The sequence below is a fragment of the Cucumis melo genome, chromosome 9 (genome assembly GCF_025177605.1).
Source record: "Cucumis melo cultivar AY chromosome 9, USDA_Cmelo_AY_1.0, whole genome shotgun sequence".
In the NCBI taxonomy this organism is placed as follows: Eukaryota; Viridiplantae; Streptophyta; class Magnoliopsida; order Cucurbitales; family Cucurbitaceae; genus Cucumis; species Cucumis melo.
Window position 1 is genome coordinate 23,161,429 of NC_066865.1, and position 56,983 is coordinate 23,218,411.

At 31.1% G+C, this 56,983-nt stretch overlaps 6 protein-coding genes across 10 annotated transcripts; 3 read left to right on the forward strand and 3 right to left on the reverse strand.

The window, feature by feature from the left end:
• Nucleotides 1–1,772: 1,772 nt before the first annotated feature.
• LOC103482708 (ethylene-responsive transcription factor ERF027) lies at nucleotides 1,773–2,967 on the reverse strand. Its single transcript, XM_008438988.3, has one exon. The coding sequence runs from the start codon at nucleotides 2,729–2,731 to the stop codon at nucleotides 1,976–1,978; it is 756 nt and encodes a 251-aa protein (XP_008437210.2). The 5' UTR covers nucleotides 2,732–2,967; the 3' UTR covers nucleotides 1,773–1,975.
• Nucleotides 2,968–9,725: 6,758 nt separating this feature from the next.
• On the forward strand, nucleotides 9,726–21,993 carry LOC103482709 (sugar carrier protein C-like). 2 transcript variants are annotated; one of them, XM_051089854.1, is made up of 5 exons: nucleotides 9,726–9,858; nucleotides 9,982–10,307; nucleotides 10,726–11,355; nucleotides 11,831–12,242; nucleotides 21,732–21,993. In XM_051089854.1, the coding sequence occupies exons 1-5, from the start codon at nucleotides 9,726–9,728 to the stop codon at nucleotides 21,797–21,799; spliced, it is 1,569 nt and encodes a 522-aa protein (XP_050945811.1). In that variant the 3' UTR covers nucleotides 21,800–21,993. The 2 variants fall into 2 exon arrangements, with proteins under 2 accessions (XP_050945811.1, XP_008437212.2); XM_008438990.2 differs by lacking the exon at nucleotides 21,732–21,993 and having other exon boundaries at nucleotides 11,831–12,322.
• Nucleotides 21,994–32,451: 10,458 nt separating this feature from the next.
• LOC103482711 (uncharacterized) lies at nucleotides 32,452–37,588 on the forward strand. Of its 2 annotated transcripts, XM_008438992.3 has the most exons (14): nucleotides 32,454–32,737; nucleotides 32,833–32,880; nucleotides 32,991–33,051; nucleotides 33,280–33,312; nucleotides 33,561–33,682; nucleotides 34,168–34,302; nucleotides 34,588–34,664; nucleotides 34,761–35,026; nucleotides 35,543–35,599; nucleotides 35,703–35,871; nucleotides 35,986–36,043; nucleotides 36,134–36,219; nucleotides 36,301–36,357; nucleotides 37,272–37,588. In XM_008438992.3, the coding sequence occupies exons 1-14, from the start codon at nucleotides 32,602–32,604 to the stop codon at nucleotides 37,356–37,358; spliced, it is 1,392 nt and encodes a 463-aa protein (XP_008437214.1). In that variant the 5' UTR covers nucleotides 32,454–32,601; the 3' UTR covers nucleotides 37,359–37,588. The 2 variants fall into 2 exon arrangements, 1 of the variants encoding a protein (XP_008437214.1); XR_007823559.1 differs by lacking the exon at nucleotides 37,272–37,588 and having other exon boundaries at nucleotides 32,452–32,737; nucleotides 35,703–35,881.
• Nucleotides 37,589–38,175: 587 nt separating this feature from the next.
• LOC103482714 (protein HAPLESS 2) lies at nucleotides 38,176–43,026 on the reverse strand. 2 transcript variants are annotated; one of them, XM_008438996.3, is made up of 18 exons: nucleotides 42,443–43,026; nucleotides 42,192–42,335; nucleotides 41,956–42,044; nucleotides 41,829–41,868; nucleotides 41,683–41,740; nucleotides 41,545–41,605; nucleotides 40,907–40,985; nucleotides 40,685–40,819; nucleotides 40,377–40,571; nucleotides 40,211–40,291; nucleotides 40,028–40,128; nucleotides 39,729–39,846; nucleotides 39,444–39,476; nucleotides 39,272–39,365; nucleotides 39,085–39,173; nucleotides 38,885–39,000; nucleotides 38,700–38,800; nucleotides 38,176–38,599 (listed from the first exon to the last, which is right to left on the reverse strand). In XM_008438996.3, the coding sequence occupies exons 1-18, from the start codon at nucleotides 42,617–42,619 to the stop codon at nucleotides 38,307–38,309; spliced, it is 2,004 nt and encodes a 667-aa protein (XP_008437218.2). In that variant the 5' UTR covers nucleotides 42,620–43,026; the 3' UTR covers nucleotides 38,176–38,306. The 2 variants fall into 2 exon arrangements, with proteins under 2 accessions (XP_008437218.2, XP_008437220.1); XM_008438998.3 differs by having other exon boundaries at nucleotides 38,454–38,599; nucleotides 39,085–39,178.
• Nucleotides 43,027–46,080: 3,054 nt separating this feature from the next.
• On the forward strand, nucleotides 46,081–49,603 carry LOC103482713 (protein IQ-DOMAIN 22). 2 transcript variants are annotated; one of them, XM_008438994.3, is made up of 3 exons: nucleotides 46,081–46,519; nucleotides 48,453–48,656; nucleotides 48,730–49,603. In XM_008438994.3, exons 1-3 carry the CDS (start codon nucleotides 46,268–46,270, stop codon nucleotides 49,366–49,368), a joined length of 1,095 nt encoding a protein of 364 aa, XP_008437216.1. In that variant the 5' UTR covers nucleotides 46,081–46,267; the 3' UTR covers nucleotides 49,369–49,603. The 2 variants fall into 2 exon arrangements, with proteins under 2 accessions (XP_008437216.1, XP_016898818.1); XM_017043329.2 differs by having other exon boundaries at nucleotides 46,173–48,356; nucleotides 48,458–48,656.
• Nucleotides 49,604–49,666: 63 nt separating this feature from the next.
• Nucleotides 49,667–52,622, reverse strand: LOC103482712 (RHOMBOID-like protein 2). The gene is made up of 5 exons (XM_008438993.3): nucleotides 52,014–52,622; nucleotides 51,146–51,309; nucleotides 50,453–50,616; nucleotides 50,089–50,339; nucleotides 49,667–49,969 (listed from the first exon to the last, which is right to left on the reverse strand). The coding sequence occupies exons 1-5, from the start codon at nucleotides 52,304–52,306 to the stop codon at nucleotides 49,858–49,860; spliced, it is 984 nt and encodes a 327-aa protein (XP_008437215.1). The 5' UTR covers nucleotides 52,307–52,622; the 3' UTR covers nucleotides 49,667–49,857.
• Between the last annotated feature and the right edge of the window lie 4,361 nt (nucleotides 52,623–56,983).

The following is a 56,983-nucleotide window of genomic DNA, read 5'->3' on the forward strand; positions in this document are numbered from 1 at the left end:
ATATTAATAATAAGAATGTGGGCATAATTTAATACTAATATATTTAAAGGGTAAGGGACCAAAGTTAAAATAATCGAAATCTAAAATCAAAATATAATTTAGTTAAATGAATGTAGCATTTCTTCACTCTCACTTCAGTTTTCTTTTTTCTACTCACTCTGATAGAAACTTGAACGAATTTATTAAGAACTAGTTAGTATTGATTTTGAAGAGTCAGATTACAATATATACTAAATAATGCTTTATTTTAAAACAAAACATGGTTGTAGTGTAATAGTTGTGTGTCCTCTCTTACAAACCAATAGATTATGGATCAAAATCCTACATTTTTAAATTTTAATATCTGAATTTATATAAAAATTTTAGATTCGCCATTGTTTAAGAAATACTTTATAAAATACTCGACAAATGTTAGAAACAATATGTGTTATTTATCAATATCTATCATCATCTATTTGTGATAGATGATCGTAGTCTGTATATACCTATTAACATCTATCAATGATATTTTGTTATATTTGTAATTATTTGATTTATTTTACTATATTTGAGAGAAAACATAAAGTTTATCTTTCTTATTAAAGAAAAACTCAATAACTAGCTAGAATTTTAAAATACTTATATTATAAAAAAAAGGTAGTTTTTAGAACGATTGTATAAGCACTCAATTTTCATAATTTATTTCAAATAAGTGATTGAGACATTGATGTGTCCCCTCCAAATATGGAATTAAATCTTGAGTAAACATAAAATAGTTTTTCCATTTATATAATTATCCCAACATAAAATAAAATGGAAACTAAAGAAATGTCATAACCCTAATTATTATAATAATGACAACTATTTCCAGTAACAATATTGTATATGTTTTTGGCTAAAGTTTTGGTGAGGGATGTCATGATTGATTGGAATGAAAATGGGGATCATGGAGTATAGTAATTGTGTTTGTAGCATTATTTTGTGTGTGGGGGTCCAAAGAGCATCTCAAAAAAGTGCTTAACACAAACCCACACATAAGCAAAGACATTTCATTCAAATATATCTATCCATTTTATGATATAATTCCCATCAAAAACCACCAACCCAATACCACATTTTACTCATCAAACATAATGTCTAAAAAACTAGTGGATTCTAATTTCTTCTCAAACATTATTCTATCAAATTTTAGATATTACAAACAACCTTAAACAAGTTTAATTACCTTAACCTCTTGATTTTTAACATTTCTTTTTTAATTATGGTTATTATCCAACATAACTATAATCCAATGATGCAATCTTCTATACCTCATTCTAAAATTAATTCAAATTTCCACTTCCATTACAAATGTAATATTATATTAAAAAACTAAATAATTATGTTTCCGGTTCACTTTTTCTAAAACATAATAATTATTAAATAAAATTTCAAATGAATCAAATCATATCAAATAAATAAATTAATTAAAAGATAGATAGTTAAGATACTATTACTCCATTTAGTAAACTTTTATATTAAACAAAAAGTGAAAAGCATTAGTAGGTGTAAAAGAACATCTCATTTGGTAAAATTTCAACGGGAAACTAATACTTCCACAAATTAACTATGTTCCATCTATTATATTTTTTTAAATTTGGAGACGAGAGGTCACATTTCTATCCTCGTTAAAAGATATATTCAATCTAGGTAGTCATATGGTAATATTTGAATTAATCAAAATGGATTATGTTATAATATTTGACTCAGTGTTATCTTTCACCCATTTTTAAGTTACAATTATAGAAGCAATAGAGAGAAAAATCAATGAAATATAATGGACCAAAAAAGTATACCATAAACTAATTAATTCATCAAGCCTAAGCTATGGCGGCCGGCCAAGAACTTGCCTTTTTTGAAGCTACCCATTTTCTTTTCTTTTCTTTTCTTTTTTCACCTAACTCTCATCTTCTTAATCACAACTTGTTGTTAATCTCAATTCATTAATATATGATCATCAAAAGTAGCTCCATAAACTTTCAGTACCATCAGAATTTTCCATCGAGTCATCAGACAGCGGTGGTGAGTTCATTCTCGGCGGCGACACCATCATCCCTTCCGCCATATCCGCCAGCAAACCCGGCATCCCAAAAATTTCTTCTTCATCCACAAACTTCTCTATTCCCGTCTTCTTGCTACCATCTTCCATAGTGCCTACTTCAACCGATGAAGTTGACGCAACTTTCTTCACCGCCTTAGCAGCAGCAGCAATAGCGGCAGTGGAGGCAGCAGTGCGAATGTCAACTGGAGAATTCGACGCGGGAACGGGGTAGGTTGGAATGGAGGCAGGGAAGTTAAGGACAGCATCGCCACCACGGAGGGCAAGGGCAGCAACATCGTAAGCAGCCGCAGCCATCTCAGCAGTTGGAAACGTACCAAGCCATATGCGCGTCGTCTTACGCGGCTCGCGAATCTCTGACACCCATTTCCCACTTCGGCACCGGATCCCTCTATACAAAGAATGCTTCTTAGTTGTTGAAGAAGAAGAAGGAGGAGGAGGAGAAATTATAGAAGAAGGCAGGGATGATGGAGGAGGAGGTGGTGGTGGGAGTTGTTCTTGTGACTTAGAATTTGGAATTTGGGGATCAGTGGGGACAGAAGAAGAAACAAAAGGGTCAATGAGAATTGGTTTAGATATTGGGGAAGGAGATTTATGATCAAGAGATTGGTCTATTAGGCTCTCATTAATTGGAAGCGCCTTTTGGTCAGCCATATATAGTAATAATAATACTCAGATTAAGAGGGAAATATAAGAGAGATGTTTTTGTTTGGTAGAGAAATTTTAAGAGAAGAGATTTAGATATCAAATATTTAACACAAATTGTTTGCGTGTGCAAGATAGAGGGCAAGAGAAAAAGAAGAGAAAGAAAGCGTGGGAAATTCGTGGGAAATTTCTTGAAAAGAAATAATATGATCAACAAGTTGGCTAAGAGATTTTAGCTAGGGTTTTGAGTTGAAAGGGGTTTTGAATTTTGGTTTGCTTTTTTGGGAAAGAAAGGTTTTTGTATTGAGAAGAATCAACAAATTACACAAACACACACGGTTTAGAGATATCTATTCTAAAGATTATATAGCTTGATATTAGCTGTGTTTTTATATGGTTGCCTTTTTGTAAATGAAGTCAATATAAAAGGGCCACATGTATCTATCTCTCTATCTCTCTAACTTTCTCAATCAAAAAAATAAGAATTCTTATTTCATGTTCATTAAGGTTTTGGGTAAGTGTAGTACTTATTGGGGTCAATCACAATTCATTGTCAAGTACGTCCACTAAAATTTGAAAAAGTTTGGAGTTTTATTTAGACTAGGGTTTAACTTTGTTGGCCTTATTTTTTCTTCTTTACTATGGTTTGATTAATATAAGAGATGTAGTTTATATACTCTATTGTTTGAGAGCGTCTAAATATTTGAATATATACAAATTTAAAAAACAAATTTAATGTTTTTACTCAACAAATTTAATGACCCTAGACAACATTAAATTTTTTTTTTTGCCATGTGTGGAAATGGGAAATACATAGAGATCAATTGTCCTAAATTGAATTCAAAGATAATTTGTTATTTTAAGAAAGGAATAATATAAATAATCAATGATTTTAAAACAACTGCATCACTCCATTGATTTTTCTTCCTTAAATAAGATAATTAGCTTAGTTACCATGAAGGAAAAAGTGATTTGACCTATAATATATGAATTTTACCTGTGATATAGATAGTTATGAAAAAGAAATACTTTATTTTAAAAAAAATACTTTATTGCAAATGCAAGAGACATACAATAAAAGATATATTTATGTACGTTATAATTAAATTCATCGACTTGAATGCTCACCCTCCATTATTCACATTATCTATTTTCAGTCATCTTCATTGTTATCCAAATAACAAAAGCAAAGATCACATACGATATTCCAAATCTTTGTAACAATAATACATATATTAAGAAAGATACCATTTGCTTCAATTAGTATAAATACTTAAAATCCATGGAGATGCCAAATAATTTCATCAAGATTTCAAACATTAAATCATAACAAACACAAAATCAAAGATTTATCTATTTAGTTTTGAATATTTTTGTTTTCAAATGAGGCCGGCCGGCGGCGGCGACGACATACCGGGGATGAGGAGGTGGCATGTGCATGTGGGTTAATTATTAAGGAAAAGCTAATTGTTTTTACTCAAAAAGCATTAGGCAATAGGCTCTTTAAATGCTACACAAAATCACATGCTTCTGTTCCCTCCTCCTTCTTCTTCTTCTTCTTCTTCACACATATATATATATATATTAATTTTTAGAATCTCAACTCCATATTATGTTTTCCTAATTAAGAAACAATTAGTGGAAGCTTTAATTAATTAATGTCTGACCACTTACTTTTTCAAACAACACCACTTTTCATTCAATTCAAAAATATACTTCTCATCTTCATTGTCCCCGTTAATTATTCGTTTGAAAAAATATATATTTTTCTATATTTTTTTATTCATTTAACCATATTTGAGAAAAGGAATTCAAATAAAAGAGCTATTTATTCATTGTTTCAACATTTGGATGGATAATATGTTTATGTTTTATGGGGTCAAATTATACTTTTTTCTTTCTATAATGAAAACACTACAATGTGTTAGCAATAATTAATAAAATATAGTTACGGAAGTGTTTTAGTAGATTACTATATAAATAGTCATAACAACGTGTGTCCAACAAATATTTTATCATTTCCATTGTTAAATGGCAAACAAAAGTTCATTTACTCGTAGCCATGACTTGAAAATAAACAATAAATTTACAAGATGAGTTCATGTGGCTGAATGGCAGCCGCAATAATCACAATCTAATTAATTATTTTAAAAAAAAAGGTTATATATGAAGAATATACTATATGGTCAGACATTCGAATTATATTATATATATGTACAGGTTTTTTATTTTTTTATTTTTATTTTTATTGAATATAGCACGGTAGGTTTACCATCTAAGAAGTTAGAGGTTCGAATTTTTTTGCTATTATATATCTTTTTAACTATAAAATATGTTTATTTTTAAAAATATTATTGTTGACACATTTCTATTTTTCTTACCTAACATCTGTTTTCTTTGTAGGCATTCCTTTATATATGTCAAATTCAAAAGTAAAAAAAGAAAAAAATAATACAAGTAATTATTAATATAACCAAAAGTTCAAGAGATATATTACTGTGTTAGTGATCAAATCTTTACTCTTTTGATTATACTAGAAAAGAATCTATATATTAATATTGATAAATCATAGTAATTATACAACCAAATATAGAAACACCTCTAGAATATAACACACAATAATTAATTGAAACAAGACAAAAATGATAAGAGTAAAATAATAATATTCAAATCTAATAACAACTTTGAAGGGCTTTAATTTGGCCCCCACTCCCATTAGAAAGCCAAAAGCATTCTTTTTTAAATTAAAAGAAGAAAAGAAAGAACAGCTTTACTTGAAAAAGAGAATATATTTGAATTAGTTGGTGAGGGTCAAGGGTTTTGGTTATGGTGACAATGATCTTATCTCTGCCATTGTTTAGCCACCAAGGTTAGTTTCTCTAAAATTCCCTTTTCCATTTTTAATTATATGCATTGGAACCCTTCCTTAAAGTCTCTCAATTTTGGTACCTAATTTCTCTCTTATTTATTTTTATTTTTTTTATAAACTAAAATATTATATATTTCTTATAAAATATTATATATTTGATGTTTAGTTTAGACACATTTGCATTTTGTGGATTGAAATTTTTTTTATAAAAAGATTGTTTGAGGATTTTTTTTTTAAATTTCATTTAAAATATATGAAAGTTTTGATTTATAGTTTATGTTATAGAAAACCAATTTGATTCACAAGTCTAAAAGGCTGGTCAAATTTTTGAACTAAAAAGGTGATCATTTCCAAATTCAAAACCAATTAGAGGCTCAAAATTGAATCTATTTTTAGGTAGACTTAAATTGATATTAGACCAAAAAAAAAAATTTTAAATAGTATAACGAATACTTCAATTATTTTAACCTTTTTTTTACTATAGATTTTAGTAATTTTGAATAATTCATTTAATTTATAGTTTAATGAGTATCAATTCATTTGAACTTTTTTTTTTATTGAAAATATATTACTTATACTTGAATATATAGCTTATTATATGAAAATATAGGTTGGTATTTACAAGTTACAAATCCTATTTGAATACTGAAAATGGATTCTTTCAATTAGTTTATTGTATGGGTTAAATCTTAATTTTTATTTATTTCCTTTTGAGTTTACAACTTACAGATTTTAATATTCAACCTCTACTAAGGGAATAGAATAATAGACTTTAACCAATTAAGGTCAAATTGAAATTCATATACAGTAAATAATTTGAGGGTCTACAAGGGGAAAATATAATAAAATTTGAGTACTAAATAAAGAATAAAAGAAGATAAGTTAAAATGGGTTGGGCCTACTCATACATCATTGATTTATGTTGGGCCAAGATTTGGATTAGGTTGAATTGGTCTCATTTTTTTAGAGGAATTACTAGAAAAATGGAAAATTTGAAGGTTGCAAAAAAAAAAAAAAAAAAAAAAAAAAAAAAAAATTAATTAAAGTACTCTTATTCAAACAAGCATGTTAATATTTTTCCTACTAAAACACTCCACCCCTACCTCCAATCCCTACATTTCCCCATAAACTTTTTAATTTTATAACTTCTTCATCCTCTCTTCAATATCACCATCACTAACTTTTTCCATATCAGCAACCTACATTACCGAACACCCAAAGAAGCCGCCTAATGCTCTTTCGACCGACATTTGTCTATTAAAAAAAATCTGATTATAAATCCTCAAAAGGACGATATACCCAAAATTAGGAGCAAAATTAAAATACTAAAAAAGTCCGACATTTGCACGTCACATTGTCGAAAATCTTATTCTTCCGATTTTTGCTAAATTTTCAATTGTCACTCATTTGTCATTTCTGGAAAAAAAAAAATTAAACTAGATATACATATAGTTAAAATTAAAAAAAGAAATTATAAATATTATTTTTTGAGAAGAGGTCTTGTCCAAATCTTTATATGTTATGTTATTCCAATTATTCAAATTAACAAAGACTTATTCTAAGTATGTTCATGGCCATCGGCCCAGTCTAGATCGGGCCTGCGCAGAAGTTAAAGTAATGGTTAAAGAATGGAAAGCACAACCACTATACTAAATTAATATTTTATTTAAAATAAAAGTATTATTTAGTATATATCGTGTACAAATTTTCCTAATATAATTTACATTAAACTCATTAACTTGTCATTAAAAGCATTAGGTAGGATTTAAACACGTTATTATTATATGAAAAGAACTTATAACAAAGTGTATTAGTGCGTTTGACTTGGGATCAAAGGACGTTTTAGTTTATAATTAATTACCTTTGTACAAGGTGTGCAAAATTGATTTCTTTAGAAAAAAAAATGTTATAATTAACTTTTGGTCGAGTTTTGCAAAATTGATTTCCTTAGCAACCTAATGTATATTTTTATTTTCATTTTACCTTTTTTGCAACAAAATGTTTAATTGAACTTCAAAAAGTTAATCAAGAATACTACAAATAAATTGTTATATTATCTAGATAAGAAGATAATTGTGGTTATATACTATCATAGAAAAGAATTTATAATTAATTACCTCTTGTCCAACCAAACTAATTTTGAACTTGATGATCACTATTATATTTAAGGTTTGCAAAATTGATTTCGTTACCACCCTAATGTATGTTTTTATTTTTTATTTTTTGTTATTTTTTTAACAAATTACTTAATTAAACTTCAAAAGTTAATCTTTATAATTTAAGTGATTAAAGATCTTTATAATTTAAGTGATTAAAGTCCTACATTGTCTATATGAGTTAGAGCCTAAAGCAAAATGAAATAGGTTTGATAGGAGTGGATCATATATGACATATCCATATTGTTTCTTCATAAATGAAATTGTTATTTTATCAAATATATATAAACCATCATAAGTTAAATATCATTTTCAAATATATAAATGTCTAACATATTCAAAGTATCTCAAACAACTACAATCACTTTGTTTAGTCAAGGTTGTAAAGTGGCCGGAATATGGAGAGTCTTCTACCGTTGCTTCATCGCCATTTCCGATCACACTAATAAAATATTGATTTAAATTATTATTATTATTATTATTTAACATTTTTTTTAAAAATAAATTTAAAAAAAATACAAACCAGGTTAAACAGTTAGTTTAAAACAGTTTTAGAAAAATACAAACTTCTTTTCCCCTTGAAAATTAGTTTAAACTAGGTTTTAACTTTTTTTTTTCCTCGAAAACAAAGCATTTCTTTACAAAGTAAATAGCATGCAAAAAAATGGTATTTTTAATTATTTTTAGAAATTTAATTTAGGATCAATTTTTTTAAAAAAAAATTTGTTTGTTATGTTATTCCATTATTTGGTAAGAAATCAAAATTTCCTCATTATATTATGGCCAATGGAGTTTTAGCTTTTCTTCCTTAGACATTATAAAATTAAATGTTGATATTTAAAAAACAAACAGCAGTATTTAAAACACTCTAAAAAAAATAAAATTAAAATTAAAAATCATATTAACGAATGTTGGACCCATAAAACCAACGCTCTATAAAAAACAAACACCTACTCTTAAATATTAATAGCAAAACTATAATACTCTTCAATTTTTTTTTTAAAATCCACTATTTTATTTTTTAAAAGAAGGTATGTTATTATATGTTAGTAAAAAATAACTCAAAATATTGATAAAAAAATCGCCATCCATTTAGCCTAGATCGGGCCTGCCTAGAGTGAAGGTCAAAACTAAACCAATTTCTTTGATCATTTTATTGAAAATATGGAACATTCAAAATCTAATCCTCTGTTGTCGTTTTTATAGGGTGCAAATTTTTCTTATACAATTTACAATAAAATCATTAACTCGTTAAAAGCTTTAGTTACTGTTTAAATTTTTTATTGTTATATCAAAATGACCGCATAGCGCAGTGGATTAGCGCGTGGGTTCGACTCCCACTGTGGTCAAATTGTTATATTAAATTTTTTAGAGAAAGACTGTTATGTCACAAAAATATGTGCATAAGTCCACACCAGCGAGGCAATGTTATGTCACAAAAATATGTGCATAAGTCCACACCAGCGAGGCAACAAGAAGGTTTCTCTTCTCAATGGCTTCCATTGTGCTGAGCTTACATTTTGGGGATGGAAGAGCTCCATAGATTTTTTGTAATTTTGGCTTGGCTTGTCGGAGAGGGTTGTGAAAAACATATACTAAATTATTTATCTATGTGTCTGTGTATATATATATATATATATATATATTAAATTATGTAATTTTGGATGAAAAAAATATTCTAAATTTTTAAATGATGTAAAATCTAAAAGAATTCTAAACTCAATATAGAAGAAAAAAAAATTAAAATATATTTTTTTTAAATCATGTAAAATCTAAAAGAATTCTAAACTCAATATATAAGAATAAAAAAATAAAAAAAGAGAATTAGAACGTAACCTTTGTACTAATTCAAATCAAAATAGAATCCACTCAAACAGAAATCCATATTTTTCTCTATAAAAATTACCTCAAACAAACACAATCACTTTGTAACTCTCTACAAAGTTAAAATTTAGTCTTTTAGGGTTGTTAAGAAAAAATGGCCGGCGGAATTATGGCAGCTCCTGAGAAAGGAAAGGATTATCCAGGAAAATTCACATGGAAAGTCTTCTACACTTGCTTCATTGCCGCCTCTGGTGGTTTGATTTTTGGCTACGATTTGGGTATTTCAGGTAAAAGAAAATCAAATTTCAATATTTAGTTTTGGTACATTACTTTTGTCATCAAATTTTAATGATCAAAATCCATTTGTTTGATGAGATGAAATAATGGGATTGATTCTTTGTTTCTGTTAGGTGGAGTGACGTCTATGGACTCATTTTTGTCGAAGTTTTTTCCGGCTGTGTACCAGAAACAAATTTCGACCGATCCTTCAAACAATCAGTACTGCAAATTTGACAGTCAAACATTGACACTTTTTACGTCGTCACTTTACCTGGCGGCTTTATTTTCATCGTTGGTGGCGGCGAGCGTTAGCCGGACTTTTGGGCGGCGGATTACTATGCTTATGGGGGGATTTCTGTTCCTTGCCGGAGCTCTTCTCAATGGCTTTGCTGAAGCCATTTGGATGCTCATCGTCGGCCGTTTGTTACTTGGCTTCGGCATCGGTTGTGCTAATCAGGTTTTTTTTTTTTTTTTTCTTTTAATAAAATATTTTCATCTAAATTTATTAATTTTTTAACAGATATTTTATTGAGTTATTTTTTTTAATGCGATACAATTTTAAAATTTTTAAATTAGAGATATTTAAGATAATCAGTTAACCTAAAATCGAGGATATTAGGTTAACCGATTTTCTTAGATTTTTTAGTTTCTATTTAATTATTTATTATTGTTGAGATGTGGTTTTTCACATAACCACAGTTCTTAAATGTACACATTAGGGGTTGGGTTTAGTTAGCTTACCTTTTACTCTAAATGTCAAATGTACGATCAAACCCCATTTGGACATATGATTAAGATATTTGACTTTGGATCTGATTTTCAATCTCAAAATAAATAAATGGATAATTTTATGATGTTTTTTCCCTTTTGGGCAGTCGGTGCCAATTTACCTATCAGAAATGGCCCCATACAAGTACAGAGGATCTCTAAACAATCTATTCCAACTCATGATCACCCTTGGCATTCTAATTGCCAACGTTCTTAACTATGGATTCGCCATGATCCCCGGCGGTTGGGGCTGGCGGCTGAGCCTTGGTGGAGCTGTAGTCCCTGCGCTAATCATCATAATTGGTTCATTCACCCTGACCGACACCCCAAGCTCTTTGATCGAGCGGGACCGCCTTGATGAGGCCAAGGAACTGTTGAAGAAGGTTCGAGGGGTTGATAACGTGGACGCGGAGCTAGCCGATTTGGTTGCGGCTCGGGAGGCATCGAAGGGAGTGAGTAACCAATGGCGAGCTTTGTTCCAAAGGAAGTATAGGCCACAATTAACAATGGCCATTGCTATTCCCTTTTTTCAGCAGCTAACTGGGATCAATGTCATAACCTTTTATGCACCTGTTTTGTTCAAAACTCTTGGATTTGGAAACTCAGCTTCTTTAATGTCTGCCATGATTACTGGAGGTGTTAATTGTGTCTCTACAATTGCCGCCATTTTGCTTGTTGATAGGTTTGGAAGAAGGGTTCTTTTCCTTGAGGGTGGTACTCAAATGTTGTTATCTCAGGTAAACAAATTCTCTTAACTTTTTTTTTTCTTCATTTCTTTCATTGTAATTTGGTTAGATTAAAAAAATAGGCATAAACTTTGTCATTTGTTTAAAAAATATCTCTATATTTTTTTTAAGTTATAATATTACACCCTTAACTTTCTTAACATTTCAAAAATACCCTTTGAGCATAAATGTTTGAGAATTTTGTATGGATATTGAGATTAGACAACAGCTTGCATGAATTTCCAAAGGTTTTATATTCGAAGAGTGGTTTTGAAAACTTTATAAGAGTTTAGGGATAACATTTTAACTTTTAAAATATAAGGGTAATTTTTAAGCAAATGACAAATATCAAGTTCTTTATTAGAAGAGTTAGTCTTTCAGCTATTAATATTACTTTTCAACAAAATATATGACTCCTCTTGTCCTTTCAAATTTTACAAATTTAGATTGAAACTGACTCCTTTTTTACTTGTTTTTGTTGCTCTAGATTGTGGTTACAGTTATGATTGCTTACAAATTTGGTATCGATGGGAATAGCGGAGGATTATCGAAGGAATATGCTGGTGCAGTGGTGTTGTTCATTTGCACCTATGTTGCAGGGTTTGCATGGTCATGGGGGCCATTGGGATGGTTGGTTCCAAGTGAAATCTTTTCTCTTGAAGTTCGATCAGCTCTTCAAAGTGTGAACGTTTCGGTGAACATGATCTTCACTTTCCTAGTAGCTCAAATCTTCACTCTTATGCTTTGTCACATGAAATTTGGAATGTTCATCTTCTTCGCCTTTTTCGTCTTTGTGATGAGCATTTTCATCTACAAATTCCTCCCTGAGACAAAGGGTGTCCCAATTGAAGAGATGGCTCTTGTTTGGCAGAAACATCCTTTTTGGGGAAAATATGTTAGCCAAGAGAAGCCCCAAACCACCTCAACTTAGATGCAGGCCGGTGAGTTTAGGTTTAGTTTTGGTAATTCCTTATTTGGTGTTTAGGGTTTAGGGATCGTTTAAATTTTGGACTACGGTTGCCTTTTTCTTTTGAAATTATAGGGTTTAATTTGCTTTCTGGTTTTTTTTTTTTGAAGACATTAGCTTTGTTATTTATTCATTCATTAATTTTAATTTTATTTTTTTAGAACTGTTTAATCACTTATTTTCATGCATCAACTGTCCTATGTTATGACCCAGGGAAACTTTTTATGATTTTTTCTTTTCTTTTACTTTGTTGGCAAATCAAACTAAAAATGTACAAAAGTAATATATCAAAACATGTGAGTAGTTAGAAACTATTCTTGTTTATCTTAGAACCTATCACTATCTCTAAGAACTGAGGGTTTGATTCGACATTTGTCAAATATGCCACGAATTTCGTTTAAGGAAAGAACGTGAGAATGCAAATTAGGACACAGCATCCTCTTCTTAAAGTACTCTTTTTGGCATTATTTGAAATTAAAAGAAAAAAATATTTTCATAAATGTATGTAGATTAATTAAAATCTTAGTCAAATTTCAAAATAAAATTTCAAAAGTTATTATTTTTTTCTTTTTCTATTTTTTAGTTTTTAAATTTCGATTTGGCTTTAAAAACACTACTTCTAAAATGTTGTCAACAAAACATGAAAACCAAAAGGAGTGAAAGTGTTGTTTGTAGGTTAATTTCAAAAATAAAAACCCAAATTAGTTACCGAACGGGGTCTAACAATTTTCCTTTTTCACTTTTGGTTTTGAATATTAAGTCTAATCCCCGACTACTTTTCAAGTAAAAAGTTAAATGGGTAGAAGAGTTAAATTGTTAGCTAAATTTTATTAAAAAAAAAAAGAAGAAATTGTCAAAAATGATAAAATTTATAAAATATTTATAACATATAACAAAATTTTAGATTCTATTCATAATAATAATATAAGTTTACCATCGATGAAATTCAAAAATTGGTAAAAAAGAGACAACAAACCATAAATTATGTATGTATATGTCGAATTTTAAAAAACAAAATTATCCAAAATTCAAAATTCTTTCTCCTAAGGACGAAAGAGTCGTGAAAATATAACCAAACAATTATTTATTAAAGTATAAACACACGTAGATGTAGATACACATACATGAACTACTTGCACCATTTTTCTCCCAATTTGATTCATTTTGATTTTGCATTACATGGCAAATTTTGGCCTAAAAATGCATGCATCTTCTTTTTTAGGAATTTATTCTTCAATTCAAAACTTGTTCCAATCTAAACATATACTGCTAATTATTACTTTTTTTAAACAATATTAACTTCTCTTTCTTCCCAAACTCACTGCTTCTTTGATTTCATTTTAAATATTTCTATTTCATTACTACTTCATCATCATCAAAAATTCATTGTCATCACTTCGTCGTTCTATATTTTAGTTTAATGAAAGATTCAAATTTCTTACCTCTTAAAGTTCAAAAAAATATACTTTAAATAAAAATAAATAATTATTCGATCCATTTACTAATCGTAGGATAATTTGATAAACAAATAACTTCATTGGTTTTTTTTTTGTTAATATTTCTATAATTAATTAGTCTTCGTCACTTGTGAGAAATTGATAGCACAGTTAAAAAAAGAAAATCAAAACCTTTCATTTTTGTCAAAAATCAACAACGAATAATTCTTTCTTAAAAAGTTAAGTTTTATACAAAATATAATATTTCTAGATCACTTTATTAGTTCTTGTTTTATTATCATACTCTAAAATTTAAAAAAAGAATTCAAAATTACCTTTGCAGCATATTTGGAATAATTAAGAGTAGGAATTATAAAATTAAAAGTGGTTACTCAAAGAATAATAAAGATACAAATTAAGGCAAAAACTCATTACATTTGATTTTGTCATAAAACATAAATAGTTTGTCTATTTTGTCATTTTTTACGACTCTCTAAATTAATTAAAATTAAAAGCATATAATTACCTATCATTACTTTAAAATCTATCGACAAATATCAATTCTCTTACCCATTTTAAGGTATACAACTATGTTGACTAAAAAATTAGAGATCTGACTAAATAGTCACGTAACCCGCTTGTAAATACTCATCTATTCATCTGTTACGAAAAAATATCATGGATTTCACAAAATAAAAAAAAAAAATCTCCGTTTCCTCAAAAAAAAAAAAAAAAAAAACACCTAAAATGAGTTTGTGTGATTCATTTTTCACCCTTCTACCCATATTAACTACAATTCATAATTAAGTCATAGAAGGCATGTTTTGTTGTGTTGTGAAATCAACTTCAGTAATAAAAAAAAGATAAGAACAATCAATCAATTGTTACACATTAGATTAAACATAGATGTAGTTGTGTGTAAAACGTAACATTACCTAAATTGAATGGTTTGCTTTGTCTTAAAATAGGAAGTTGGAATGGGGGAATCATATCGAACAAATTCATGAACACACTAGAAAAATAATATATGAATTCCCCATTGCACAAATTACAAAATCCCTTTCTTTTTCATACCCGAAGAAAATAATTAATGTAAGTCAACCATTCTAAATATTTGATCCAAATTAATGGACCCTTTCTTTGTTCTTCCAAGTCCGACACTATTACTTCTTCTTCTTCTTCTTCTTCTTCTTCTTCTTCTTCTTCTTCTTCTTTTCTTCTCCTACTAGATTAATTATTCTCTTCAAAATTAAAAATAAGCCTGTAGCAGCTTCTATTTACTTTTATCATTATTATTTTACTTAGTTTAAATTAGGTATTTAAAAAATTATATCTTTGTTGTCAACTTTTACGAACGATTTAGTTTATACGATTTCAAATTTGTAAAGATTACTTTTTCGTAAGACATTGTATCAAACTTTGATTACAAATTTGACCCTCAAACTTTGGTAAATAGTTTCAAGATTCACCATGTTTTTACCCTTCTTTTCAAGGGGGGAAGTTGCACTATTAGTAAAAGATTATAAAAAATATTAGGCTATCTCCAAATTTTGAAATTTGCAAGAATGACAGTAAAACAAGTCATCCAACCTTATCACTTAATTTGAAAAAGATTGAAAAAGTCCCACGAGTGGTTAAAATATTTGATATTCACCTACCATTTTGTGTAGCATGATCACTAATATGCAATATACTATTGATATATTATATACTCTCGACATATTTGAAAGTTGTATGATATATTAGAGTATAATATTTCATATACTACTTATATATTGAAATATATAATAATGGATCATGTATGAAATGCAATTATATTTATGTATATTATTATAAAACTCAAATATAATGAAAATTTAACAAAGAAACCAAAGCTAACCTAAAAAACTAAACTAAATCAAAATATATTTAAACGACCTTTTGGTCCACTGATTTCTTAAGTTAAGTTAGTATTCGTACAAGCAACCTAATTAATTAAATAAATATTTAATTTGATTTTAAATTCAACGTCCAAAATCCCATCTATGGTAGAAAAAAAAAGATGAAAAAAATGTAACTTTTCCTATTATAAGTTATAGAGATTATGTTCAAATTTAACACACTCATCAACTTATATTAATTAATTGGTAACAATAAAGATGCAATGAACGATACACAAAATTTAGAATGATGGAAATTTTATATAAATTTGTGAAATTTAAAAAAGTTATTGCACCTTATAGAAATTGTATTTACTTTGTAAATTAGTCAAAAACCCAACCGCTATAACTTTTTAAAATGATCATTATCTTATATTCATAATCAGTAGCACATTCGTCGAAATCAATTACTTAAGTTAGAAACTTGTGTTTACTCGTTTTTTTTCATGGATTGATTTTGTAATATAATCGACCAAGTTGACATTTCATCACCAAGAGAGAGAGAGAGAGAGAGAGAGAGAGAGAGAGAGAGAGAGAGAGAGAGAAAAGTTGACAAAATGAACATAATCGTTCTCACACTTAAAATAATAACAATAGGTTACAAGACATATATTTTATGAGCTAAATGACACAATTAACCTTTTTTAAGAAACTAGATTTATTTATTAAACTCAAAGGGGATAATATAAAAGTGCTTTTGGGTTCATTAAAGAATAATAAACTAAAAGATAAATTAAAATGTAGATAAATCATTTAAAACAAATTAAAATAACAACTCTCAACGCAGAGATAAAAAATATATTGGCTAAAAATATATATATAAAAAAAAAAAATTAGTGTTTTTACCCTATAGTTTGTAAAAATTTAGCTCAAACTTTAATAAATATCACTAAATGGATTAAAAATCCATTTTTGTTTATAAAATTACACAAAAATGAGTTAATGCATAATCGAAATTGACAACTCAATTTGATAAAATTTTACATTAGAATTTATATTGGTTAGAAATTAAAGTGATTCAATATAGCATCCCATTATTCATTTGTGTCAAATTAGAAAAGAAGAAGAAGAAGAAGAAGAAGAAGAACAAGAAACCAACTAATTTGATGTCATGTCGATATTTGATGTCTTTTATTTTTTGTTTTTCTCTGTCTTTTTGTTTTTATTTTTCGCAAAATTAAACCCTCCGTTCCTAATTGACTAAAACACCAAAAACCAAACACCAAAAGACAAATCAAAACAAAACCCTAAAGTCTTCTTCATATTGATAACATTTTAAATGAGATCTACGACCAAGTTGTTTGGTTTTATTTAGAGTTATTTTATTTTAATTTTTTTTTTGTGGGCTTTATCTTCATTTGATGAGAAAATATATATATATATTTCCACCGAATTGTTATAGATTATTTTAATTTTTTTTTATTGGATATGGGCCTCAATGGTGGACAAATTGTTTCTTTTCTATATTATATATTACCCTTTTTAAATGTTGGGCGATTTGACTTTTCTCTTTTTAGTGTTATAGTTGTTGTTTTATAACAATTTCACATGCACCCCATCCAAAATTCCAGTTTCCTTTTCAGTAATACTGTTGTGTTTTGCAAATTAATGTGTTTCTTCCCGCGAATATAACAACTTTTAGGGGTATATACACAAGTTGGAATAGGTCAAGTTAGGGAAAGCTTTTCTTTACCAACCTGATGAAAATTAGGGTTTATAAAACTTGTAACCTTGTGGGTTTTGTATAATATGGGATAATTACTTAACCCAAAAACAATTTTTTTTGGGTTATTATTGGTCGGATTGGATCAATTTCTTCTCCAATACTTGAAATTAGCAGAGGGTGAAGTGAAGGGTGAGCGACTTTTGGTTCCGGCGAAGGGGGAGCTAATGAGAGGGAAAGGAGATCATTTTGTTGAGTTGATGTTGGGAAATAGTACTGAATGAGACTTGTGTGGCCTCGAACGAGAGAGAGTATATATTGAATGATAATGTTAAAAAACCCTATAAGACATCATAACAACTAAATACATATTTTATGAAACAAACGAATAATAAAGAACTAAAAGAAGAACTATACAAAGATTTACGTGTTTTTATTAGCTATGTCTACGAGTAGAGTGAAAAAAAGTTTTATTATTTTGAGATGCAACAAAGTAATAAAATTTAACATATTGTGCATATATAGCAAGGTTATTAAGAGTCATTTATATAGGACACTTCTCTTAAACCTTCAACAAAATAGGCCCAACATAAAAGCCCAAATGAAATAAAGAACCTAATCATATTAGTCGATCTAACGGTATCCACAACCCGGTTTCGGGTCGAGTTGAATTTAATTTTTTTTTTCATTAACACCTCTACTAGAAGAGAACAATGTGGTGGTTTTATTTTCATTTTCTTTTCCTTTTTTCCTTTATAATAAAAAAAATTGTTTGTGTAGTTGTGAAAGAGGAATTAATTTGATGTACCATGATTTTCAAACAATGAAATTAAAGCCTAATGCGCAATTTTCAAAAGAAAAAATCGTTGCAATTGTAAATATGATACACAATATTTCATTTCACAAGTCCATCAAATTAAACGGTGAAATGTAATTGTATATTTTAGTACACTAATTTCATTTCTATTATTGTGTCTCTGACAGAGATACTCTTTTCATTATTTATCTACACTAACTTTTAATTCACTATAATCCAAATAGTGAGTTGTAAAAAGAAGAAAGAAACAAAACGGTTCAAACACTTTTCACGAGATAGCATCACGCGAGACGTTAAAACTTATCATTTTCGATTTTTATAATTGTGTCTCTATCAGAGACACTCTTTTCATTATTTATCTACTTTACATTTTAATTCACTACAATCCAAATGGTGAGTTATAAAAAGAAGAAAGAAACAAAACGGTTCAAACACTTTTCACGAGATAGCATCACGCGAGACGTTAAAACTTGTCCTTTTCGATTTTTATAATTGTGTCTCTGACAGAGACACTCTTTTCATTATTTATCTATGCTATCTTTTGATTCACTACAATTCAAATAGTGAGTTGTAAAAAGAAGAAAGAAACAAAACGGTTCAAATCTTTTCACAAAATAGCATCACGCGAAACGTTAAAATTACTTGTCCTTTTCGATTCCGACAACGTATCTTTCGTGTAATATACTATCCTCCACTATATCCTTATTTTGGTAATGCCTTTAGTACATAATTATGATGCATCAATTACAATACAAAAACTTAAAATAAGTTGGAAAGGAAAAGGAAAAACGCCATCAGTTCAAAGCCATAAGTTTCAAATCAACACATCAATGAATTATAATCCTTGAAATTTTAACAAATATGCACGAAAAAACCTTTTCTTACTAACTTTTTATTCTAATTTCTATATCATCTCTACATTTCTAAATGCTACGATTATATTCTTAATTTGAGTTCATTTTTAAAGATTTCGATTTTTTTTTCACTTGTATTTAATAGATATTTTTTCTATTTAATTCCTAAATTTCAAAAGTTTCATTTTTACTTCTAATTTTTATGGAATACTTATTTTCAAACTCCAAACATATACTAATTAATTTAAAACAACTTAAATTATTAGTAATTAAACTAATTTTACTAATTATTCATCAAAACTAAAATTAAAATATTAAGAATTTGCACGATGTGTTTTCTAAATTAATTAAATGAAAGAGCATTAATTAGTAAAAACACAAAAGTACAAAAATAATTTTGGCTAAATAATATCGACATGAAATGTGTTCCTAGTAGGAGTTGCAACGGTCGATCAGAGTCAATTTTTACTGTTACCCTCGACTATGATCGATTTAGTAAATTTTCAAACCAACATAAACCATTGAAGAAAGCGTGTAAACTAGTCGTTGATCGATTCTATTATTTTTTTTCAAAAAAATTGTTGATTTGGATTTTTATTGAATCGACGCCGATCGAATCCCTCCTGTTCTTCAATCAAGTTTCTTTGATTCGATTGGTTTTGATCGATCGACTTATCTCGTAATCCCTAAAGTGGAAGTTAAATGCACTATCTCGTTAGTAGTAGTACTAGAAAACGTAAAATATTAAATGGTAAAAATTAGATTGAAAATTAGAGGAAAACTTAATATGAAGTTAAAATGTAAAAAGTAAAAATATAACCTTTTGAATTGCAATAGATGAAAGGAAACTGAAAACCAAGGAGACACTTAAGCAAATAAAAGAATAATAGTGACCGACTTAACCGTCCAATCGTTTGTACTTGTCTTCTAAGATAATTACCAATGGCAGAATTTCCTTGTTTTATAACTTTCTTTATGTATTCCATTAATACTTTCTCATTAAATACAAACAAAAATTGAAAATATTAATTTCTTAGTTATTTCAAAGTAGAATTCAATTTTCCTGCCTCTATAAATACTCCCTCAACCCTTTTCATTCCCTTCACACTGACCCATCTCAGATTTGGTCTCTTCTCACATTGAATCTCTCTCTCTCTCTGTCTCTCTCTTTGGAATTTTCTTGTTTCCTCCTTCGACAATGTCTAGTTCTGAATCTGAACAAAACATTCCGACACTTAAAACTCCATTCATCGAAGAAACAGAGACAAAATTCCCATATCGTTCTTCTCATGTTTTAACAGAAGCAAAATCCATAGCCGACATCGCATTTCCTATGATTCTTGTCGGCTTTTTAATGTACTCTCGTTCCATGATTTCCATGTTGTTTCTTGGTCGATTAGGTGGTTTAGCCTTAGCCGGTGGTTCACTTGCTATTGGCTTTGCTAATATCACTGGCTACTCTCTTCTCTCTGGTCTTTCTATGGGTATGGAACCCATTTGTGGTCAAGCTTTTGGTGCTAAAAAATTCAAACTTTTAGGCCTTACCCTTCAAAGAACCATCATTCTTCTCTTGATTTCTTCACTACCCATTTCATTTTTATGGTTTAATATGAAGAAAATCCTTCTCTTTTGTGGTCAAGACGTTGATATTGCCAATGAAGCTCATTCCTATATCCTCTGTTCTCTCCCTGATTTAATTGCTCTATCTTTTCTTCATCCTTTAAGGATTTACCTTCGTAGTCAATCCATTAATCTCCCTCTTACTTATTGTGCTATTATAGCCATTCTATTTCACATCCCAATTAATTACCTTTTCGTCTGTGTTTTCGAATGGGGGATTCGCGGTGTCGCTTTAGGAGCCGTTTGGACTAATTTCAACTTCGTTGGATCACTCGTCGTCTTTGTCTTGTTCTCCGGCGTGTACAAGAAAACATGGCCCGGAATGTCGTCGGATTGTTTGACAGAGTGGAAATCGTTACTTGGGTTAGCAATTCCAAGCTGTATATCGGTTTGTTTAGAATGGTGGTGGTATGAAATCATGATTTTGTTAAGTGGGTTCATGTTGAATCCTCAATCCACAGTGGCTTCAATGGGGATTTTGATACAAACCACTGCTTTAATCTACATTTTCCCATCATCGTTAAGCTTTGGAGTATCAACGAGAGTGGGAAATGAATTGGGTGCAAATCATCCAAACAGAGCAAAATTAGCCGCCATTGTTGGACTCTGTATAAGCTTCTTCTTGGGAATTGCAGCATTGGTTTTCGCTTTCAAAATCCGGAAAGTATGGGCGACAATGTTCACCGAAGACATACAAATAATCGAATTAACATCGTTAATTCTTCCGATCATCGGACTCTGTGAATTAGGGAACTGTCCACAGACGACAAGTTGTGGGGTATTAAGAGGAACAGCAAGACCAAAATTGGGAGCGAACATAAACTTAGGATGTTTTTATATGGTGGGAATGCCCGTGGCGATATGGCTGAGCTTTTATGGCGGTTGGGACTTCAAAGGGCTGTGGATTGGGCTGTTGGCAGCGCAGGCGAGTTGTGCAATGACGATGCTGTGGGTTCTGGCTCGAACCAATTGGGAAGAACAGGCGGAGAGGGCTAAGGAATTGACTAAAAATGGAATGGAGGAGATTGAGAATGACGATGAAGAAGAAAGTCAGGAACTTGATGAAGAACAAAAAGAAGAACAAGAAGAACCAGAAGAAGAAGAAGATGAAGACGACGACGATGGTGATGAAATAAAAGAGTGTTTGAATTCAAAGAAAGGAAGTGATATGATAGTGTGAAGTGAAAAGGTTGAATAAGGGTAGATTTGGGAATTTTGACACAGCTAGGAATGTTTTTTCTTTTTCTTTTTGAGTAAAAAAAAATGTTCTTTTATTGTATAGGATAGAAGAAGGGTATATGAAAATGAGGACCAATTTTATTGATGGTGTTATTATCCATAGCATAGTGAATATAAATTGAGTTTCTCTCTCAATCTCTCTCTCTCTCTCTCTCTCTCTCTCTCTCTCTCTCTCTCTCTCTCTCTCTCTCTCTCTCTCTCTCTCTCTCTCTCTCTCTCTCTCTCTCTCTCTCTCTCTCTCTCTCTCTCTCTCTCTTAGTAGATGTTGTTTATTTGGAAAAAAATGAGGTGGTTCCATTGTCGAGAATGAAATGTATATCATCAAAAAATAATAATATAAAAAAAAAAAACGAATGTTTTTATTAGATTTAGTACAGTGTAATGGTTGTGTGTTATTGGAATAATGGAATCATTTGTGGTGTTTATAGTATGGTGATACTCTAGAAACGTTTGATTTAGTTAATTGATTTTCTTTTAATACCTATTTTGTATATCAAAATTAAAATTGATCAATGGTCTCTCTTCTAATTTTCTCCCTTAATTATCTATTTCTATTCATGCTTAATTTGTATTATAATATTGATAACTCAACTTTAAAAAAAGTTATCTATTTCTATTAATGCTAACTTGCATTATAATATTGATAATTGAACTTTAAAAAGGAAAATCCAATTCGTTTAATTTCAATCCTTCTTCTATTTTATAGTTGATTATGAATAAACATAGTATATTTTTAGTTAAAAATTCATAAATAGACATGATTTTGAATATAATATATATAAATTGAGTGGCTCTTTTATTTATTTTCTAATTTATTTAGTTAATAAGTCTACATTTTATAAAGTAATTTTTTTTTTGAAATCCAACTATAATCCCTAACAAATATTTGTATGAAAATATAAAAGGAGAATAGGTTTTTTTTTTTTTTTTTTTAAATTATTATTATTTTAAATAATTTTAATCGAATAATGGGTGTGTGCTTTTTGAATAGTTGAATATTTGTAATTGTAGCAAAGCTTTTGATCAAGAGGAGATAAGAATGTCAAATTTGGGTGTTGATAGGAAGAGAGATTTTTTTTAGGACTGAGAGTTTAGCAAAGATGTTAATAGTGATTAATTACACTATTGAATTATAAGAGATCTATTGTTTTAGTATGTGTATTATGATTAGGGTAAATGAAGTCAAGAAATGTGTTAGAAATTAGGGTTGATATATACAAGGAATTTATGCTAATTTTGAGCCAAACTTAATTTGTCGTATTCTTACGCACGTGTTATCTGAATATGCATCTTTTAAAAGAGACACGCTACTATTACTTTCATGTAGCTTTTTAATAAGAAATTGAATTTCTTACTAAACATGCATGCATTTCAATTTCCCAAAACATGCAATAAACGACACTCTGTTTCAATGACGAATGGACCGTCAAACGTGATTCCTCCGCTTTCCCCTCAACTTTATTCCTTTCGTCCCCTCATTAAGTAGGTAGTTTTTTTTCTCCTTCAAATTGTCTTTAGCTAACTTTTTTCACATTATTTGAGCTGTCATAAATCCTGATAACTGTTTGTTTGTTTAATTATTCATTCATAAATTTTACCTCGAGGAAGTTCACTCATATTTAAATAAGAAACTAAATTATATAACTTTTATCATATTTAAACTGATAACATTTACTCTAAATTTAGTCTTGAAGAATTCTTTTTTTTTTTTTTCCTTTCAATTATTGCACTTGATCTTTGCCCAAAAGGCTATATGATATATCCCTAAGCAAACCTACGTTATATTATATTAGGATTTTTTTTTACCGATCTAAAATACAACATTAAATTATATATAATACTATTTCACGTTGAATACTTTGTTGTAGTTATGAAACCCTAATTAAACCTCACTCCAAAAACAAACAAACAAACCCTAAATAAGAAAAGGAAAGTACACCAATTTTGGTTATTGTCATTAAATTGAAAGGGATTTTGTATGACGAGTATTTGTGAAAGATGTCAAATTCAGGTATGATATAAATGGGAAGATGTTGTTAAAGGCGACCGTTTCGCTAAACAAACCCAAGAAAAGAACGGGATATGCGCTAGACATGCATTATTCTGTAAAGTTGAATCATATATGTGATTTGTATGATTCAGAGCGACACGTTTATTTAAATGTATGTTTCTCTGATAAACGTTCGTTACAACTTTAAATGTAACTTTTAATGAATGGATTTTTGCCAAAAGAAATCAAATTTCAAATATTACACATCTCTTCCAACAATTAGTTTGAATTATTCTCAATCATCTCTTAATTAAGCATCCTTAAAAGTGCAAAACCTTGAAATTAGAACAAATTAAAATCAAAACTCAAATCTAATCTTTGTAACATTTTGAAATAAATTACATTTTTCTTAAAAACAAGGATGAATTGAAATATCTATTAATAACCATATATGATATAAATAAATTTAGAGTACATTTACAACTTTTATTTCATATACTCTCCATGTTATGTTAGAGTCTTCTTTTCAAATATTCTTTTCTCGATTCTCAAATATTCAACTATTATATCTTTTCGTGTTAATTATATTAAATCTAACGACATTTTAAAAGTAATTAATAACCACTAAATTATGTTTGAATTGATATTTGATTTTTGAAAATAGTTTAGAATATAAAATTTTAGAGACCTCATATGATGTTCATAATGGTACATAGATCACATACAATAATACCCTTCATTATCTTTCATTGTCAAATGATTTTAAAATGAAATGGTAAGAAAACTCGATTGTTTTAAATCTAATTCCAATCATCACCAACAAATGACCCACCGTATATCTAATCCACAACTATAAAATTCATAATCTAAGCATTTAATTTCTTTGTAAATCAAAATTTTCTTTCACCCCTCGTGTTTTTAAATTAACCTAAACAAAAGGTAAAAACACATGAAAAGTTATGTCTCATATTATTTTTACTCTCACAAAGTAGATCATAACTCTATATTTAGAAACCACGTTTTGAATATGTGCATATATATATATATATATAAAACATATTCAAATGATAACGAAGGAAAATAAGAATTCTTTTTCTTTTTTAAAAGATAATAATAATAATAATAATAATAATAATAATAATAATAATAATAATAATAATAATAATAATAATAATAATATTTCATTTTGATTGAATTTAGACATCTTCTTCCGTGTCGTGATCGTCCAAGTTTCATCCCAAGACTGTGGGAAATATGAGCTATCCACATTTGATTGATTTATATAAATATAAAAAACCAAGCGGCAAAATTTAATGCTTTAGTCTTTAATTCCAACATACGTATGATGTTTTCAAAGGAGAAAAAAATAATCTTTGAAAGAGACTTCGAAAATCTGTTTAAGATTGCCTTTGTGAGTTTAATTTTTTTTAAAAAAATATATACAATCGTTTTGACTGTTCTATAAAATTAATTAATTATTACATTATTAAATAAAAAAATGATTTGCACTTACTCGTAAGATCATATTGAGATTATTGAATAGAATTAATGCAATAACATTGATTATTAATTAATTAGATTGTTTAATATACTCCACTCCAACATCCATACAATTGTCTTTAAAGTTTCATTAATACCATTAATTCTTAAACTTTCAAAATTAAGTATTAAAAAGAATCTACATTTCATCTCACCTTTCATTCTTCCTTTCTTTCTCTCTTTTGTTTGATCCTTGTACAAACCAGCACTTCTTTTTTAACTTGTCTAGCTTTCTTCAATACCCTCTTATGAGTCCTTCCTCCATTCTTCAATTCCAAAAACCACCTAATTCAATCCAAATATAAAGGTTATGGAAAAAAGAAGAGAGCATAGTGGAACCACATACCATTTTCATACTTACACAGTTTTAATAAAGTCATGCATTATAACTATGTGTGAGATAATTAATATACGTCATTTGGCTTTATGTCCTAATTAATATACTAACAGTATAGGTATTTTTTTAAAAAAAGTTTATTAACTAAACTTCTGTATTGATCCATGTGTGATAGTCGAATATTCTTTTTTACAATATAATTAATAAAAAAAAAAGTTATTTAGATCAATTGCTCGAAACTATTATATTCTTTAAGAAAAAAAGTATAATAAAAGTACAAATTCAGGTATTTATTTTTCTTTTATAATTGAGAAATAAAATAAAAAAGGTTGTTCGTGTTCCCAACAGCCGACATAGATTTTATATATCGATCTTTCACCTCTGAAAACGGCAAATAGAACAGCCGGCAAAAGAATTGCACCAAAATTTGTCTTTTTCTACGTCTCAAAATTTGCACCACGTGGCGTACAAACATTTCAATTAACTATTTATATATATATATATATATACTCACATACACTCACACTCAAATTTATTTATTATATGTATGGGTTTCCTTTTAACTTTTTAGGCGGCTTATAATTCACATTTAGAAAAAATAAAAATAAAAATTTTGTTCAAAGTCTTTAGTTCTGTTCTTGAAGGAGACATTTTTTATATTATAATATACTAAAACAATTTAAATCCTATTTTGCTTATTAATGTAAGTTTCACGTGAAAAACTTTGTCAATCCTTTACCAAATTTCATCCATCTAATTATTAATCACGTTCCACAACAGTCGGTTATAGCGAAATTAATTTAGTGATAATTAATATGATTTTTCATTTTAAATATGGAAGGTTTGAATTTAACGATAATCGGGTATGGTTTTATTTTCTAAATATTGGAGATTTCATTCACGACTATTGTACAAGATTAATTTTAATAGTATTAAAACATTGTACATATATTATTTATAGTACAAGTTTTTGGGAAAGTGAAAATATTTTGTAAATTAGTTTCATGTGAACCTAAAAGCTAATATATAATTTGCATATATATAATAGAGAGGCATGAACTTGTGAACCCTAATTCTAGATCTACTAAATATATAGAGATTAGTCATAGATTTAAATTATTTGTTCATGCATGTATGTTGCCATGTTGAGAGTAACAAAACAAAATCATTATTTAAATTTAATATTTTAAAAATGAGAATTTAAATTAATTAAAAATATTGATTTTATCATTAAAAATTTAACTTTATTATATATAATAATATAATAATATAATTAGTATTTTGTTTTTGTTTGTATTGTCATTCCTATCCAATTCACAATTTGGTAAGGTAGGGTCAAAATTAATTTCAAATTATTGGTTTATTCAATCTACCAAAACTAATGTGATTATATATTATCATATTGATACTGAAGTCACTTTTCAAATTTCTCATTCTAATCTTTTTTTCCTTTGGTTCCATTATAATTGACATTGAAAGGTTGTTTGTTTGTTTTTTTTTTTTTTTTTTTTAATGTTTAACATTGTTGGTTGTGTTGAATATAATATCATTGTTGGTTGTTAATTTCCTATAACAACAATCCCTAGTTGTGTGGTTTGGATAATATAAATTATTATGATTTAGATCTAAATTTGAAATTTCAACTCCTAATTAACAAGGGTGTATTTAATGTCATATCACCATTTTAATGAGAGAATATTGCTTATAGTTTTTTAACAAGGTGACATATACACAATAGTCTTGAGAATATCCCCCTTCCTCCATATTCTACTCCTCCCTAATCGAACCTATCTACTTTGAGCTTGATAATTTACTTAATGACGGTGAAGCTTTTGATATCTTTACAATCTTTTTCTTCATATCGATGAGGCTTATAAGTTCAGTAGTATGCATAAACTTTGGGAGTTGTTTTTTCTCTCATGTTCGTCGTGCATGTGTCTACCCTTTTCACACACCCTTTACCTTTAGTAATCTACTTTCATTGTCTCACGGAATGTTGGATGTTTACTGTTGTTATTTGGTTTCTCTATTAATTATTTAAAACTAAAAAAGTAATCTTCATGTGTAACCATTGCCGCTGGACCAAAAGGATTCAGAACAAGTAATTGGGCTTTGCGCGCTAGCCTCAATTCAAAATGGATCCTATCTGATTTGGTTTGTATTTTTACTCTTTTTCTGGGTGTTGCTTATCGATTCTGCTTTCGGTTTTATTTTCTTTTACTGATGTTCTTTCTGCTGAGGCTTTTATGATTGATGATCTTCTCCTTACAAACGTATGAAATATAATCTTCTGCATTATAACAGGCTGTTCTTGACGTTTTTATTGAAATGGTTATGTCTATCGTAGATAAAAATATGGTAGAATGTTCTGAAGTAAAAAGAATGTTAGATTTCACGTATTTATGAGTAGCAGGTCATTAATCATAAATGTTCTTGGGAAGAGGTCAGGGAAAAAGAAATTTGATACTAAATACTAAATTCATTGTCGGTTCTAAGGTGTGGTTGTAAGAAACTTCGTAGTCTGTTTCTTCAAAATTCAATTATATCAGCAAATGTTGTGGTCACTCTGGGCCCGTTTGGTAACGTTTCTATTCTCTGTTTCTTGTTTCTTGTTCCTTGTTCCCTGTTTCCTGTTTCTTCTTTTTTTAGAACAAGAAACAGTAATGCGTTTGATAACTGTTTCTATTTTTTGTTTCTTGAAAAAAAAAAAAGAAACAGAAACAAAAAAGTGTTCGATAACTGTTTCTTGTTTATTGATTTTCTTCTAGATTTATTTTTTATTTTTCACATCTACTTCAATTAAACATTAAACAAAAATATAGGTCTATCCATCAAACATAACAAATAAAATTATCAAAAGTTTATTCATTTAATACGAAGAAGTATCAATGAACGAATAAAAATAATAACATAAACATAAAATTATATTTATCCTTCAAATGTTACCAAATTTGATTGGCAATATCATCTCTTACTCAGGCAATTTCTCTTTTTAATCCATCAATTTCTACAATCTCATTGTTATTTCGTGACATCTAGAATTTAATATTAATTTTAAAGTAAGTTATTATGTCTTCAATATTCAGAATTGAAAGAAACAAAACAAAATTTAACCTTTAACTCTTAACCTATGATGCTTTAGAGAAAAACTCACAACGAAAATCCAGATTTGCACAAAGAGAAAGATGAAAACTATGGATCCGACGAAGAGGAACAATCAGGCAAAAACTATGGATCCGACGAAGAGAAAGAGTTCGGGTTGTCGAGAAAGACGGTGAGAGGTGAAGAGGAAGACAATGTGCAAAGAAAAACGATGAGTAAAAGAGGAAGAGGATGATTATTTGGAGAAGACGATGGAGATAAAAGGAAAAGGAAACCAATAAAAATAATTGAAAAAAGAAAAATGAACCAATAAAAATAATTGAGAAAAAGGAAAATAAAAGAAATAAAAATAATTGAGAAAAATGAAAATAAAAGAAATAAAAATAATTGAGAAAAAGAAAAAAGCAAATAAAAATAATTGAGAAAAATGAAAGGAAAAAAAATAATTGAGAAAAAGGAAAAGGAAACAAATAGAAATAAATTGAGAAAAAGGAAACCAATAAAAGCAATTGAGAAACGGAACAGAAGAAACTACTTTTTTTTGTTCCCAATAATTCTTTCTAAAATGAGAAACGTTTCTACTTTTTTTGAGAACGAGAAACAAGGAACGTTATCAAACACTTCTGTTTCTTAAAAAATGGAAACAGAAACAAGAAACAGGAAACAAGAACGTTACCAAACGGGCCCTCTATATATAAACATATTTTGGGCAAAAACATTGTAGTTAAGAGAATTAAAATATGATGAGAAACTCAATAAAGTTGGTTTCATTTGGATTATCGTTGTTGTGCATTTTGGGAATAATACAAATATGTGAAGCATTGGGAAAAGATCATCCTCTATTTGTGTTTGGAGATTCAATTTATGATGTTGGAAATAACAATTACATAAACACAACCACCATTTCTCAGGCCAATTTCCCTCCCTACGGCCAAACTTTCTTCAAATTCCCCACCGGAAGATTCTTCGATGACAGACTCATTCCTGATTTCATTGGTATATGATATAATGTAACAATTGAATGCAGTTATAATCCATGGATCAAAGTTGGTTTAACCAGTTTCGATCGATCGACGAGGTATATGTGACGAACGAGTAATGCTAACAAAAACATTAGAAATTTCCCCCCTAAATGTGGTGATTTTTTCAGGTGGTAACTTTGAGAAGGCAGGTAGATTATTTCAAAGAAATGGAAAGGAGTTTGAGGAAGAAACTTGGAACTTCAAAAACAAAGACATTACTATCAACAGCCGTTTACTTAATCGCCATTGGAAGCGGTGACTATGATGCTTTTGATCCAAAATCCAATTCACTTTATCAATCTTACACAACACAACAATATGTTGATTCAGTGATTGGAAACATGACCCGTTTCATCAAAGTAAACACATCAAAATTCAAATTAATGTTCTTGCTTTTGTTTTGTTCTGTATTATCTTTGATTTGAGTTTTAGTTTTAATTACTTTTTAGGAAATTTACAAGACAGGAGGTAGGAAATTTTCAGTGCTAAATATTGGGCCTATTGATCATTTGCCTGCTGTACAAGAAGCTATTATATCTCATTATAGAACTCCAGCTTGGTTGGAACAATTCAAAGCAATTTATTGTTTTGCACAACGAAAAACTTCCTAAAGGACTTCTATATTCTCATACTGATTTCCACACTGCTATCAGTAACATAATCCACCACCCAACAAAATACGATACGTTGCATTTATATCAAGTGGTTATTAGAGGCACGTAGAATTTCCAATCTGTTTATAATGTCGTCGTAGTGTGATTGCTCCTAATAATTGATAACTTGTTTGAAAAGGTACGAAAGAAGTGAAGAGTGGATGCCGTGGAAGTGGGGCATTTAGAGGAAAGAGTAGCTGTGGAGGGATGAGAGGCATAAAAGAATATGAGTTATGTAAAAATCCAGAGGAGCATGTTTTTTGGTGCCAACCATGGAACTCATAGAATATACAAGTTTATAGCAGAAATGATGTGGACTGGGACTTCAAATATTACCACTCCAATCAATCTCAACTCCTTATTCTACATGTAATATAATGAAAATGAATTTAGTACTGTATTGACCAGTTTAAGTAGAACCCCATATTAATGTTCTGTATGAAACATTCTGCACAAGGTGAAGAAAGGGATCAGTGTCTTGTTCTTTATCCAGTTCATAGAGAGCATCAAATAAGCCATTTTTATGAAACAATTGCATTACAACGAAACAAGATTTGTTAAGATGACGTTCTTTTGTAATTTAGACTGATCTATTTGTAATGACTTTCCAAGTACTCGTAAAATCATTCGAAACAGGATCTTGGATCTTCCTTTAGCGAAAGTGGTCAAAAAGAGACTAAACAACACAAGCCAACTCATACATATACACTATTTGTGACAACTGAAGTTAAAAAATTTAAAGCATTCGTTTCTATTCAAAAGATTCTAAATATATCGTTGGAAAATAGAGGACAGTACAATCAATGGAAAGTAGTTGGTTATATTACCTACAGTTTGATAGCAGATACCTGCAAGATATTGAATCGATGAAAGCGTGTTTTCCTTTTTATTGGGAAGTTGAAAAGAGGTAATATGTTAAAAAGATCTACCAAACTCAATAATGGGAAGAAGAAACTGAATTCACCATGATTCTAAAACTATACAAGGAACATGTGATCCACTGTCAACAACTCTTCACATTAACAAAATTCAATCAAGATGTCTTGGCAAAAGACAGTATACCTCCATGAGACTAGCTTCTTTTGTTCAAGTAAACTGCAAGAAAGAATAATAAAAAAATGAAATATTTCTTTCTTTCCTCTTAAGAGCTTAGCTTGCTCTGATATGTTCATGCATGTCGTGGAGGAAGGAAATCAAAGCAACTGAATCAACACTCACTAGTATTTACCCTAAGTTCAATGATAAACGAATATCACAAATATCTTTTTATTTATATTTCTGATTCATTGATACCACTGGCAACTTATATAGCTGATAAATGAACATCATTAATACATAACCTAAGTCATACCACCAATATTATTGACATTATTGATATCCTAAACATCTATCTAAATTATGTCAAATGATTTATAAAGATTCGTATATATCATTTAATATGTATCTAAGTTATATAACTAATATCATAGTTTTATATGCTAGAATTACCAAACTATACCGCAAATATCATCCGTATTAATAGTTTCTATTTACAATGGTTTTTTTTAACATTTTTTTCCCCTTAATTTAAGGTTTAAGCTTTTAAAAATTTGAGGTGGTTTTGAAACTTTTGAAAATTTAAAATTATTTTTTATGCAAAATACAAAATTCGAGAACATTTTGATTTTTGTATAATTAATCCTTAACATTGGATTAATAACAGAGAATTGTTATGGATAGTAAAAAATAAAAAGAAAATTATTTACAAAATATAACAAAAATGATTTAAATGGGCTACCGAGACTTTCATGAATTTTTTCTATAAAGAGACTACGATAATTATAAGAATTATTTTGAAAAATCATAAAATTAATTAAAATATTTGCAAAATATTCGCAATAATAATTAATAACATTTTGAAAAATTTTGTTGTTTAAAATAAATTTCTAACCGTAATAAGATTTTTTTATAAAGAAAAGTAAGTATTTCTGTAGCGTCGGCCCATCTTTCTCCTTCCGTGAAGAAAACAGGCAGCAGCTTTGTGCTTCAACCTTCTCCTCCGATCGCCTGCAGTCTACCGCACGCCATCGACCGTCGCGGAAGGAACAAATTGAAGAGAAAATGAAGAAAAAGAAAGGAAATTTTTGGATATGGATGATGTTGTCAGTGATTTTCAGGCTCCTTATGATATATTTTCCCAATCTGAATCTGTCCTCTCGGCCCGAGGTCGCCACACCTCTAACAAGCATTCATCGATGTACTTTACTCTCTCTTTTCTCTAGAGATTCTAGATATGCTTGATTCTTACTTAATTTATGCTCATGAGTTTTGCTCCTTTTTAATGTTCTGCAGTGGCTGAGGGTTACTGGTTGAAACAGTCGTCAATGTCTCCCTATACAGGTTTTCCTGTTTCCCTTTTGTATTCAATCCAAATGATTGCTTCTGGAGTTGGCTGATTGTATTTGGTTATCACTGATAGTGAGAATGACTTTGCCTATTTGTTTGAGTAGGATCTATGTATCATGGCTCTCCTCTGTTACTGTCTCTTCTAGGGCCATTGACTGTCAAAAGGTAAGAATCAGCCTCCAAAAGGAAATGTGATATTGAATTTCAGACTAGTGTTTGATTTCTTTCTGTAGTTGAACTAAGCTGAGTACTTAAATTTAAAGTATTTCGTGCTCCGCATTGTGTAACTTAAGAATTTCTGGATTACTGGACAGATAAGCTTGCCAGTGCATAGAACGCCTGATTTTGTTGTGATTTCTGATACTCTATGATGATTGTCTAATGATGATGCAGGATTAAAGGGCAACCAGACCATCTTTTATGCAGGTGAATTTTGCATTTCTTTTATTTGCGACTAAGATTGATTTATTCACTCGAGAGGTTGTTATTAAACATTTGATAGTGAATGGGTTTCTGTGAAGATTTGTTTTCGAATTTGTCTTGGACATCGTGCTGTGTACATTTTGTACCTAATTTATTTGTGAAATTTTCTTCTTCAAGCTTTAAGATTTTCATTTAGTTAAGATGGTACTGTTATCTATTCAGGCTGTTAATATGTATGTATTGTTGGATAGTTTTGCTTTTGTGGTTGCAGATGTTCTGAGTGCGTTGCTTATTCGTGGAATTGGTCAGAATCTTCAGAGGGCATACTATCAAAGTTTGAAACTACTAAAAGTTAAATTATCAAAAAACTCAGGTACTTGTCAACTGTTGGAAGTGCAGTTTTACTATCTAGTTATATTTGCTTGACCTATGTGATTACAGTAGATTCTTGCAAAATGATGGAGCTTAGCAATGAGGATTTGGGATTCACTTGTTAGGACACTGCAGCAATACTGAAATTCAAAGTTGCATTGCGTTCTTATAAGTTACAAAGGGAGCATTTGGGAAAAGCACGTGGAACATGGCTTTTTGATTGATGTAGTAATAGGAATAATATGCACACACACACACATATACATATTATTTTTTCTTTTAGGAATGAAATTACAAAAGGGGAAGTTCTGTTTTCTGGACGACATCAGTATAGATCTGGTTTCTCTTATATAGTCTTTTTTTGCATCGCCATTCAAATGAGTACAGCCTTTTGATCTGGATATATATCGACATACTTGTATGTGTGTTACATTCCTTTCTTTTATTATTTGCTTATGAGTAATGTCATTTTTTTAATGATAACAGAGATTTTCCCAGCTGGAGATATTGCTTCTCTTGTGTACGTATGGAATCCTTTCACAATAGTTGCATGTGTGGGTTTGTCCACATCTCCAATCGAGAATCTAGCCATTGTGCTTACTCTTTATGGAGCATCAAAAGGCAAGAAGTTGGCAGTCTTTGCTTTGTAACAACAATTTTTTCTCTTCCGTCTTTTGAAAAAGCCCAATTTCTAGACAAGAGTCGTACACATTAATTTCACCAAAGCTTCAATTGTGCCATTGTCATATTGAAGTAGAAGCATTACGCTATATGTATATCACTTATTAGATTACCACGAATCACATGTTTTTGTGGCTGAAAATATGTATTTTATATTTATTATAATTGTTTTTTTTTTTTAATTGTGAACCTTTCATTTGATAAGATGCATCTCATGTAGTACAGGACAGGTTCCGTTGGCTGCTTTTGGATTTGTCATGGCAACCCATCTATCTCTTTATCCTGTAATTCTGATAATTCCGGTATGATAGTTCTGTCTAAGGTTTTTGTAAGCCAATATATGATGTGCATCCTGATGGATTCTTCTAATATAGTTGTCATGGTCTCCTTCCCCCCAGGTAGTCCTTCTATTAGGTAATGGCTTAGATGCTCCTCCTAGGAAATTCTTCTTTGAAAGGACTCGTAGTAGAGTTGTTGAAAGACCTTCAAATGATAGCTGTAGTCAGCAAGAGGAAGTGATCAATCAGCCTGAAGTACCAAATGGTTTCTCACTGAGGCCAGTCATGTATTTCTTATTATGGGTTTCTTTATTTTCTGCTTATCTGCTGCTTCTCTGTGGTGTATCTCTCAAACAGTTTGGTGGACTGTGGGAGATGTTTAGAAGGTATGAATTTTCTTATTTAGAATTTTCCATCTTATCTTTGTTAATGTCTATTTACACTTCACATTTCTCTTACCAAAATGCTTCTATCCCTGTTTTATCCAGTTTACTACTAGTCTCATCGTGATAAGTAATGAATATGGCACATTTCAGGTCCTCCATCACTCTCCCTTGGTCTTAAAGAGGATGGGGAGGTGTCACTTAGTGGATTGCTAGTCGGCTTCCAAAATACTGTGTAGTGTGCTCATTATCATACCAAAATATGAAAGTAAAAAGTCAAGTAACCTGGTGCGGCTGATGAACAATAACACATAGTTTGATAGTTAACAATATTTTTCTAAGGTGTTGTCCATGAAAGTTAAATCCACCTATGAGAAAGTTGGGTTCTTTTATATCAATGTTTTAGGTTCTTAAGGTAATCCCATTTGTTACCATGTAACTAACATGAACTTGAAATGTTATTCTGAGTATCCAGCATATGTATTACTTAGCTGATGAATGTATTGCGGGTTATTGCAGCACATATGGCTTTATTCTCACCGTGCAAGATTTGTCCCCTAATATTGGAGTTCTATGGTGAGTTCAACAAAATGTTAGATGCTTGTTAAAAAGTTATTTCTATGCATAAAGTACTGTGCGAGTCTGACTACCAACCGATCTTTTTGAATGCTTTTTACAGGTACCTTTTTGCAGAAGTGTTTGAGTTCTTCAGGGACTTTTATTTAATAGTGTTTCATATCAACATTTTGTTTATGATATTGCCATTGTCCATACGTCTCTGCCATCGACCTTTGTTTCTGGCTTTTGTGCTTCTTTCTATTTCTGCCATGTTGAAGTCTTACCCTTCGGTATCCTCTGGTCTTGTCTTATAACTTTATTTATCACTAATATTTATTACACTTCTTTACATTAAGCTCCGAGTTGAATAGGTAATCTTTTCTTGTCCTTTTGACTTCTTTTAGGTGGGAGACTCAGCTTTGTACTTAAGTTTTATGGGATTATTTATAGACGAATTAGTTGGTAGGTACTTGTTTGGTTCTGGTTACTGCACTTCCAACCTCATCTGATTCTTTAATCAATTTTGACCCCATTCCTATGGTACATATACAGATTTGGAGTTCTCATTCTTTCTATTCTGTGGGTATATTGGGATTTCCCTGCTCAGCCCTGTGATGCACAACCTTTGGATATGGAGGGTATGCCTTCTTTGACACTAATATTAATTTGAAATGGAAAGACCTGAACTCTTTTAACCAAACGAGTTCACAAAATTGCAGGGAACTGGCAATGCAAATTTCTACTTTGCAAATGCTATGGCTTATGCTTGCTTCCAGGTTGGTCTTTCTCTGCTCGAATGTACAATTTGCACTTCAATATCACAAGCACTACTATGATTCTCCACGTTTCACTTGCTGAAATATTATCATTATTATAATAGCATATTCTGAAGCTCTCCTATTATTGCATATTGCAATGGGCCTTAGCTCCTAGTATTTAATAGGGATAGTTGCAAATGTAGCAATTGTATTCAAAATAATTAAGTACATAGCAACATTTTAAAACAATTGCAAATATGGCAAAATCTGTCAAAATCTGTCAAAATCTATCAATGATAGGAATCTATTACTGATAGACCATGTAGCAAATGTTGGTCTATCGTTGATAAACCATAAGAGTCTATCAACGATAGAAGTCTATCATTGATAGATTTTGCTATATTTGCAATTTTTTAAAAATGTTGCTACATACTTAATAATTATTCTAAAACTTGCTACCCGTTGTAATTTCCCTATTTATTAATATTACTATTAACTTATGGGTTGTTCAGCCCACTGGGATTAATGTGTTGGAATCGGTAAAGTTAGTTTGGGTTTGTATTCAGCCCACTGGGATTAATGTGTTGGAATCAGTAAGTTAGTTTGGGTTTGTGGTGTAGAGTTTCTCATAAATGTGAAAAGTAGAGAAAGAAAAGAACGTGGAGTTATTCGATAAATGTGAAAAATAGAGTTCTTCAATAAATATGAAAAGTGGAAAAAGATGAAAAATAATTGCACAAAGTTGTGGGCAAAACGATCCCTTAGGTCCTAATATGTTCAAATCTCGTCACTGCACTTGAACTTGCTAATTTGCATTTGGGCAAGAAAATGGGTTTGTTTTATTCAAATGCATAGCATGTGTACATGATCTTTAGAACCAATTTGTTCAATGTTTAGTAATTTTGTGGATCACTGCTTGTTTTCGCGTACAGATCGTTCTAGTGGTTGAGAGTGTAAGTACAATGCTGAATCATGATCGGAAGCTAAGGAAGCTATCTGCAATGAAGCTTTCACGATAGATAGTTAAACTCCAAGTTATAGCACCCAAAACCTCAAAGAAAAATTACCCTTTTGTAATGGGAAAAGAATTATTGATTACCACTTACCTCAACTTTGAACCTCTTTTCTCTCATCAGATTAAAACTGGTAAAATCAATTACCATCTACTAATTGGATTTTTTTGTGTATTTCTTAGATTTGTAATTTTTTGTAGACGTTTATGTAGTACTTTTTCTTTTTGGTGTTGACATTTTCTTCATGGTTTGAGATTTTTTTTTTTTTCTTTTTGTAAAATGTGAGTACTCGATTGTTTAGATCATGTGATGTAGTAGTTGGACCAAAGCTAAATTTTCCTCGAGAAATATGAAGTCACAGAAACATTTCAAATTACATTTATGTCACGGTTATTGATTCATAATCAAAGTTAGCATCAACGTAATGGATTTTCATTGATGAACAAATCATACTGGACTTTCATTTCATCGTGATGGTAACTAAACTACCCATGTTTTGATAAAAAGAAGATTTTGAATTTTTTTTTTAAAGTTATACTACAGTTTAAGTAACATCGAATTTTTTTTATTGGTATCATTATTGAGCAAATAGCATCCTAAAATTTTGGATTTTCTTTTTATATCTACTGAGAAAATAACATCTATCGAAAATTTATCGAAAGAGGTATGAAAGAAGGGTGAAGAGAGGATGCAGTTAAAGTTGGGCAATGAGAGGAAAGGATAGCTATGGAGGGATGAGAGGCAAAAAGGAATGAGTTATGTGAAAATCCAGAGGAAAATGTGTATTTCGATGCCAACCGTAGAACTGATAAAATCTACAAGATCAAACATACTCCTTATTCTACATATAATAATGAAAATCAATATTTAATATAGTATTTATTGTACTGAACAGTTTAAGTATGTACACCGATTAATTATAATAAGACAAGTATTTGTCCTGTATAAAACATTCTACACTCTGTTATGTCCTTTTTTACCTTTTTTCCTATGCACATGGTGAAGAAAATAATCAGTGTCTCTCTCAGAATGTTTGTGTTTTTTGTGTAATTCATGGCTTCTTCTCTTGTATCCACTTCCATGATTATGGTGATGCCTACTACCATGTCTATGGTTATGTTTTCTTTCACCTCTATACTTCCAAGTGGACCTCGTGAGCTCACTTTTGTGACAAAACGTATCCTCCCACCAGTCATAAAGAGGGTCAAATAAGCCCTTCTGATGTAAAACCCACAGTATCACAAGTACTGCATAGTAATTGAAACAAATTACGAAGATTTGATGCTTATTTGTAATATTTAGCCGACTTGTTTGAAATGATTTTTCAAAGTGTTGGATAATAGTTACCTATGGGGAAAGTGGCCAAGAAGAGACCAAACAACACAAGCCAACTCAAACATATATATTGTATGTGACAGCTGAAGTCGAAAAATCCAGAGCACTCTTTTCTGTTCAAAAGAGAAAAACATGTCATTTGAAAATAGAGGGGACGGTATGTCAATGGAAGGTAAATGGTTTTTGATAGCAAATACCTGCAAGATTTCCCAGTGACAAAGTCGATGACGCTTCCCCAAAACTGCTTCCAGGCGAGCTTGATTGAATCGATGAAACCATTTTCCTTTTTCTTGGGCAGTTGAAAAGGAGTAATCTATTAAAAAAAATTGTCAAACTCACTAATGGAAGAAGGATATATCCTTTTGATTGACCATGATTTTAAAACTGTAAAAGGAACCTCTGATCCATTCTCAAGGACAGTAGCAGTAGTAGCAAATTGGCATTCAGCTCTATCAACTTCACTAAAATCAGCATCCTTAAGTATGGCTGCACTATCAACAAAGAGCAGTTTTGTCCCAAATAATCTTGAATCTAAGCTAAATAAATTTAATGAGAAAAGAAGCAGAAATAGTTACTCATCTTACCAGCACAAACATATTTTGCTGCTTGATCAGTAGTTGGGTAGAGTTTAAACGAACGGCTAGCAATTTCATTTGGCTTCATTATATAATATTGTTCCTGAAATGATCTAGATTTTCATCAAAAACTCATCACATGAACAAAATTCTATCGAAATGTCTCCGCGAAAGACGGTACCTCCATGAGACTGACTTCTTTTGAACAAGTAAACTGCAAGAAAGAAAAATCCATCCAGTAGAAAAGAGTTTGCAGGAGAAAAGAAACAAAAAATTCTACGAGTGCATTTCTTGCCCCTTAAAGGCCCACTCTAATTATCATGGATGAAGGTAATCAAAGCAATGGTGTCAACGCTCATCCATTGGTAAAATGTTTTAAGGTTTAGGCCTTGATGGCCAATCTTAAGCTTCACTCAAGTATACCAACCATGTATCTATCTCATTGTAATAAAAGCTTAGTAAATACCGTTAAGCTGTAAGATGCTTCCACTTCTCCAGTGTTCTTAGTTGCAACTGTAGCAACTCCAAATTGTGTGAGGGCTTCAAAAGTTGGGATGTTGATGCTCATAATTTTCCCAGGACTCCTACATTAAAAAATAGTGTAGCTTAGAAAAAAATATACTTGGTTTAAACATGTCCTTGCCTTGTTTGAGTTCTAGATTTTTAAAATTGGTGTATCGTAGTATTCATATACCGAGTCATATTCGGCATGCAGTTTAATTACAAGAAGAGCTAACAACTAAGATTTGGATACATATCACTAACCTTTGGTAAACATACTCAACATCATCAGCACGCAATTCTATTACAAGATTTGTATTGAGAACTTCAGTGACTCCAATGGAGAACGAATGCGTCCCAGCATTCTACAACCCACCGAACACAAAACGTTTTAACAATATGAATACTCATGAATGAAGAATAATTCTATATCCTCCAATACTTAACTGGGTGCTGATTGATCCTCTCAAACCGTCCTTCCACTCCATATAATGGCAACTGATTCCTACCAATTCGACTCAAATCGGCCTTTCGAAAGTTGGGAAAACGTATCAGATCATATAAAAGTAGTCAATGTTAATATATACCCTTTCTTGATCTTGTAAAAGCTTACCTCCCTGAAATTCCATAATTGGTTGTGCAGACAACTCCAAAATGGGGATGTACAGAAATCAGGCTGGCCATTAAAAGTCTCATAACCAACACCAATTTTGTTGCATTCAAGACCATCTAAAGTAAACCTCACTCTTTCTAGTAGCATCCACATAGAGAAATTGTTACCTAAATTCTGTGGTTGACCAGGACCACCCTTCCATCACAATTGAAAGTTTTAAGCTTAGAAACAGAAGATAAGAACAGACAAGTAAACTCAAGCAAAGTTATATCAAGGCATGTTGGTTTTATGGTGGAATAAGCATATACCTGCCTGGGAATAACAAGGTAAAAGTCCTCAAATGATGGAATGTTTGTGTATCCAACAAGGTCCCCAATAAGATTAACCCGTAAGAAGTTATCATTTGACACCACTGTTCTATTTTCAGGACCCACAGACACTTCCTAGAAAATTAAATTTAATGTCAATCACTGAGAATGAGACCGTGATAATATTGAAGTTTTCTCTATGGGGTATCAAGGAAAACATACCGAAACTTTAGATCCTGACTTCACATGAATCTGAACACTGAATCCCAATGTCCATTGTCCAATACTAAAAACATGAAACCTAAGTGAGACAGAAACTCTAAGTTAGAATCTTGCTAGTAGTACACTTTCTTAAGGAGGTTCTAAGCTGAGCTTCAACTTCAAATTCATCCAACCATCCACACATTAATGTGTATGATACACACACATATATCAACATACATTAAAGTAACGCATGAATTGATTAATGCAACACCAAAAGTATTCTTCTTGGAATGACAAATTAATTATCAATAATTTAAAATTAAAAGAAAATGTATCGGCTAAGTTGTGTTAACCTGAATATAACTTAGCTGAATGGATTTTAGTTTGAGGTTCAAACCTCCACTCTTTAATGTTGTTAAACTCAACAAAATAAAAGAATAACAATGATGGTTAAGCTCCTAAACCAGTTTAAGATCTACGTGGTAAAGTATAAGTATTATCAAGACCCCATGATAAAGTTATGTTCTTAGAAGGGGTGCAACAAAAAAAGAGAAAAAAATCCAACTCCTAGATGATTATTTTACTCTAGTACTACTATATATCGATATTAAAAGGAAAAAAATGACAAAAAAGGAAGTTGAAAACATAAGCCATACCAGTCACCGGGAAAACGTAGACAATGTGCAGTGTTTGCCTTTCCCTTAATCATCTTGTCAACTTAGAAACAAAAGAGTTAGGATCACAAATCAGTGTTTGAAGGAACTAGCAACCGAAGAAATGGAAACCGAACTTACAAAAGTTCCCACACGACGTTGGCATTCGACGCTTTGCCCCACAAGGACAACATATAGGCTAAACAGATTTAACAAGAAACAAAGAAGAAATGAATCAGTATAACCAAAGGAAATCAAGACAATAGAAGCTTTTGTCAAATTGGTACCTGAGTGCTCTGAATTATATGTCCACTTTCATCTCTTAACCTACAAGAAAACATCAAACAAATTAATGTAAATCAAATACCTTTGGGGTTGTGTGGAAAACAAGTTAAAAAGACGGGCATAGCTTACCTCTCACATATTTGTACCACTCTCGCGCTAGCATCCGGCTCACATTTGCGAGTTGTAACATAAAATTCTTCAGGTTTATATGGAACATCCTGAGCATATTGTGTTCAAACACATAAAACATATACAAGTATCAAACTTCATAAATAGAGAACATCCAGATTAGAACTTCACCGCACTAACCACAAACAGATTATTAAAATTAGATACAAGGAAACAAAATCATAAGTGGGAATTACACGAATGTATGTTAGCTCATACAAAACAAAAGCGGGTGATTTGCTGACAGTCAAAACCGGGGGTGTTCTCAGGGTTTGCATCTTGTTTGTGGAGTTTTCTTCCACTTCTACTATTTCTGCTATAATGGAAGCCTCACCCCCACTCTGCAACATAAAAAGAAATCTTTGGAAACTATTGAAAAAAACCCAAAATGGGCACTAGAGAAGAAAACCATCCAATAGAATAAGAGAGTTATATAAAAGGGTCTTACAGAACCGCTAGGAACAGCCATGTTTAGGACAATTTTCTTGGTACAGTTGAGGCTATCAGAGTCAGAATTCCTCTCGCATTTCTCAAGTTTTGACTTGGAGAGGATTTGAACTCCGGAAATGGTTTGAGTTGCTAGAAAAATCAGAAGGAAAAATGCAAGGAGATTGCTGTAACCCATTACTTGGCATGATTGTGAGAGTCCGGATTTGAATTCTGAAAGAATAAGAAGAAGGGTCGGTTCATGGCAGTTACATAACTTCCAACAATAGGTGGTTAGAGGAATATTTATTTCGTATTAGTCACTTGGAAAGACAGAAACCCCCAATCTACTTTAGCAGAACCCATTTGGTTCATTCAATCTCAGAAGTGTACATAACCAAACCCATGAGTTTAATTGATGAAGAAAACAGAATAAATGCAGAATAAACCAATCCAGTGTTGAAATGATGAAATATGAAAATTCATATAGACTTGGCTGTTAACACATGCATAATTCTGCCTCTTTCAATAGATTCTCTAGCGTTAAGTTAACGTTATCAAAAACTATTTCCCTCGATTTTCTTAGAATTTTAGATCATCATATGATTCACATGTACTTAATTTAAAAGAAATAGGCAACCCTATTTGGTATGGAAATTATTAAACAAAAATATATTTATATAGTATTCGATGATTTTGATTTTAATAATGTATATGGAATAACGTAGGATGTCGGTGGGTGTAATGAGAACAAAAGTGGGTGCATAGAAATTCGTCAAAGCGGAGAAGTTTGACCCGGCGGTTAAACAGTTCTAATTGGCCGGCGGCTACTCTTCAATCATCACGTTGACCTCTTCTTTCAACTTTCTCACCTCACCTCACTTCACTCAATTTTGAAATACAATTTTGTTCAATTTTAAGTTTACTCCTCCAATTTTATATTGAAAATTATTAATATGTAGTTTCTAAATATGATCGTTACATATATTTTTATCTCATTATTCATTACTTTTCTAATATGGTATATTAGATGCCATTAGTCTCAAATGTATACTCGATCACGAAAAAAAAAAGATTTGGTCGAAGAATTCAAGATATAATCATTTTGAAGATTCCCTTCTAAAAAGATCTATAAAATATTATTTTGAGATAATATGTCTTGTTGTTGCTTACTTTTAAGATTGAACTTAATATTTATCTGGTAGTGGATGTTGCTATAGAATTAGGTCATTAGAAGGAACCAATAATTGTGGAAGCGAGAGAAGAAGTAAAAGAGTATGATTCGTGTGAAAAATATTATTGAAGAGTATGTTCTCTTTAATTTGATATTGTCTATTTTAAATGATGAATTATATGTTACTTGAATTTCAAATACCACTTCTCTTCGTGCCAACAAGCACTTCAATGTCATCTTCTTCTGACAATTGTTGCTTTCTACAACCTCTTGTTTGCATCGTCAATGGTGACTACTAACCCTCCATCAAATATTCTCTATTGTTCTTTTGTTGATAACAAATAACAACTTATCATCTCAATCATACAACCACATATATGTGTATGTATATTTCTTTTAGGCAATAAAAAAGGATACACAAAGATAACACTACCTATTATAATCCTTTTTCCAAACACATACTATCTATGGTAACACTACCATTCATAATTCTTCCCCCCAAACACATATTATCATAATACTAAAATTATCATAATCCTTATCTCCAATAATTCTTTCCCTCCCAAACTCAACCAATCGAAGTAGGGTGCAACCTTACAAGCTGAAATAAATATAAAAATAATGAGTAGGACCATGGGGAGTAAGACACGTGTATTGACTATCTTGTATTAGGGAAAGGACATGTCATCTTTCTGTCGGGTAGAAAAGTACATATGAAGATTTTGGAAATGGCAGAACACTATCCATTGGTCAATATAATCTCCATTTAGCCCTACTTTAAATCCCTAAGTTTATTTGACTGTCTCAAAGTTTTTTTTCTTTTTTTTTCCTCTTATTGTGATTCATCATTTTCTATAGTGCAATATGGCCTGAGGATTCTAATAACAAATCTCTTAGAGGCATTATCAATACCATGAAGATTAAACTTTGTCTTAGAAACACACCACGTTTACTCATAATCACAAAGAGAATAATAATTCTATTTCCTACAAAATAATTCACAAAGAAAACAATTTGAAATCGTCTCGAAATATATATATATATATATATATATATATTATTAGCATAGACAATAAAAATTAACATGAGGATTTGATCGGTATGTAAAATTTTAGAAATGTAATCGAAAAAAATTTTAAGTTAAAAAGATATATTTGACCTAATCAAACTTATTTAATTACCATAACTAAAGGAGGAAAAAGAAAAAAAAATCAAAAAGTGAGAGTTACCTCTAATCAACTAAATTCAAAATTTAAAAGTTGGGGTCAATAAAAAATTAAATTAGTTGGAAAGATTTGTGCGAGTAGGCCAATGAATTAATATACCATTGACTAATCTTATCACAAAATGTCCTATTAGTCAAAGTCATTAGACAACCCAATTAATATTTTAGACGAAAATGACATGTCCATGTTAATATAAAAGAATTTTCATTGATTTTATTTGACATAGTGGAGACCTTTATTGTTTGTTGACATTTTCTTCATCCATGGTGGCCATTTGGATATCTCATCAATATATGATATTTGTCTCTATATAATGGCAGTATGGCCAAGTTTAGTTCACCCCCATGCATTCAGCTGTCAAAACCCAATGAACATTTAAACCAGAAAGAAAGGGAAAAGAATGGTTTGGTAGCAGGTAAGTGAGGGTCAGAAGTAGATTCATAGATTGGTGTAAAAGGCTGGTAGAAAGAATCTGGAGAAGATCGAAGAACATGATGTTTTTTCTTTCTTTCCATTTTTCTTAATAATTTAATAAATAACAAGAATGATGATTTAAATGAAATGAAATGAAACAATAATGAGGATGAAAAAAAAATCAGACCCACACCCTATGTTGCCGCTGGAGCACGCTGCTGTCTGTGCCTTTCAATCAGATTCTCTTCCAAATTTCATTTTCATTCTTTATTAACCTCTCCCTCTACCAAATTCTAACCTAATACATACATTTCTATCTAAAACATGATTGCATTAAACACCTTTCGTTTCTCAAATCTTTTATTATTATAAGTTTCAAGATGGATCTTACAACCTCATAAGTAAAACAAACAAGAAAAGTAATGGACATGCCCACTTTTTATATTTATTACCATTAATGGATCACTTTTTTCCTCCATTAAACTTGGTCTAAACACAATCTAAGCTTATCTTTTTCACTTGATCTTTCATTAGATTTTAAAATATTAGAGGAACGTTTTTGCTCTTTACATGGAGTCTTAATGTTGATTGTTCACAAAATATTGACTTTTTTAATGTATTTTACTTAGTCTTAACTTAAGGAAATAAAATAATTAATTAATTGATTGATTGATTAATTAAAAACTATTCTCCCTCGTGAATTTCTGTATTTAGTTATCTATTATTTAGGTATAAAAAGAAAAGTTTCAAGAGGTAAATGGTAAGTGGTAAATGGGTAAATGTAAAAAGTAAAAAAATGTGGATAAAGGAGAGGCACGTGCGAGTAGTACACTCACCGACGCGTCCCAAAATGCCTTTGACTTGGGCTCTTCTGTTCCCTTTTTCCCTTTCCCACCTTTTTCGTTTATTTATATTTCTATTTCGTTCTTCGTCTTCTTCATCACTTCCAATTTCTTCTCTCGATTCCAATCCCCACCTCTAATGGCCGCAACCACCACAGCTCCCACCACAGCCATTTTTTCATAAACCCCAAATGGGCAAAGCCTTCAAATGGTTCCGCGGCCTTCTTCGTCTCAAAAAATCACACCCATTTCTCAATCCTTCTCCTAATTCTAAGCTCAACCAGCTCAAATGCCACTTTAAAGATAACGAAAAAACCCACCACCATGACGCCCCCGCCGCCTCCCCTGCCGTCGTCAAGATCACAACCACCCGACGGACGACGCCTACGGCGGACCCTCACTCTGCTGCCATCAAAATCCAGGCTGCATTTCGTGGATTTCTGGTTTGTTCCTAAATTACTACTTCTCGGTCCAACCATTAAAATTTAACATTCTTTTTCTAAAAAAATAGTGATTTTTTTTTTCAAAAGAATAATCATAATGTTTTAATTGGTTGAGCAAGTTCATACCAATTACGTTTTCTTTTATAGACAAATTAGAGAGGTTATGAATTTGAACCACCGACCCCTTGAGGAAGGTCAGATGGAGCATTCTATTGGACTACACCTTACCTAACTAAAAGCTTCATCTTTTTCATTTTGCCATAATAAAAGTTCTACCCTTTTTTTTCTAATGGGGTTTGAAATTTTTATGTTGCAGTGGATAGTTTAGTGATTTGGGTTGAAATTTCACTTTTTTAACTTGCCATAATAAATTTAATGCTCGTACATGGTTTGTTGAATTTTATTTTTGTCTAATGACTCAAGAGAATTAAAGGGAAAAAAAGATTTGTGAATAGGGTTTAAGTTGAGAAACAGCCCTATATTTAGGGAGTAGATTAGCAATTCAACAATCTCACTCTCTATTGTTTAGTTTAGAATCTCAACAAATTCCATCATCTAAATCTCAATTCCTTTTCACATTGGGATTACCAAAAAGCATCCTTCTTTTTTGTTTCTTTCAATCTTAGCTGTTGAGTGTGTTACACACTCAATATCTCCCCTACACACAAGTCACGTCTCAAATCAAATCAAAAACATTTTTTTTAATTATTTAATAAACAATTCTATCAAAGAAATAAATGGGTCTTTATAAGAAAGTTTTTGGAGTTGTTCAATGAGAAACGGGTAGGGATCTACATTTTGTTACATGGGAACATGAAAGTCTCTTCCGGACGGCATCGTTTCGAGCAAAACGATGTCGTATTATCACTTCGTATGAAAAAACACAAGCCGTGTGGGACCCGGTCCGTATAATTCTGCCATCTGTCCTTTCAAAATCTCCCTTCCAATGTAAGGTGAAAAGGAGCTTTCACCTTATTAATACCTCCAGATTCTCTCCTTTGTACTTTTACATTTATTTTACTTTTAAAATTTTGGTGAAATAAATAAATAAATAAATAAATACATAAATAACAAAAAAGAAAAGTTCAGGTTTTTCATGATGAGTTTTGCTATTTTTGAATTCTGTATCTTAAATTTACTTTCTGAATTTCACTTTTTCATCTTTCCTTAAAACATAAAATCCATTGTGAAATGTTCCTTTTTTTTTTTTTTTTTTTTTCCTTTTTATCATTCAGATAAAAAGAAAGTGTTGCCTTTTCTTTTCTTCCTTAGGATATGAGGGAGACCCCTCTGTCTTCTTCGTTTCCAAGCTCTTTAAAAGGAAAAAGCTTGACCTATTTCTAGTAAAAAAAGGTGGTTTTTTACTTTTTATGGTAAAGAACTTACCTTTCACCTTTTTCTAACATAACCCATGTGAAAATATTTAGAATTTTGGGGACCCAATTGAGATATTGTAATAATTGAGGGGTCAAACCCTAAAAAAATTATCAAACTGAGGATTGTTCTTGGAAATCCCCAGTGGGGTTGGTTTGTCTGATTAGGTGGAAATGGAATTAGGCCTTCTGTTTGGCTACAGTTTGATGTTATCTTTATTTTGGAATTGTAGGAAGCGTTGTTCAGAGTTGGAATAAACTTATTTAAATTTATTTTTTGGTTTTTTGTTTTATATTTGTGGAAATCAACCTCCTGTCAATAAATTAAGACCTTTGTATGTTTAGGTAGACATTTTAAACGTTGCATGACATAAATGAAATTTTGGGTTGATTAGGAGTATTTAATGCTTTGGTGTAATGAACTGGAAAAACCTTGGCTGTAATGGAAGCACGTATGACTTTCTGTAATGTCTCTGTCTTCTTCATGTTTTGCCAGCCTAAATCTTTAATGGGATTCAGTATGGTTTGATTTCCTTTCTTTTTGATTGTTTTTCTGAAAGGCAAGGAAGGCATTAAGGGCACTAAGAGGGTTGGTGAGACTCCAGGCATTGGTTCGAGGCCATATAGAGAGGAAGCGGACAGCCGAATGGATAAAGAGGATGCAGGCATTACTGAGAGCACAAGCACGGGCACGAGCAGGACGGAGTCAATCTTCTTTGGATTTCTTGCATTCAGATATCAAATTCTCCAGCTTCTCTTCTATTGTAAGACAGTGTTAGTGTTCTCATTCGCAGTTTCAAACATGGGTGGATTGTTAAAAGGTTGTTTGTTTTGTAGGATCCTGTTACCCCAGAAAAATTTGAGCACAGCCCACATACTAAGAGCACTAGGTTTAAACAGATGCAGAGGAGTGGCTCAAGATTTACAACTATTGATGCTGAAAACATTGATAGAATCCTTGAAATTGAGAATGAAAAAGCTCACTTTAAGTTGAAACCCAAGAGCCTTTTTAGTTCCATCAGGAATGCTCTATCTTCTTCTGATGTGCCTTCAAAACAGCCTCCAAGTTCATTTTCCTGTGAAACCCAATGTTTTAGTCCATTTAAATTCTCTCATGAAGTTGAAGAGAACTCTTTCTTTTCTGTCTCATCAAGGGGCGGTAGTACAAAGAAAAGCCCCTTCACCCCGGCTAAGAGTGACAGTACGAGAAGCTATTTCAGTGGCGACTCTGAATATCCGAGTTACATGGCCTGTACTGAATCTTCAAGAGCTAAAATGAGATCTCATAGCGCTCCGAGACAGCGACCTCAGTATGAAAGATCGAGTTCTGCAAAACGGGGTTCTGCATTCATTGTTGGCGAATCAAGACTAACTGCACAGCAGGTATCAACATTGCGGTCTAATTTTGTTGGGAAAGCCTACCCCGGTTCTGGTCGACTGGACAAACTCGGGATGCCTGTGGGTTACAGATACTGATGCGTCTAATATTTCTCTTCTTCATCTCCTACTTCACAAGAGTAGTAGCCTTACTTTGCTAACTTATATTAGTAGTTAGTCCTAATAATGAATATGTGAAAATCTGATTCAAACTTTGAGAGCTGGAAACGGTCAAGTTTATAATCCTAGAACTAGAAAGACATTATCACTGTTCTTAAAATTTACTGTTTAGTATTGTCTATTTACATGGTAATGTATGCTTTCCTCTTTTTAATCCTCATTTTGCCAATATCTTTAGAAGAAACACAAAATACCAAAAGACCTCCAAGGTCCAAGCTGACGGGAAATAATCAATACCATTAATCTGAAATAGATCACACATCTCTACAGAAAACAATTGTAAAAGGCCAAGGCGGGAAAAGAATATAAAGAAAGGCCTCATAAACTATTCATATACATGGAGTAAAAAGCAAACTAAATCCCGAGAGCCCAAAAAGTGTAACTATGTACACACAAACTAAAAGAAACTTAATTAGCGCAGTCCCATCTTGAGGTTGGCACACAACTCAGGTAATGGCACCAGCTGCAGTGCTTGTTTCCATTCTCACCTCTGAATAGCATCACCAGGCCCAGGGTAAAGCTGCAACAAATATCAAACTAAATTAGCTTACTCTGATTTAAACATGTGTCAACAAGCAGTTGAAGAATCCAGGTAACAAATACTGCTACATGGGAAAGGCAAGGGTTATGAGTTTTTACCCAGCAACTAGTACAATTGCAGCTGCCAACCAGAGAATGTACTGATAAGTCTTATACTTTGGTACACGTTGAGCACCGGGTGGGAGATGGTGGCGCTCGGTCCACTTGAACTGTGGACGGACAAGCAATACAAACCCGAGAAGGAACCCTGTTAAGAATCCTCCAATGTGGGCGAAGTTGTCAACGTGAGGTAGAATTCCAACTGCTAAGTTAATAACAATGATGACTATGAGGGTGAAGAGTGCAGCAGCCTACAAAAACACAATTAGTCTTTTAGCTATTGAACATGTCACAACATAAATACACAGATAAAATCATTACAAACAGAGAAAATCAATGTTGAAGTTGATGCCTGGCAGCTAACCTTGTTGGTGTAAATCGTCCAGTTTGTCAAAAGCTCGGATAGCATAGCTCCAAGAAGTCCAAAGAGGGCACCAGAAGCACCAACAGAAATATTGTTTTGGATGAAAAGAGAAGACATCACACTCCCACCAACTCCAGCCACAAGGTATATTATCCCGATACGCACTGCAAAAATGAATATAAGACAGTTCAAAAAAAGATGGAAAAATCCAAACTCAGCTAGAAAATATTCTAGAATCCTATATAATCAGAAAAGCTGCACCCTATTTATTTCCTTTTTATATCCGTGAGATACCGAGTCAACTCATGCCCACCTCAACTAATCTTAGAACCTGATCCTACTACATTTTGGTGTTTAATTCTTATGTAATCACCATAGATTGAACCGTTGACCTATTAGACATTCATTGAGACTCCTTTTCATCATTAGGTTAACACAAAATTCACCTTATTTGACCATATAAATGTTCATAACAAGGAAATTGTAACTCGTGTCTCGAATTTGTGGGTATTAGTTTCACCATGTCTTCAAGTTTAGATTTATGAAACTACCCTAAAAAAGCAGTTCTCTTTTGGTGGTAACTGAAAAGCTACATCTCTTTGGATTTTATTCTAGTTCTACGACAATTCACTGAGACAATACAGAACATGATACAAAGTCCAACAATATTTAGAAAATTTACAAGTGACATACCAAATCCAAATTGTTGCTCGAGGCGGATTCCAATCACAACCAAACTCAACATATTAGCAAGAAGATGAATGATTCCAGCGTGCAACCAGATACAAGAGAAAAGTCTCCATCCTTGATGCTCGTGAACAACCTTATTCCACTTCAGAGCTCCCAATTTCACCAATCTGCAGAGTAAAAAAGTTTCTTCAGGAAAATGAACTCAATTAAGGGAAATAGGATCCAATCCGTAGAATTTGTCATTTTCAAATCGAACGACGTTTTAAATATTTGTTTGCGACAGTAATATAACAATTACCATCAATTCCCATGGATCTACAAATTAAAACAATATGCAAAGGGGAGAAAGATTAAGAAATTAAGTTCATGTATTATGTTCGTCATATCACAAAATTTTATACCAAATTGGCAAAACGAAACTTGAAAACCATGTAGAAATACTCTATATTAAAAAACCAAACGCAAAACTAAGATGGACTACGGAAAGAAAATAGGCAGAATCAAACCCATGGAGATTGATGAAAGACTCTTAATCCAGAAATTCATATCTTATGTTCTAGATAGTCACTAATTTTAGACCTCTTATTAAAAGGGAAAGATAGAACTCTTAAATTTGGAGTATAAAGAATCAAACCACCAAGAATGACTCTCGAATCCAAACACAAAACTAAGATGAAACAAAGAAGAAACAGAGCAAGATCAAACCCATGGAGATTGATGAAAAACTCTCCATAAAAAATTCACGTATTAAAAATTCTGGATCAAACAGAATAAAACCCATATAGAAGCACACTCAAAGCAAAACACAAAACACAAGATACAAAACAGTAATTGAAATAAAGAGAAAAACAGAGCAAAAGAAGAGACATACGTATTGGAAGAAGGCCCCAAGAGGGGGTTCTCCCTGATAGGCTGAAACGAAAAACGTCCAAGAAACCCAGCCACACACTTATCTCCAAAACCCAGATTAGAATTAGGGCAATTATTGACGTACATGACCACAATGAACATAGCAATATTAGCCACAACAAACATAGGAACCAACCAAGGCGTCCATTGCTTCTCAGAAGTCTCTATGTAGTAAGAAGAAGATGAATAGTTAGCATTTGGGTTAGTATTGGGTGGATTCTTAGCTGCTCCTCGCTCGAGATCTTGATTCGACATAGTTCCACTCTGTTTCTCTATTGAAGCTTCAAGCTTTGGTTTCTCAATGATGGAAGAGAGAATTGAAGGGGTTTTTTCTTGAAGAAACTTCTAATGGGTTTTTTTATTTTGAAGAATTGATTGGGGATTTTGATTTTGGTTCGCAGTTTCTCTATATATGTAGCAGTCGGTGGTTCAGGTGGAGGTGGAATGCGAGGAAGCTCTGAAAATTACTTCTATTGAAACAATGGCGGACGAAAAAATGACGAGTATACCCTTCAGTTGAAACCGAGAAAGAAAGGAATTTCTTCTGGAAAGTTGCATTTGATTTTTGGGCATAACACGTTTTTAGACGTCATTTTAGAACAAATATTCTGCTTTTAATTGTTTTCTAAAAATATATATATATATATATATATATATATATTTATTTATTTATTTAAAACAAGTTTTTAAATTTTATATTTTGAATACGTTTTTTTGGACTAATTTAAATACATTTTAAATTATCTATAAAAATAAACAACTTAATTTTCATATTGTTTTTATTATATTCAATAATGGAGGGGTTAAACTATCAAAATTGGGAAAATAATTCTCTATATGATTTAGCAAATGTTAGGTGACAAAATAATAACATACAACATATTATGTTTTTTATGGTATGGAAACTAAATGACATCTCTAGGAGAAAAAAAAAACAAATATTGATCATTAATTATGTGTAGACACTAAGAGAAAAGGTATTATGGGTACTGGATTTCTATGGATGTATTAAGTGGTACCCTCCTTCTGTGAATATAAAAGTTGAACGTTGATGTTGTTTAAAACAATTATAATTAAAGATCTAAGATAAGTGTTTTTCAATATTATTATTTAAGATATTTGTTATACATTTGTTCCTAAATGCAATCAATAACAAATTTTAGAAGAGAGGGGGAAATTTTTTATCTTGCTTATGACTTTCAATGTTATTCCATAGTTTCTTGCAAAGGATAAACTTCACGAGGGGGAAAATTTATAATAATTCAAGAATTTAAATAATAAAAATTAAAATTAAAATTCATGACCATGAAAAAGACAGAATCATAATAATAATAAAAAAAGAAAAAGAAAAAAAATGTGGGGGAGAATATTAGTGATATATTAAGAAGAACCCTTGCAAGTAGGAATTCAATACTATTTGATTCTTTTACATGATATTAGCCTTAATAGTGTTTTAAGATATTTAGAATATTTTACATGACATCATCCTCAAAATTATATAAAAATTCTTTGTTTCAATGAAAAATTCAAGATTAATTATACTGTCTAATATAACTATATATATATATATATATATATGACATAATGATTGAGCCACGTGGCAGAGTAAATAGATTTTTTTTTTTTAAAAAAAATATATATATATAAAAAAAAAGAGAGAATATATAGAGAGACTAAAAGGGGGAAGAGTAGGGGCAGTATGGTAATTGAGAGATATAGAGAAAAGGGTGGGGAAGTTAGTATAAGACGCGGACATAACGCGTAAGGTTTGGTTGTGGCTAATCCAATGCCAAAGACAAAGCCGTGTCCAGCTGGCGCCGCCTCAGCCTTAGCCTCTGAGCTGGCACTCTCCTCATTGGTCCGCCATTTGCCGGTTTTTCCCTCTCCCTCCACCGCTCTCCGCCGGAACACCCAACATTTTTAATTATTTATTCATAACCTAAATTCCAAAAACACCTCTCCCCTTCTATATTTAATCTTTTAAATTTTCAAAATTAAACATAATAAAATATGCATTAATAGTCTTCAAGAAATTGCAAACGTATCGAAATCTATTTATAATGATATAACTTATTACTGATGGATCATGATGGTTTATAGCAATAGATATAAAAATGTATTGTTGATAGACTTTGCTATATTTGTATTCTTTCAATGTTATGTTATATATGTTAATATTTTGATTTTGATCACTATATTTATGGTTGTCCCTAAATTATACTAATTATATAAGTTATAATGATTTAATTTTTCACCATCTGTTACGTCCACTTTTTATAATTATTGTAAGGTTGAGAATCTAATTTTAACATTTTTAGAATTTTAAATGTTCAATTGTTACTAGTGAAAGTTTAAGGATCTAATTGCAACTACCACCGTACTTTAGAAATGGTTTTATAATTTGTCCTGATTTAATTTTTAGTGCAATAATTGATTGAATTTGTGTAGCTTATTTTATTTTCTATAAAAATCTTTAACTCAACTCTATTTTTAAGTTTAACGTGTGAATGGCTTGATCGAGAATATATATTTGATATTAATTGATTTATACTCTCACCTAAAACTAATAATTTATAAATGCACTTCCCTTTTCTAGTATACATTTGTTTTTCTTGTTGTACAACACAATTATCATCTCATTATAACATTAAATAGGGTATGAGAGGCATAGATACTATATGTGTTAGTTTGTCAAATTTTCTTTAAAACAAAGGTGGCATAGAGTATCGTCCACTCCTTAAATTAATATTAGATTTTCTAAAAAATGTTAATTTTCAATTTGGATACATCTCTAAAATTTAGAATTTACGAACAATTAATAATTTGATATTTTTTAAAAATACAATATGAACAACCAACTTGAACTATAAATCTCTTTTATCCATTTCAAGCATGTATCTAATTTAGTTTTCTAAATGTGGTTATAATTAAAATCATTTGAATTTATGATTGGTTGTTGTACATTTGAATTTGAATTTGTGAACTTAAAGAAAATGAAGAAATTAATGAAGCATAATAATGTGATATTAAAATTGTCTTCTCTTTATTTAATGAATACATAAACTAAATTTGATGAAAGCAAGATTTAGAATAGGATTGACTGAAGCTTTTCTTGAAGAGTACACTAGAGAAAAGTTGGGACTACAAAACCAAATGGAGTCTAGCTTCTTGTGAAATGTTTGGAGTACGTTCGATTCTCTATACTTGTTAACGGGATTCTTTACAACAATTTTGTGCTCATGCTTAGAGGGGTTAACAAAAGAGACTCTCTCTCCTTTCAATGGTCGGTGGAAAGTAAGAACATAATGTATTGAATGAGTTAAAATGATTTCTCTTTTTTAGGAAGAAGATGAGAGTTACAGGTTTTAGAGAACCCATATTTGTCCAATATAATCAAGTTGAATTGTGCTAAAAGCAAAGAATGATTATTTGCATGTAAACGTAATTGCTCAATTGGTGTAATATATGAGTAATTTATTACGTCGTTTTTCATTTTTTCATTCTGAAGTCAAATGAAAAGGTTGTTAAATTTTAAGTTTATAGCCTCTATTAAGTAATTCTCAAATAGTTAAAGCTAAACTTTTTATTTTAAAATTTTCATGATACGTGATTTGATTTCAGTAATTCAAACCTATTTTTGGATTGAAATACAAATTAGATTTAAGTAATTAAATCCCTGTTTCGAGATAATTTTAATTAACAATTCTCTAGCAGAATAGTTTAAAAGTATTTTTTAAGTTCATCACACAAAAATAGTATCGATCAATTCCAAATGTTGTAATCTTTAATATTATGTTAAACTAAAAGAAGTATGATCATCTGGATCCACGTAATTTCACAGCTGCCACCGGCATGCCAATTACTGTCCCACACGGCTCCATCACCTGGCTGTCAACGACGGCTTGTAGAGATTCAACTAATTTCAGAGTGAGATTAACAATCACACGACTCCTCGAACCATCTCTCTTGCGTAGCCTGTAGCTAAGACGTGTGACCGAACCCACCGGCAACTGGCTGATATCGTCGGCCGGCATCCGGCACCACCCAATGAGAGCCGGACCAAAAAGCAGCCGCTTTGAGAAGAGGCGGAGGAAAATAAAACATCTGTTGGGGAAAAAACCAACGTCCAATGGAATGTGAAAGAGGTCGCCGAAGTGGTAAATGGGATTTGAGGGAAGAAAATCACCGTCGGCGAGGGTGGAGAGAGTAAGAAAGGGCCGGAAAGGGCGGTTGAGAGAGAAGATGGAGGAGGAATTTTTTAGGCCATCGGCTGATATGACAGTGATCTCCACCACAAAGGGCGGGGGAAGAATAAGCTTTGGATAAGACATTTTGATGAAGGGTGAAACAAAGAAATGCTTAAGAAATAAGTTGGAAATTTTGGGAAAAGAAGATAAAGGAGTGATCATGACAAATGTTTAATTCACGACAGATTATGAATAAGTATGGCAACTTCCTTATTTTTCCACGTTCTATACATTCTATTTCTAAAAGTTTCGTTTATCTTCTCATCTACTTTCCTTCAAACTTATCATCTTCTAACCTTCTTTCATTCTTCCTCTCCTTTCATCTTCTAAGATATATATATATATATATATATATATATATATATATATATATATATATATATCTTAATCTGGTTTTATTATTCCCTCCTTGATACTTTTCTTTTATATTTGTAAGAGTTCAAGTAAGTTTACATACACTTCATCTAACCTTTTACGAGATAATTTATTTGGTCCTACAATAGTTGTTTTTACAACTTTTGAGCTCAAGAAAAGTCACGAAAAATTAATTCCTAGTATTTAAACCACCCATTGATTGAATCTACCACTTATTAATTAGCTACTGAAACTATGTTTCTCTTATTACTAATAGGCCGATGCATGTTGGTTTTCTCTCCTATATACTAGAAATGTCTCTAATACCGGT

What these genes read in the sequence shown, in the direction of transcription:
- LOC103482708 (XM_008438988.3), bottom strand. Translation starts at nt 2,731, where the DNA reads ATGGCTGACCAAAAGGCGCTTCCAATTAATGAGAGCCTAATAGACCAA.
- LOC103482709 (XM_051089854.1), top strand. Translation starts at nt 9,726, where the DNA reads ATGGCCGGCGGAATTATGGCAGCTCCTGAGAAAGGAAAGGATTATCCA. An exon ending in GCATCGGTTGTGCTAATCAG is followed by an intron (nt 10,308 to 10,725) that starts GTTTTTTTTTTT and finishes CCTTTTGGGCAG; the next exon opens with TCGGTGCCAATTTACCTATC. An exon ending in TTTTTGGGGAAAATATGTTA is followed by an intron (nt 12,243 to 21,731) that starts GCCAAGAGAAGC and finishes AAGAAGATGAAG; the next exon opens with ACGACGACGATGGTGATGAA.
- LOC103482711 (XM_008438992.3), top strand. Translation starts at nt 32,602, where the DNA reads ATGAAGAAAAAGAAAGGAAATTTTTGGATATGGATGATGTTGTCAGTG. An exon ending in TCTAACAAGCATTCATCGAT is followed by an intron (nt 32,738 to 32,832) that starts GTACTTTACTCT and finishes AATGTTCTGCAG; the next exon opens with TGGCTGAGGGTTACTGGTTG. An exon ending in GTCAATGTCTCCCTATACAG is followed by an intron (nt 32,881 to 32,990) that starts GTTTTCCTGTTT and finishes TTGTTTGAGTAG; the next exon opens with GATCTATGTATCATGGCTCT.
- LOC103482714 (XM_008438996.3), bottom strand. Translation starts at nt 42,619, where the DNA reads ATGGGTTACAGCAATCTCCTTGCATTTTTCCTTCTGATTTTTCTAGCA. An exon ending in AACGTCGTGTGGGAACTTTT is followed by an intron (nt 41,606 to 41,682) that starts GTAAGTTCGGTT and finishes TTTGTTTCTAAG; the next exon opens with TTGACAAGATGATTAAGGGA. An exon ending in AGTCAGGATCTAAAGTTTCG is followed by an intron (nt 40,820 to 40,906) that starts GTATGTTTTCCT and finishes TTAATTTTCTAG; the next exon opens with GAAGTGTCTGTGGGTCCTGA.
- LOC103482713 (XM_008438994.3), top strand. Translation starts at nt 46,268, where the DNA reads ATGGGCAAAGCCTTCAAATGGTTCCGCGGCCTTCTTCGTCTCAAAAAA. An exon ending in CTGCATTTCGTGGATTTCTG is followed by an intron (nt 46,520 to 48,452) that starts GTTTGTTCCTAA and finishes TTTTTCTGAAAG; the next exon opens with GCAAGGAAGGCATTAAGGGC. An exon ending in TCTCCAGCTTCTCTTCTATT is followed by an intron (nt 48,657 to 48,729) that starts GTAAGACAGTGT and finishes TTTGTTTTGTAG; the next exon opens with GATCCTGTTACCCCAGAAAA.
- LOC103482712 (XM_008438993.3), bottom strand. Translation starts at nt 52,306, where the DNA reads ATGTCGAATCAAGATCTCGAGCGAGGAGCAGCTAAGAATCCACCCAAT. An exon ending in TTGGGGCCTTCTTCCAATAC is followed by an intron (nt 51,310 to 52,013) that starts GTATGTCTCTTC and finishes TTTACTCTGCAG; the next exon opens with ATTGGTGAAATTGGGAGCTC. An exon ending in CGAGCAACAATTTGGATTTG is followed by an intron (nt 50,617 to 51,145) that starts GTATGTCACTTG and finishes TCATTTTTGCAG; the next exon opens with TGCGTATCGGGATAATATAC.